Raw genomic sequence first — 72,089 nt, forward strand, 5'->3', positions numbered from 1 at the left:
ATTTATTTTTGGGACAGAGAGAGACAGAGCATGAACGGGGGAGGGGCAGAGAGAGAGGGACACACAGAATCGGAAACAGGCTCCAGGCTCTGAGCCATCAGCCCAGAGCCCGATGCGGGGCTCGAACTCACGGACCGCGAGATCGTGACCTGGCTGAAGTCGGACGCTTAACCGACTGCGCCACCCAGGCGCCCCTTAGCAGCTCATTTCTAACAACCATTCTTCCATTTCTCGCCCAGCTACCCACTGTCATGGTGTACCTGGACTTTACCACAGGAATTTCCAGGATCTTTACTTTTGCTCTCTCCACTGCCCCTGTTCATCATCTTATCACACTCCCTACTTGGTTTATCCTCCACTATCCTGCACTGTGTGTCCCCTGGTACAAATACCCTCACCCTGTGGCCCCTACTCCTCTGTCCTCAATGGCAAAATGCTAACCCTGCCACATCAACTCTCAAATAAGCCCATGTCGCTCAGCTGCTACATGTCCCAGAATACATTCTTGTAACTGTGACGTCTAGTATCACTACCAGTTTATGTCCAAATGTATTGAACAGACATCTGTACTATTCCCCTAGGAAGTTTAACACATTATTCTCAGGGTTGATGAGTTCAACTTCTAGCCCTCTCATACCTCAACTCCTAGCTAATAATCTTCCTTTTCCCCAACAAAAAGATGCTTCAGTCTCTGAATTTTTTGTCCATGTACCATGATTTTCTTCCCATTTCAAAGACAGAAGTATCCTGGCTTCTACCTGCAGTCAACCTTCTCCTGGGTCCTTCCATGTTCCTCCTTGGACTCCCACTTGCTCTGGGCACGACCCATCTCTACTTTAGTGTCAGCATCTCACTCTTTGCGAGGTAATTTCCAACAGCTTTACTGGTTTCACACACGCTTGATACGATCTCTCTAAAATATTAGACCTCTTTTGGTCCCACTTAAACAGAACCTCCATTTGTAACCCTGACCCTTCACGATGCAATTCCTTCCATTGCCACTGCCTCAAATGTGTTTGTCTTGGCTGACTTCGTGTGGATCTTTGTTGCCACTATTGAATGAAATACCCTTATCAAGGTCGGCAATGACCTTTATCTTCTCAAACTTTACCAGTGAGTCATCTGTTCCTGGTCTCACCCAACCATTCAGTAGCACCTGAGACTGTGACCAGTCATTCTCAGGCACTGTCTTCCCTAGGTACTGTGGCCTCAGCCTCCATTTCAGGTCTTTCTTCTCAGTCTCCCTTGCTGGCTTCTCATGCCTGCCAGGACTCCGAATAGGCAGATGGCCTATGTTTTCTTTCTTCTACTCCATCATTTTTTCTACTGCTACTGTCTTCCTGGGTAATCTTACCCATTCCCATTTTATATTTCATCATCTCCCCAACTTATATTTCCAGGCAAGGCCACTCCTACCAGCTCCAGCCTCATTAGTTCAAAGATTTTGTTCCATAGACGTCTCACAGACCCAATCTCTAGAAAACATCCACAGTATTCATTTAAAAGCATAAAGTGCCCTATGCTCCCCCTGCGCAAAACCTGCCGATACTTCACCATTAGAACTACAATAAAATCTGAACTCTTATCCTGTTTCCAGGCTTTTATGAATCGGTCACTATCAGTGTTCTTTGCTTTTATTCACCACAATTTAACCATATTAGACTTCTTCGTTTCAGGTTCAAAACATCCAACCACCTTCGCATCTCTGCTTCTTGTTTATTTGTGGGTTTCACTTTGTGTCACCTCGTCCCAGAAGACTCTTTCCTTAGATATCCACAGGACTGTTTCCACCTCAATACTTAGGTGTCAACTCAATCATCACGTTCTCAAAGACGCTGACCCTGATGTCAGCCACCATCCAGTCTTCAACTGACTCCCAACCCCATTGCCTATTGTATTTTCTCCATGGCATTTGGGGCTCTCTTAAATTATCTCTTATTCATAAAAGTGTATATTATAATTTTTCCTTCACTTGGAAGTCCCATGAGGGGAACATGTTTTCATACTCAGCACTAAAACCTCACCTGTAAAATAGCCAGGCACATAGAAAGCATTGAATAAACATTTACTGAATAAATAGATGAGAACACAGCTTGGCATAACTAATCAAATTCCATCTGTAAATATTTATTGGATATGGTAGGTCCCCAGGCCTGTATTTGGAACTGGGGACCCACTTGAAAATACAACACCCTTACCTTCAAGGAGTCAGTCTAGACAAGAGCGAGCACTGAGTGGCTCCTTCTGTGGGCACCTCTTCCTCAGAGGGTCAGAGACAAGATTCAACCAGGATGTGAGGGAGGAGGGGAAGTCCACCTGCCTGAGAAGAAGGAGGTTCTTGTCCGGGGTGCCGACAGGAAAGGGGGCTGTGTGCTCGGGCCCCCGTGTGCTCCCGTGTCCCTGGTGTGCATGCAGCTTGGGTCTGAAATTTAGAGAGATACGCTGCAGTGTTCGACTGGTGAGTGACTTCTCACTTCAAAACACTTTTTCCCATTTACATCCTCTTCGTATCATGTGTTTTGATTTAAATGCATATTTATTATATGTGTTATAAATTTATATGTGCATTCAAAAAAAGTATATACACATATGTATAATTTTATATAAAATACATATATTTAAGATAGAGTGCTTCTGTAAGCACCGATTATTTTTTTAAATGGTTTTAACATTTATTTATTTTTGAGAGACAGAGAGACAGAGTGTGAGAGGGAGAGGGGCAGAGAGAGAGAGGAAGACAGAGAATCCGAAGCAGGCTCCAGTCTCTGAGCAGTCAGCACAGAGTTGATGTGGGGCTTGAACTCGCGAACAGTGAGATCATGACCTGAGCCGAAGTCAGACGTTTAAGTGACTGAGTCCCTCAGGCCCCTGGATTATTTTCTGAAATCTATTTAAACTTGTCGTCCTTGGAATCCACTGCAAATAAAAATTAGGCACAAAATTATTTTTGAGGTCTTTTCCCCTATAAACACCTGCACTGTTGAGAACACCTGAAGACTAGATAAGGTTCCATCCCCCCTACTCCCACACCCACCCTCCCTCCCCGCCCCTGCAGCTCATAGCCCAGCTGTGCAACCAGATGTTGTCTTAGACCCAAAAGTAAGGTGACCAGAGTTCATCAAAGTTATTCTCAAGGGACAGTTTAAGAAGTTCAGTGACAAGGACAACACTAATGGAAAAGAAGTCACCTGGGTACAGAAAGTCCCTCCTGAGAAACGCGTCCGCACTAGGCACTGAGGCCGAGAACGACGGGCGGTCCCAAACCCGAGAGCAGAGCCTGGCCCCTACCTTCCAAGCCTTCAAACACAAAGAAACCCTGTTCTGTGGCTGATGCTGTAGCAAGGTCACCTTCCTTCTGACCATTTGGCTCGCCCAGCCCTCTATCCCTGTAACCAGAGCCAGCTCAATTATGCCCCGCCACAAAGAACAGATAGCAGGCAGGTCAAGTTCAGGGAGGGGGCTATAATTTTAGAGGCACTTCCTCTTCTGAGTCTGACTTTTGATCTCCTGTGATCACTCTGGCCAGGGAATCGAAGCAGTTGGTACGCATGACTTAACCCTGGTGGGATCACGCCGGGAGCACGGTCAGACATCCGAGGGACTGTCCCTTGTAAGTCCAGGAACACTGCCCCAGTACCCATTCCTCTCTCCTACGCCATTTGGGCAGAATTCACCAGCAATGCATATGTCGTTGAAGCGAGGGTTAGGAGAGGAGACAATCACGTCCTGGACCAGCTTCCTACTTAATCAGAGCAGAATCGACTCAGGTGCTACTGATGTGGGACGCTGTTTCCTTCCCACTTTTTATTTGGACCGTGAGGGAAAGCCAAGAAGGAACAAGGTATTTATTTTCCCAAATCGAATGACTAGTCAATGGCAGTGCTGAGACCAGAGCCCAGGCTGCAGGGTTTCACAATCAGTGTGTTGAGGGCACGTCCCCTGGCTCGGACCTTCCCGCATATGGCCGTGATCCCCATCACTCAAGCTGGATGTGACGTGACTCCCGACCAAATGGGGGTGGGGAAACTTTGTGAGGATTTCTGTAAGACAATTGCAATGTGGGATACGGGAAGCCAACAGTGCAGTGTCACAGTTAGAATGCATCTTCTCTGCATGCCAAACGAAAGGTAGAGGCTTACATGGTCCTTTCCAAACAAAGGCCATCCCTCTCTCGATTGCCACAGGGTGTTTTAATTTTGTTTCATATTTAGTTATCTATTTTTGAGGCAGAGACACGCAGCATGAGAAGGGGAGGGTCAGAGAGAGAGAGGACAGGGGAGAGAGAGAATCCCAAGCAGGCTTCCCACTCACTGTGGAGCCCGACATGGGGCTTGATCTCAGGACCATCACCTTATTGGAAATCAAGAGTTGGACACTTAGCCAGCTGGGCCACTCAGGTGCCCCCAGAAGAGGTTTGAAAACTCCAGATTTCTGTGTTCTCTCCTAGATCTTTCGAATAACAACTTGAGAAACGATGCCAGGAGTTTCTCTCTGCAAGTCCTGTGTGGTTCTAGCGAGCAGTGGGCTAGAGAAAGCACCCTGCGAGGTCACCCAGAGAGTCTCGCTAGGCCTCAGTGCTCTGCGATGTTACATCAGCGTTTCCCAAAGTTTGCTCCCACGGGGGATGAGTTTAGACTCAGGGCTGAGAAGCAGGTTGGAAGATTGGGCATAGTACATCTCTTGGAAGGCTGACATTGCATCCCTGTACCTTTGAGGCTTTAGGAAACCTTTGATTAATCAAACTGTGTTTCGCTCACGTTTCCCGAATGTGACAGTTCCTCAGATGGCAGAGGCGAGTATATCTACAGCGTGATATACGCTTTTAAAAAATTCTGAAGATGAAGACAATGGTTTATATTTGTGCAACTACAGCAATCTTGTAGTTTCAGAAAAGAGTACTCTCGTGTCCCAAAAGCCAGAGGTAAACGAAACAGGCTCACCGGCTTGTTCGTTTAACGATCTAACGGCAAATTTTCTCCGACGGTGATGTTGGATTTGATATTAACTGAGCGTTCACAATGAACAATGGCTCTCCAAAGGGTGGGTGCGCACCAGCCCCTACGTCCACCGGGAGGGGTGCTGTTCTCCAGCCGCATTTTCTGGAGAATTCTTTACTTTCTTCAGACGGCTTTACACATGAGCAGTCCCTCCAGGCACACCTTCCTTTCGGATTTTGCTTCCTTTCTGCAGTTTACTTCATCGGGTTTTAAATGTTTCCTCTGACTCAGATGAAAAATTAGCCTGAAATAAATACCCCAAGATGGCCACAAAGCCCTTCTGTGCAGAGCTCCAGTTCTGCTGGCCGATCTTGAATCAGAGTCAGACGTGAGCGAGAGGCATTTGGGGTCAGGCGGAGAGTGACCCCCCTCTTCTGGTTTCACTTAAGCTCAAATTTTCTCCATGGAGATAACACACACTTCTCAGATTTGGTTACTTGTTCCATGAAGGGATCTCATTTGTCCTAATGTAATTTTTAACCTTTGAAAATGTTTTAAACTTAACTTCCCCCGCCCCCCCCCCCTTTATTTTAAATAGCATACGTTTCTTAAAAGAGGCCTTTTGCAAGGAAGTTAGCCTCCCGGCGTCTGGTAAAGAGTGCTAGTGCTAAATAATCAGATTCCCAACGATCTGATCAAAAGAACTGTTCTTTTCTAGAACCAAGTGGGGGACTGGCGTCCTGCTTTGGCTGTCACATCTGCATTTGCTTGTGAGGCCTGGAGACCTCCTGTCCCGTTTCTCCGTGGCTGCCTGGCCCCGCGTCTCTGACACCAGCCTCCTGGGTCCTCACCCTGGCCTTTTTATTTCTTGCTGCTCACCTTCCTAATGGCAGAGACCCCCGAAAATCCGACCTCTTCTTCCCGTCCTCCGGGAACCGGAAGGGGGCACGGGACACCAGCTCAGAAGCTGAGGTTCAAGTGGGGAGTCACCCGGGGCCTCGCAAAAAAGCCAGGGGGTGCCTATGTCCTGAGGCATAAGGGAAACCCGTGGAGGGCAGAAAGGGGGGAGCCAGTCAGAGCCGCGCAGAGGTCCAAAGCAGGTCTGGGAGAACTGAGGCCCGTCCCTGTGGCCTCGGAGCAGTGGGCTGTGTGTGTAAAAACGAGACTTCGGCCAGCGGCCCGGGCGCGTGGCCGGGGGCTGGGCTTCTGACGGCCATCAGGAGTGAGGCCTCTTTCACCTTGTGACACGGTGTGGACAGCCTTTGTATCATAAACAGTCACACCCAGAGACACAAAGATGTGTGCTAGGAGCGCACCGTTAAATCACTACGAAATGTATCCACTGTGCACGATAATGACCTTCAGAAACAATGCACATGGCTACAGGTAGCATTTATTAACGGACAGGGACATCCTTACGGATACACGAGGGGTCCGTACTCAGCAAGTTCAGTCTCGCTTGACTCTCGCTGATGAACACGGGCCCAGAAGACTCTAGTCGTGCCTTTAAACGTTCTGCTGTGCTTCCTTTTTACGTTTGTCATCCATGCAGCCTAATCAAGACTTTTTTTGATGCTCGACGACGTCCTCACGATCCCTTTTTCCTCAGCTGAAATAAAATATCGTCTTTAGAATAATTTCTTTGGAAACCTTCCCTTTTCATGCCCCTGGCTTTCTTTTTTAACATTTAGACTCGTGTTTTGTGGAATTGTTTGTTTGTTTTTGTTTCTAATGAAGTGAATTTTCTGGTTCAGGGCTTTTGACAGTGTAAAAAAAATGTAATTAAAATCACACTGGTCACAAGAGGAGACTTTTGGTAAAAGCGTGTTTTTATTCCCCTCCTGAACACACACACACACACACACACACACACATATCCAGGACCTTGGTCAACCTGATTTTCATCTAACTGCCTAAAGGCCCAGGAGCTGTAAACTGTCCCCCCCGCCCCAGCTTGTCTGCCTGCCAGCCTTCCGAACACAGAGGCTTCTTCTCAGAAGTTCAAAGACCAACTTCACATCGTCTGCAAAGCTTATTTTGAATCTGCCCGAGGGAAGCACTTTGAGGTTAATCCCATGGCCTAAGTCCAAATGAGAGTCAAATGGAAGGCTTTTCCAAAGTCTCACCACAAATCGGGTCTCGGGGACTTGCAAGGGGGCAGTGGCTGAGGTGGCCCGGTGAGGAGGGAGGCAGCTGGGTCCGGTTTCCTTGCAGAGACCCCCGGTGGAGGATGCTGCTGTCATATTATGTTTATTTTGCTTAATGATGTGATGATGAAAACATCACCCTTGGCAAATTCCTATCTTAATGCCTCACAAAGCAGCTGGAGACTTTGCTGAAGTAACCAGAATAAGCCGATTGGGAAGTATGTTTGGTTTCCCTTTCTAAGAATTTCTGTGAACGTAAGTCAAGGTAGATTGATCCTCATGAAAATATGTGCAAGGATGTGAGAAGAGCTTCCTGCAAAAGTCCCCATATGGTGAGTCTGAAGAGAGGTTCATGATACGTAATTAGCTCCTGGAAAGGAAGGAAGGAGGGAAGGAAGGAAGGAGGAGGGAGGCAGGGAAGAAGAGGCAGGAGGGAAAGGAGGGAGGGAGGAGAGGAGCCAGGAAGGCAGGGAGGAGGAGAAGAGGAGGGGAGGAAGGAGGGGAAGAAGGAAGGAGGATGGGGAGAGGAAGGAGGGAGGAGAAGAAGAGAGGAGGAGGGAGGAGGAAGGAGGGAGGAAAGAAGAGGAGAGGAAGGAGGAGGGGGTAGGAAGGAGAGAGGGAGGAGGGAGGAAGGAGGGGAAGAAGGAAAGAGGAGGGGAGAGGGAGGAGGGAGGAGAAGAAGAGGAGAGGAGGGAGGAGGGGCTAGGAAGGAGGGAGAAAGGAAGGAGGGAGGGAGGAGGGAGGAAGGAGTGGGGAATACGGAAGTCTATGAAGGTGCAAGGGCACTATCCAAGGACACAACGGTTCTTTGTTGTCCACTTTGGTTCTATCTTACTTACTGGTGAACTTGAAATAATCCTTTTCTCCCTCTGGGTCTCAATGTCTTTATCAACACGAAGAAGACAAATTGGCAAAATGGCTACCACGGTAAGGTTAGTTAATACGTCTGTCTCCTCACATGGTTAAGATTTTTGAGTGTGGAGACGACTCAAGGTCTACTCACTTTGCAAGTCCCGAGTATCAGATGCAGTCTGGTTGTCTATAGTCACCACCACGTGGCATAACGCATCCCCAGGTCTCATTCGTCCAGCGGGTGCATTTTAGTGTCTCTCTTCTCTCTAAAATGTCGGTAAGTATGTATGTGTATGTTGTCCAGCAGAATTTTAATTTTTTTCTGAAAGAGACAAGACTGTCAGGCCTTCATCCCACATAACAAAGAAAACAAATAGCCAAATATTAACATCTTATTCGATTTTTATTTTTGCATTTGCAGTTTTGCATCTAGAATTTTCTACGTAAATCTTCACTATTTCCGTACCTCTTTGAAAGGACAGAATATTGGTAAAGAAGCAGAGCTGGGTCCTTTATTCAAGGCCTGATTTCTTGAAGCTTCTTCCTGTTTCTTAAAACCGCATGGAATTTCCACATAGATGCCATTATCTAGCTGCCTGAAACACCTTCGAAATGAAGATCTTAATACCTCTAGAAGTTCTAGGGTGTGCTTTTTTTTTTAATTTTTTTAACGTTTATTTATTTTTGAGACAGAGAGAGACAGAGCACGAACGGGGAGGGGCAGAGAGAGAGGGAGACACAGAATCGGAAGCAGGCTCCGAGCCTTCAGCCCAGAGCCCGACGCGGGGCTCGAACTCAGGGACCGCGAGATCGTGACCTGAGCCGAAGTCGGACGCTTAACCGACGGCGCCACCCAGGCGCCCCTCTAGGGTGTGCTTTTTAATGGTGATGTTAGAGTGCCGATTTCTTCCTTCTGCACCTAAGTGGAGATGATGTAGACAAATGGTCACAGAAGAGAGAGAAATGAGCAGATTCATTGATTAGGGGGATGATGTATTTATTGGCTTAGGTCTCTATGCCTATGTCACAAGGCAATTTTGTCCCGGTGCAGACCAGCCTTGATCCTTGGGTGACAATGTTCGCTAAGAGGTTTGGGTAAGGAGGGAACTCTGGCCACACCAGCCCCTGCTTAGGGACCCTCTGTACCTACTGAGGTCCTTCCCCATGTGGTACCCCTACTTGTCTACCATGTCCCCACTGCACTCCTTCTTGCCTTCCCCTAAACATACACACACACACACACACACACACACACACATACACACACACGCTTTCACATACTCTCACGCACTGACACAGACACGCCCTCACACAATACACTCACACACATTCACACTCTCGCACACTTTCTCTTTCACACGCACACACACACCCACTCTCTCCTTGTACGTGATGTTCACCTTGACCGTGTGCTCTCTCCCACCTTCGTTACCGGTTAAACTTTGGTTCCCACGGTCTTCTCTGTCTGCTGTCCCCGATCCTGGACCATGACCGGTAGACTCCTCGTCTATATTTGCAGTTTGGATCTCCAGGAAGCCCCTTCCGATGAAAAAGCAGCAGGGAACACGCGGCATTTAGGTCCCACACCCCAGAGAACCAGAGAGCCACACACACCAGCGCGTGCCTGCTGCTGGCACCCGTGGCCACGTGGAGGTTGGCGGATCCGTCTGGAACACGAGCGCTGGGACGGCTCTGCAAGTGACACCCGGAGACACGGGCACCCAGAGCCGCGTGAACGCCACGCTTCGGGAGAAAACCCTTGAAATCCACAGTAGCTTGAAGGGTTAACAGAGCCTTGCCTCCTAGCAGGTTGTCTCCCTCCTGGGGAGTCACGCACACGCAGCCAGCCATAAAGACAGGCTGAGATCTTGGGTCACAGTGTAAGGCTGTGTTAAGGAAGAATTAGAACTGAACATAAATTAACGAGGATATGACCTAGTAAAAGCTTTCCCACGGTTAAAGCTCTTTGTGATTGCGTTTTGCCTTACTACGTATTTTTGAAAATCAATAAAAATTAATACTAATGCTTCTGGAATGAATAAGGGGGAGACCAGGCTACATTTTACTTTCCAGGCATTGTGCTGAGTGTGCAGCCTGGCGGGGAGACGGGTGACCACAGCGCTCGTGAGCACCGGGAAGGGTGCTTGTGAGCCCGGGCATAGACTGTGGTTCTGGTCCGGCTCTGTTATCAACAACAGCAAGGCCTTTGAACAGGACCATCTGTTCGGGCCAGGCTGATGCTCAAAGAGGAAGGTTCTTTTTTCGTACAGATTTAGGTTTAATTGCTTTGGAAAATGTTGTCTAAATTAAGTTTTTAAAAAAAGAAAGTCTGAGGCCTGTTTGAGGTGCCGTTTGATGAGGAAACACATGGCCAAAACCACTCCTTGCTGCTGGACCCCGCGAGGCGGTTTTTCTCTCTGCTCTGCAGGGCCTGACAGAGAGCCAGCTCCTTCTGGAGGTTATGAGGCAACTGGAATGTACTCTGGAATGTACTGGAATGTACTGGAAAGTACTGAGAAGGGAGAAATGTGCGGCCACTACCGTTACCCAACCAAATCCGACAGCGCGTCCATTTGGACTGATGTCATTTCCTCTGTCTCACACCCTCTCGCCTTTCTCACCAAGCCTCCAGGGTCCAACCCCAACATCCCTACCACCTTCCTTCCACTCAGAGTCAAGTATGACCTCACAGATCCTCATGGGCTTTATTTATGCCTGTTTGTTAAGACTCTCCACAACCACGCAACCCCTGATACGTCAAACACCATGGCATTCAAACACACAACTCCACTTCCTCCGGGATCACTGTCTTCCCCTTCTCTGGAATTCTCTGGAATAGCAGAGGCTGGCTGGGACCCCGGCATTGTACGTGTGCATGTACGTATTTCTCAATTGTTTGTTTGCATTACGGAAACGTGTGGAGAATTATATCCAAAGAATGGAGGGTTGGCTTGGGTGCAACTGAGTCTGATCCACTTGTGCAGATATCTGTAAGAAAAGATCACATAAATGAAAAACTGGTTGAGAAGAGGTTTGCATGGGACGTGCAATTTCTATAGAAATTCAAGTCACTCGAAAGCATAATGCATCATGTTCAGTCTTCCTTTGGCTGCTAACAACAGGTGTCTTTCCTATCACATGTTTCAAGCAGATATGTGCTTGAAACACCATTAGCATTGTTAAAACTGATCACTGCGTTGAGATGAAAATAGGTTTCTTGAATGTATAGATATGGATTTTTCTTTGCACTGGAAAACCATTGGCGTGGTATTACTTTGGCATCAATGACTCAACTAATGATGTGAATCTCTATGCATGCTCTTTGCCTGGGTTAATGTTACAGGGCCTTTGATTGCCAGATGCATTTCCCTGCCTATAAAAGAAGCTGAACAACTCTTCATGCATTTATTAGCTGCTGGGTCTTCTTTCCCTATGGAGTATCTAGAGACAGTCATTCTGGTCTTTTCTATTGGGCTATTTGTGTTTTTAATTGATCCGTAAATGTTCTTTATGAATTTTGGACACAAATCATTTGCCATTTATAGGCACCACAGATACTTTTTCTGAAGTTTAAGCTTTGCTTTCCAAACTTCATGTTGTTTTGGGATTGAAACGATTATTTTTAATTTTGATAGAATCGGTTTAGGATGCTAGAATCTGTTTAGGATGCTTTTATTTGTAAGTTCTTCTTCTGTGTGTTTTATAGGAAACCCTCTTTCCAGGGTTACAAAGATATTTTTCTAATGTTTATTCTAATTTTGACTTTTCTAACATTTATTCTAATTTTGTTTTTTAAGTTTTCCCTTCACATGTTAAGACTTTAAGGACTTCAGTTCTGTGTATGCTACAGGAGAGGGGTTCCATTTCATTTTTTTAATGTACTTATTTTTGAGAAAGAACAAGAGAGCGACAGAGAATCTCAAGCAGGCTCCACGCTGCCAGTGTGGAGCCTGACATGGGGCTCGATCTCATGAACTGTGAGATCATGATCTAAATTGAAATCAAGAATTGGACACTTGACCAATCGAGCCACCCAGGCGCCCCTAGGGTTCCATTTCATTTTTATTTTGGCCAATTTAGCATTTCCTGAATAACCTACTTATTCTAGTCACTCTTCAATATGAGCCTTATCTTTATCTTGATTTCCTTAATTTCCCAGATCTGCTTCTGGCCTCTTTGTTCTTTTACTATTTTTTTTTTAATTAAAAAAAAAATTTTTTAATGTTTTTATTTATTTTTGAGACAGAGAGAGACAGAGCATGAGCAGGGGAGGGGCAGAGAGAGAGGGAGACACAGAATCTGAAGCAGGCTCTGGGCTCTGAGCTGTCAGCCCAGAGCCCAATGTGGGGCTCTAACTCACGAACCGTGAGATCGTGACCTGAGCTGAAGTCGTACACTCAACCGACTGAGCTACCCGGGCGCCGCTAAAGACAATTTCAATTTAAAATATATATAGTGAAACTTTGGATTGTAACTTGTTCTGCAAGACAAGCAAACATTTCTAATAAATTTTCACTTGATGAATGAGCAATGTCTTGCAATAGGAGTATTACATGACACCGAATGTCACACGATTACAAGTGAGCCAGTGGTTCGTCTCTCTCTCTCTCTGTCTCTGTCTCTCACTCGTTTGCTGCAGGATCGTGGGTGATCATCTCCCATGCTCCGCTGCTTGGTCACAGGCCGCAGTGTCTGGCAGAGATCAGTGATTTTTCAGAACACTGGGAGGTGCCCACAACTGGCACTGGTGTATTTTTGTCACGTCAAAGCACCTGTGGACAGTCCTCTGCTGTTCCACACAAGAGTGAGCTTAGGAATGGTTCGCTTCGTTCTAGGTCAGGCTGCCTGCGAATATAGACCCTTTCCTCTGCTGCCTTATTGCCACTTACAGTAAATATAGTCTACGACAAGAGTTTATCACTACTGTGCTGTAGTCAACATCCGTGCAAGTGTGTCCATGGCCCCCATGCAGAAAAAGATTCCACTGAGCCAATAGATAGCAGTGATTCCGTTAGTGATAATGGAAGTCGTCCTACGCAATAACTCTTCTCTCTCGTGTCTCCCTCACTCCAGCCACGAGACTTTTCAAAGGGAAGTACAGGCTGGTTTGTTTATTTTCTTTATATTTTGTCTTTTCTTTATTATTCTGTATTATACTGCAGTATTGTAATCCTTTTTATATGAATATTTTGGGTTGTGGAACGAATCATCTGAGTTTCCATGATTTCTTATGGGGAAATTCGCTTTGATATCCAAGTGCTTTGGATGCCAAGCATGTTTCTGGAATGAATAATGCTTATAAGCCAAGGTTTTACTGTACCTAAATTTCTAGGGGCGTCTTGGTGGCTCAGTTGGTTAAACATCTGACTCTGGATTTCACCTCAGGTCATGGTTTCAAGGTTGTGGGATCGAGCTCAGAGCTGGGCTCTATGCTGGGTGTGCAGTCTGCTTAAGATTCTCTATCTCTCTCTCTCTCTCTATTCCTCCCCCTGCTGGCATACAGGATCTCTCTCTCTGAAAAAAATAAATAAATAAATAAAACATTTATCCAAATAAAATATATACCCCTTCCATTAAAAAATAATTTAAAGAAGGGCACCTGGGTGGCTCAGTCAATTAAGTGTCTAACTTCGGCTCACACCATGATCTCGCAGTTTGTGAGTTCAAGCCCTGTTTTGGGCTCTATGCTGACAGCTCAGAGCCTGGAGCCTGCTTTAGATTCTGTGTCTCCTTCTCTCTCTGCCCCTCCCTCCTCATGCTCTGTCTCTCTCTTTCTTTCTCTCGCTCTCAAAAAAATAATAATAATCATTAAAAATAATAACTTAAAGAAATTAAATCCTGAAATTGAAATCTAATTACACTATCAAAAAATTCTCAATATAAAATGACCTGTTAAAAAATACAAGATATGACAAAATAAGAGATTTATTTAAATCCAGAAAATTGAGTTAGCATCTCTATGTTTCTACTGGATTATGAATAACCTTTCAGAAACTTTGTTTCTTTAGTAGAGAAGTGAGCATAATAATTTTACTGGAAGACTTTCTTAAGATAAATTAATCCTAAAAGACATACAGCATTTATCTCATTACCTCAAATACAGAAAGTGGCCAACAGGTATTCATTTTCTTTCTCCTTTGACAGAATCTATAGCAGTTTATATGTTACGAGACATTAAGGATAAACCTACGTTAGTCGTGCTAGGAAGAGATAACTGGGATCAGAAAGAAGAGAGAAAAATCAGTGGTGTACCTGAGAAATTTGTGGGTTATGTGTGTGGAATGGGATAATGCTTTTGAGGAGTCTCGGCCCTGGGAACTAAGGTGGGGCTTGTCTACACTGAAGATTCCTTTGGCCTGAAGCCCCTGAAGATGGTGTTTCTTCTGTGGACCTCACTCTAGTTTTTATTGAACTTCCTGGGGGAAGAGAGTCTTCAAGTACAATGAAACTCCAACATCTTAGATAGGAAGCAGATCTGAGAAAAGAGCCAAAGAGAAAGAAAGAAAGAAAGAAAGAAAGAAAGAAAGAAAGAAAGAGAAAGAAAGAGAGAGATAAGGAAAAAGAGGAGGAGGAAGGAAAGAAGGAAAGGAGGAAAGGCAAAAAGACAAGAAATCCAAAGAGAAAGGGGGTACCTAAGAAGTAAAGACTCACAAAAGAACATCTCACATGGACTGAAAACCTAACACTTTGGCTGAGGATCAGGTGTGTCTTTGGCTCTGATACTGAGCCATAATGGGATCCCCTGCTGGTATTAACCGGGAGTCTGAGTCCTTGAGTTTCTGTGGGGGCTGAGTTTTATGATCCTCAGTGGCCTGGGCCAGAGAGCTGTCATAGAGATGACCATGGCTTCTCTAAGCCACAGGGGCTTTAAACTAGGGCACAGTAGGTACGAAGATTTTTATGGAAAGGACATATATCACTTCAGGGAAGAAATTGTCTTTAAGCTAAATGACCAGATGATAGATAGATAGATAGATAGATAATAGAAAGATAGATAGATGATAGATAGATAGATAGATAGATAGAAAGATAGAAAGATAGATAGAAAGATAGATAGATAGATGATATAGAAGGATAGATGATAGATAGATAGACAGATGATAGAAAGATAGAAATATAGACAGATGATAGATACATAGATACATAGATAGAAAGACAGATGATAGATTATTATGCACCTCAGCATTTGCCTGTGTCCTATCTTCTCAAGACACAAGCTTACTGAGAATAATGGAATAGACAATGGGTTATTAGTTTCCAGCTGGGGATGTGTCAGCTGGGAAGGCCATGGCTAAGATCCAGAAGTCACATGCATTGAGCATTTACTTTGTGCTGGAAACTTTACCTACATTGCTTCATTCAAAACCCTATGAGAAGATAAATGATTCCCATGGCATAGATGAATAAACTGAGGTTAGGAAAATGAGAAATGAACTCCGCCAAGCCCACAGTTTGGAACGTAAGAGAGCCATGATTTCCACGGAACGTGAACCCCATTTTTTCTCCATGAGGCTCACTCTGGTGGCTAGCTTCATGAGGACAGAGAACCTACTGGGTCGACGGGAGAGGATCTCTCAGGCCGAGATAATAGAGTGGGGCCGGGGCAGAGATAGAGAGCAGGGCAGGTTTGGGAAAGAGAGTCAAAAGGAATTCTGGAACCCTCAGAGCAGGTGCTCAGCATCCAGTGAGGAATGCGGGGAAGGGGGACGGGCCCCTCTCAGCCTCCTCGGGAGACCTGTCCTTGCCCAGGACTCTGCTACCCTCACCAGCCACGCATGGAACTCCGGCGTCTTTTGTTCACCTCCCGTGTTCGCAGCTGATTGCAACATCTGCTTGCAAGGCACAGTTCCAGTGAGTGCAAATAAGCTGTGCTGAAATTAAATAAATATCGAGGCACACTTCTCCTACCCCCTCATTCTCCTCCCATTACCTTGGTTCAAATCGTAATGGCTCGAGTGCGGGGAGTCCCAGTAGCTCTCTTAATTTCGTCCGTTAGGGAAGCCACTCTCCAACCATCACAATCCAGCTTAATCGGCTCCAAAAGACACAAGCAGCTATGGCAGACAAGAAAAATGTGAGACACCACTCTTGCAGGGGAAGCACACACGGTACAACAGAAGCATCTTCGAACGATTGGCATCTTTCCTGCTTCTGTTAATTTATCACGGACGCTTAACGTGCTTTCACGGAGCACCTGCTGTGGGAAAGACCGTGTGTTAGTGCAGTTCCTCGGCTGCCAAATCAAACACAATGGAATAAAAGAATGACCAAAAGAAGATTCTCTCACGAAGCCACATAGTTAGTTATACAGAAGGGAGGGAAACGTACGAAGTTTTTGGATGATGCAACAAAGTCACTCGATGGAAGCGATGTGCAGATAAAGGTGACGTACGGATAAAGCCCTCCCTGGACGCAGAGCCGAGATTAAGTTCACTTGGAGGACGACACAAAGAGGACTTCAGATTACATTCTGAGGTGAGGATTCTTTTGGAAGATCTTGATCAGAAGACTTTCCATCAGTTACTACTCTGTTTCCTAGGGCCCATGATAGAGCAAATCGATTGCTTGCCAGCCCCACCTGACGTAGGCTCATGATGGCGCTCTCTTCTTAGCACTCATGATCACCTAAGACCTAAGGGGTTTGCACATCTACTCACTTGGCCCCCTATTACAATTAAACAGTGATCTTTATGAGAACACAGGCTTTGCTTTCGATTATTCCCAATGCCTAAGATAATGCTTCGCGCAGAGTAGATACTTGATACTTGTGTGGCTGGAAAGGAGCCAGTTAAAGTCTGTGCCCCCTACACCCCTCAGAGTAAAGGGGGGGTCTTTGTACCTGACGTGGCAGATTGGAGTCAGGGACTTTGCGGTGCAATCTCCTCTGGGGCATGAGGACGCCTGGACGCCTGACATCTGAGTAGAGTCCTGCATGGAGAGAAGTCATGGGGACAGGATGTCTCTCCCAGGCCCCCGAGAGCATCTGCACACATGATATAAGCTTTACTGTGCCTGCCTCCATGGTGCAATGGGACCTCAAAACATAACTTACCTTGAGTTAAGGAATAACAAGGAAACTTGCTAAAATTTTTTTAAAACTTTTATTTAGTGTTGAGAGAGAGAGAGAGAAAGAGAGACAGAGTGTGAGCGGGGGAGGGGCAGAGGGAGAGGGAGATGCAGAATCCGAGGCAGGATCCAGGCTCTGAGCCTTCGGTACAGAGTCCGACGCGGGGCTCGAACTCACGAACCACGAGAACATGACCTGAGTCAAAGTCGGCGTTCAACCAGCTGAGCCACCCAGGCGCCCCACAACTGAATTTTTTTTTTACAACTGGATTTTTTAATAGACAACAAATGCTCTTGGATATTCATCCTTATGATGTGTGCAAATGTATGAAACGCACACGGTGCAGGAGTGGCCTCGTGGCTCGTGGGAACGGAGCCTTGCAGGGGCTCTGATGGACGAATTATGTAAGGACGGCGTTTGAGGTTTGCCAACGTCCAGGCCCGTGAAGAGGGTGGGCTTCAGTCTGATAAAGACCCACGGTCACAGCTTAAGATCTCTGCTTTGCTGTTTAATGTGATGCTGGCCAGTCTGCACAATACGAATGCCGGGAAAACACTTATTGGGTCTTGACGGTGAGTCGAGCAGCAAGGCCCTGCCCTGAAGAGAACAGGATCCCAACCACAGAAATCGCAGTGTGTCCAAAAGGATTGGAGAACAGTTATGAAATCATACCTATATTTTTTTCTGGATGTTGGTGGGATGCTAATCCCTACCTCTTGAACTACATCGTGGGGATTTCTAAATTTTGCAGGATAGAGTCCTTTAAAATTACAGACTGCTTTGCTATATTTCTTTTTCAGATTCTAAAACAGCGTGGCTATGTTGTAAAAAATGCCATAAAGAACATCTTGAATCAACAACTTAAAACTCCAGAATTGTATCCCTCGGAAATTGCCGTTACTAACCACTCCTTATTTCTTTCTACTCCTTTAACTTATGTAAGTACGCCCAAGTACACACGTATGGACAGATGCATGTGTATTTTATATCACAAAGACAGCATCACTCTCTGTACATCTTGCTGAATCTTACGGTTCTCATGCAGCTAATATCTTATCATCAAACATGTCTAAGATATCCTCTACAAAATTTTTTCCCGACATTTCATTTTTAATTACTGCGTGATGTAACATCACAAGCTTGTGTGAGAATAAGTGGTTTCGGCCAATTATTTCTATTAGGCAGTTAATTTATTTCTCTGTTGCCCTTTCAAAGGCAACAACTCGGTGATGAATTTCCAGTACAGATGTTGTTTTACACTTGTCAGATTAATTTTTTCAGACACAGTCTCAGAAGAGGAATTGATGAATGAAAGACGACATGCATTTTTAAGGCTTCCTGATGTGTGTTCAAATTGTCCTGAAGAAGGCTGGTACCAGTAAAATTTTTACTGGAGTTTTAGAGTTCCTGTTGGTCCGCACCAAGGCCAACCTCAGGCTCTACCCTAGTTGTTCATGAAGGAGAGAGACTCAAATGGTTTCCAAAGGATATTCAAAATCTTGTTTTTGGTTAAAGAAAAAACCAGCTGAACACTGAGCACTTGCTTTTTCCCAGGGTATTTTTAGGAGAATAGTTACAATTCCTGTTATGTTTGGATTTTTCCAATCCCAATATCTAATTAGTATCGTTAAAGCAAAGGCAGCAAAGCGTTGTTTTATATTCTATATCAGGAATTCTGATGTCAGTTATCTTGTTTTCAGCATAAGAGCAATGATAAAGTGAAGGTTTCATGCTGACTTTCCTGTTACGGTTTCCCAACCTGTAGGTTTCTGTTTTATTTCATCTCTTGAAGGTTGAGCATGGCTTTGAGAATGAAGTAAGTCCCACCCTCGGTCTTTCCGATGGAACACTGGAGAATTACACGTTCTGCTTCTCCTTCCACAGCGGGAAGGACGCACTAGTGACAGAGGATGACAATCATTGCACAATGCTGCTACGAGAAGATTCCCCTCTTCTCTCAGATTTCTGCGTCTTCGGTGAACACAGCCAGCTCGGTGTAGAAGTAAGCCTTCTACGAACAAACGTCAGCTCCCTCTCCTTCCTCTGGCCCATAAATCTTGTTAGACATGCAGGCAGGCTCCCTGTACTTTATGGAAGAGACAAGAAAAGACAGGCTCAGACTCCTGAGATTTCAGTGTATACTCCGGCCATTTGCTAAAGCAAATGCTTCCTGCCTCAATAGCACAGGGTGACAGAGAGACGTAAAACACGTTTCCCTAATAATGTCAGGATTTTCTGCTAATGTGACCTGCGAGGTGAAAGCCTTCGAATTCAAGGTGAGTTCAAAGCTGTTTGAAGGGGACAGCCACAGGCCAGAGGGAGACCGAGGGCACGAGAGAGGTTGAGATGTAGGGCAGACACAGGTGAGGAAGGAAACTGAGCCAGGGGACGAGAAGCTGGAGGAACAGAGGAAGGTGCACACGGGGGAAAGGTCTGGAGGCACCGAATTTGGCCTACCGCCGGGCTGGGTGATTCTGCTGGGCTGGTCATTGTATTTATGGGGCGGCCCTGTTGGTGCTGGTGCTTTTAAGAGGTGAAGTGCACCCATAACCTTTGAGAGCACCTGGTGCAGATGTGACCCTGAGCCAGATACCGTGGGGGACGTGGTAGCGATGGGTCAGCACAAAGACAGCCGTGCTCCTCAAAGTCAGCAGAGTATGACCGGAAACGCTCTCTCCTAGACAGAGGCTACCATGCAAATCAGGGTTCTGGGCCAAGCTTAACACCCACACCCATCTTCTCTTCAAGACATAATAGGAGGTGTTTGATGAACTCTGATATGTCAGGGCCTATTATATGCAAAGGCCCATTCGCTGATGATGCAAACAAGACAAGGGAACTGTCGTTCTGGCCCTCTGGAGAACTTGGTAAATGTGTGCTGAATGGGTGAGTGAATGAATGAGTGAATGAATGAGTGAATGAATGATGAGTGAATGAATGAACGGAAGGATGAGCAAAGGAGTGAATGAATGAAGGAGTGAATGAATGAAGGAAGGCAGGAAGGAATGGATGAGTGAATGAATGAACGAATGAATGAATAAGTGAAGGAATGAGCAAATGAATGAGTGAATGAACGGATTTACATCCGTTTACATCCAAATTAGTTAGTATATAGTGAAGCAATGATTTTAGGAGTAGATTCCTTAATGCCTCTTACCCATTTAGCCCATCCCCCCTCCTACAACCCCTCTGGCAACCCTCAGTTTGTTGTCCATATTTCAAGAGTCTCTTCTGTTTTGTCCCCCTCCCTGTTTTTATATTATTTTAGTTTCCCTTCCCTTATGTTCATCTGTTTTGTCTCTTACAGTCCTCATAGGAGTGAAGTCATATGATTTTTGTCTTTCTCTGACTAATTTCACTTAGCATAATACCCTCCAGTTCCATCCATGTAGTTGTGAATGGCAAGATTTCACTCTTTTTGATTGCCGAGTAATACTCCATTGAATATATATACCAAATCTTCTTTATCCATCCATCCATCGATGGACATTTGGGCTCTTTCCATACTTTGGCTATTGCTGATAGTGCTGTTATAACCATGGGGGTGCATGTGTCCCTTCGAAACAGCACACTTGTATCCCCTGGATAAATGCCTAGTAGTGCAATTGCTGGGTCATAGGGTAGTTCTATTTTTAGTTTTTTGAGGAACCTCCATACTGTTTTCCCGAGTGGCTGCACCAGCTGGCATTCCCACCAACAATGCGAAAGAGATGCTCTTTCTCCGCATCCTCGCCAACATCTGTTGTTGCCTGAGTTGTTCATGTGAGCCATTCTGCCAGGTGTCAGGTGGTATCTCATTGTGGTTTTGATTTGTATTTCCCTGATGATGAGTGAGGTGGAGCATTTTTTCATGTGTCGGTTGGCCATCTGGATGTCTTCTTTGGAGAAGTGTCTATTCATGTCTTTTGCCTATTTCTTCACTGGATTATTTGTTTCCAAAAGCACCATTTTTAATGGCCCTCATCAGATGCAGTAGAAGAAGAAAGCAGATCTCTGGTTCAATGAGGGGAAAAACTATAAATTCTTACCCCTTCTGATAAGGTTTAGTGCAGATTTCAGCAGTGGCAGAGAGGCATTATTTCTGATGTCTGAGAATCTGGGTTTGCCACATCCGTAAGAGCAACTCTGCCGTTAGACCTTGGAGGGACTCTGCCATCAGACCTTAGCAGCACAGCAGGAATTACATTGACGAGAGAACTTCCTGGAGAGAGAGGGACAGGACTTTTCCTTGGAGCCGGGCTGGCCAGAATCATGGCTCTTAGCTAAAGGACCTAAGTGTGCACAGGCTGGGCACTGTCATGCTCATAAGTCACCAGCCGGTTCTTCAAAGTCACACTGCAAAAGCCCTCCTTCTTACCTTCCAGCATCTCACTTCTGCCAATGGCCAAATGGCACGTTAGAAGCAGTGTGCATTTAGTTCACTTTTAGGGTGGAGGTTAGTGGCTTCAAATAACTTAGGAGAGGGTCTTGAGCAGGGCTTTTCAAACTGGGGCCCGATGTGAATCAACTGGGAGACTTTCAAAAAAACACAGAAGCCTGATTCCCTCTCTAACCAATTGCATCAGAATATGTGCAGGTGGGGGTGGGGAATTCTCAGTTTGAAAAACTCCCCAGAGGGGCGCCTGGGAGGGTGGGTCATTAAGCATGACTCTTGATTTCAGCTCAGGTCTTGATCTCACCTTTCATGAGTTCAAGCCCCGTGTCTGGCTCTGTGCTGACAGTGCAGAGCCTGCTTGGAATTCTCTCTCCCTCTCCTTCTGTCCCCCTCCGGCTCACTCTTGCTCTCTCTCAACATAAATGAGTAAACATTAAAAAAAAATAAAAATAAAAATAAAAATCTCCCCAGGTCATCAACACATGGTCCAAGTATGAGAGGCCTCAGCCAACAACAATGACATCTCGCCGAAGCTTCTTAGAAATGCACAAGGTCAGGAGTCATGCTAGACCTATGAGCCTAGAATCTGCATTTGTATAGTATTCTCAGGTAATGATAATAACCACCAATGCCTGAGGCTAAGGGATCAGTTCTCACAAAATGGCATACACAAAGGAGGTTGGCACCTGAAGAGGAAATCCGGAGCCCCTACCACTATATTAACAACAGTTCCCCATCAAGCGTTTGTTGAATGAATACAGGAAAGTTAAAGAATGTGAAAGGATGTCAATAAAATAATGTCTTCTCTCCCCTAATCAATGGCTCTTAAGGAAAATGCACAACTAGAATAATGCATTCACAAGAGACGTGCGGAGGTCACTTACCTTCATACCTCAGTGCCAATGGCCGATGGAGATTCAGGGTCATCAGAGGTTCACAGATGGGAAGCCAGAGTGTAACAAGGAGCAGGGTGTCCTGTAGAAGAACAGGCTTCACAGAAGTCCCAAAGGGAGAAGAGGAAGGTGGTGACGTTGGACAGAGCTGACCAGCGTGTCCGGGGGTGGCTCATCCAGCCCACGTAACGCAGTCTGCATCTTTGCAATGGCGAAGTTGCTGGAGGTGTCCTGACTCAGGTGGCAGGGGTAGCACGATGGCCGATCAGAGAATTTTGAAGAAATAAATATACTTTTGAACATTGCACTTAGGGTGAGTATTTATTTTTCATTTTAACCATGTTTTCCAAATGTCAAGTAAATAACATGCTTTCGATAACCACAGACCATTTTACGCGTCTACCATGTGCTTTGTGACGGGCAAAGTAGCCAGGGTCTCAGTTCCTGACTCGGGGTGGGGGGGGGGCGGTTTGGAGACCTCATGCTAACTTCCACATGTCTCCGCGTCCATCCCAGGGAGGACCCCTTGCATACACGGAAGGTTTTAACTTTCGGATTACGGAGCAGCTCAACTTGAACCTACAAGCGAGTTCTCTGCACACGCTTAGAGTTTCATGTAAAATTTAAAAACCAAACCAAATCAAAACAAAACTTCCGGTGTTTGAAATCAATGATTTTGCTGGCAGAGCTCCCCCAGCATGTGAGTTAAAAGACACCAACCCTGGCCACGGGAAAACATTTCCGAATTGCAATTTAATAGTAAGCAATGCATGTGTATTATAGAGAATTACACCATCCCTTAAAGCTTGGGACATCCCAAAAGCATGGCTTTTGGTGGTCTATGATATGACAGAAGAGATAAAACGTCATTGCCCAAAGCACAGACATGATCCCTGTTTTCTCATGTTCTCGGCAGGAGGAATGAAGTCACAGAGGGACACGTTTCCATAGCTGTGCCGTCCTGAAAATCTACAGAAACGGGTGGTTCCTCTGATTCAGCGCATGCCAAGCCAGACTCCCACGGCATCCATCCTTCTAGAAATGGGGATTGGGAAGGTATGCATGCTGGGTTAGAGTTAGGGGCTTTCTTTCCACCGCACTGGAGCTGTCTTGTAAATCCTCTTTCAAACATACATACATAATTCATACACACATAAAGTGTGTACACATACATCTACTTTCCTCATTTTTAGAAACCTATACGCACACACACAAGTAAATCATGCATCCCAACAATAAGATGCGCGTCATGTGCTTTATTTATGGGTGGAAATTTCAAAGTGAATAGTAAATTTTTTTGCCTTATAGCCTGTTTGACAGTATAACTGATTGGATTCATCTCAAATATGCAGCATGATCTTTATGGTTCTGGTATTTGGAGGAGGTATTAGACTGATTCCGTTGCCTTGTGGATTCGCTCGATGTGGCTCCCTTCCGTGGAACATAATTTGCCCTTGCATACATAAGCTAACCTACATTTTATGATCTCATCTGATCACGGTTCTTGCAGTGTTTACTCGTGAAGCACTTTAAATCACTTCCATTGTTTTTACCCTAAATACCTGAAATGTTTTCTTGTTGCAGTGTGATCGTTCACTCATCTTTTCAACAAATAGTTATCAAACACTCACCACAAGTGTGACAAAGCGCTTTCTACCGTTTATACTAATCAAACATGCAACGCATCGGCTCTGTCTTCAAGCGATTGGACGGTCTTGGGAAGAAGTTGTCCGTATAAACACAGCACTGGGAGGCCAGGGAAAGGGGGAAGTAGGAGTGGAAGGTCCTGTGGGCACCGAGGAAAGGAGATCTCCCACTAATAGATGAAACCATAAAAGGCTTCCCAGGAGAAGGGCATTGGGTCCACTGTTGGTAATACTGGGGCATGCAGAGAGGGGAGAAGAGTTCAGCTAGATGATGCAGGACAATGTCAGGAGGCAGTGAGGGGTCTTGTCTCTTTGTTAGGCACTTTTCACTAGGGCATACCTCATTTCCTCAGTCAGACCCCTGACCTCTGGGAGGCTCTGCACCTCAGTGATGAAACGCAAATGCTAGATCCAAATGGCTTTGGTTTACTTCCTGGCCCTCCCCCTTTTTGGATGGGTGTCCTTGAGCAAAGTCTCTGGGCCTCAGTCTCTCTTTCCGTGGACGGAAAATGCTAAAAATTCCATCTACCTCAGGTGGTCGTTGTGAGCATAAGGCGTTCGTATTCATAAAGCGGTTGGGGCACCTGACCCCTAAATAGCCAAAGAAGTATCCATCATCTTAGCCAAAGCCTAGCAGATTTTCCAACATTGTGGTTACCAGAGAATCTACTCTTTTGTCCTTTACCCTGAAGATAATTTCTAACACCTACCCAAGTGACAGATACTGTTTCCGAACCTTGAGATCCAGAGATGACCTCATGGTCCCCAGCCTCAAAGTCACTCACCGTCTGATAAAAGACACTGTTCCACGTCCGGTCCACATTCAGTATGGAAAACGAACATGTTGTAAGGATATAGTGCTACGCAGGAATGAATAGGGGAAAATGGATAAAAGGAGAGAAGTTTGACGGGGAGGGTGGTCATAGATGCCGGCTTTGAAGGATACATAGATGTTTCCCAGGCAGACAAGTTGCAGAAAGACTGATTCCAGACCTAAGGAAAAGAATCCCGGAAGGACAGAGGCATTCGCCCATCTGTTGCAGTCAGCCCAGGTTGACTAGAAGACCGGAGAGAACACAGTTGGCTTGAGGCTGGAGACGGGGGCTGGGGAGGATAAAGAAGAACTGGCTTGTGATGGATTGTGGACAAGACAGAGAGGCAGAGCAAGGAAAAATCTGTGAACCATTTATAACTCTTCTGCTGAATCTCCTAGTACAGCCAGGGTACAAAACTCGGTGGCCAACATCAACTCACATCTCTGAGCCAAAATCATTTAGACAATTGAGATTAACTTCTGTTTAGCATACACCAGCTCAGACCATGCCTTCTTACTCCTGTCCTTCAAGTCATAGAAGACGCAATGGAAAGATGCTTACGATTCAGGCAAAGAATAGATATTTTAAATGAATAATCATGGCATCCATACCAAAACGAGTGATAATTTAGCAATTCAGAAGAGCTTCACAAGTATGCGTGATTTGTTAATATACTTTTTCTAAAAGAAATTAAATTCCACACTATGTGATCTCTCTTTATAAATATAAACTGAAATCATGCAAAATTTTCAGAAGGGCACATTCTGTCATACAGACATTCCTGTGTGCTCTGATCTCTGAAGGCATTGAATTTCACCAATACTTTGCTTACTATTTAAAACCTTCAACTTAAAAAATACATAAATAAAATAAAATAAAATAAAATAAAATAAAATAAAACAAATAAATAAAACCTTCAACTTGTTGGGTAATAACCACTCACATGTAAGCTGTGTGCTATCCCCCCATAACAGCCCTTGAGAAAGGTACTAAATATCAGCTTTTTGCTGCTGAAAACCGAGGTTCTCAAAGAACAAGCAGCTGATAATCAGACGATCCATAATTCAAACAGCAGCACTCTGTCTGCATTTGCTCACTGGTTTCCATGCGTCCTCATCTGGATCGTGACGGAATATCTCACCTCCTAGACTGGCTCACCCGCCCTGCTATAACCAAACATCACAAACTGAATGTCTTAGAACACGTGAAATTTGTTGTGTCGCAGTCTGGGGCTCAAAGTCCGAGGGCAGGTTGTCAGCAGCGTTGATTCCTTCTGAGGGCTGGGAGGGACAATCTGTCCCAGGCCCCCTCTCCCAGCTTCTGGAGATCCACTGGCAATCTTCGGTGCTCCTTGGCTTTTAAAACCATCAGCCCAATCCTTGTCTCCATGGACACATGGTGTTCTCCCTATGAGTCCCTGTGTCCAAATTTTCCCTTTTCATGAGGACACTGTCATATTGGATCAGGGTCCATCCCAATGACATCATTTTAACTAATTCCATCTGCAGTCATCTCATTTCCAAATAAGGTTACATGCTGAGATACAGGGGTTAGGACTTTCACACAAGAATTTCAGGAAGGATGCAAGTCAATCCATAACGCTCCCGAAATTCAACTAAAAGGCCATAGAGGTGAAGAATCATGTTTCATGTGTTCCTATAATGTTGGGTCTTAGAAAAGACCAAGTCTTACAGCTCAGTTGTAGCAAAACCATTTTACCTTAAAGGCTGGCATTTTGGGATTGAACACAAATGGTCCCTGGAGCAGGTGAGAGGTGTGGCTGAGTTTACAGGTGCACACTGACCTCAATTCTAGCAGATGTAACAAAATCCACCTTCAGAATGAGAAACCTCATGCAGAGTATTAGATAATTCCAATACTCGTTCAGAATCTTTGTTGTCCCACGAGAGGATAAACCAGACACCATCAGGCAACTGAGAGAAGAAGCAGGTGATGAGACCTGAGCTACAGTGAGAGAGAGAAGCTGTGGGCATCAAGAAAGGCTGCCAGGAGGAGGAGGTCCCCGTAGCCCATGGCAGAAACCACAGGCTTAAAGAGTCTGAGGAATACAGGACGGTTAGCAGGATCTGGGCCAAAGATCCTTCTTCCAGACATGGCTCTCGGCCCAAAATAGACTCAGCAAGGGGCCAGATGTTGGGTTTATAGCGCTGGCAAAGGTTAAACCCCTTATCACTAGGGGAGATTGGACCCCACCTCCCAAGGGGACGATGTCACAATAGCTGGGACGGGGAGTTGGCCAAGTCTGTTGGAGGTTCACAGTTTCACACCCTCAGGGCACAGGGAGTGGATGGATCCAGAGACACAGCAGAGACACGCCGGAAATACTGACGTGGACACATGAGCCGAGAGGAGGAAGGGGGTTGCAAGGGAGAAGGAAATGAGCGGCAAGTAAGATAAGAGTTCCTGGAAAAGCTCTGGCTGAAATACTGGGGAAAGAAGGCTTCAAGTCAACTGGAAATTGGGTGAAGTTCAAAACTGAAGTCTGAGTGTGTTGAAGACACAAGTTAAAATATAGACAGGAGGCTAACTAGGAGAATGAGTTTTAGAAAGACACAGGTTGGGATTGAATCCTGCCTCTGTCATGTTTAGTTAGTGATTTCAGGCAAACCCTCCCCCTGTGTGTGTGTTCGTCCCCTCAGGAGTGAAGTTGAGAGAGTGATGCCTTCTTCACGGTAACGTGTAAGGGTTAAGTGAGGTGACGAATGCCAAATGCGTATTCATAAAAAGATTGTAATGCTGGGTGCAGAGGACAGACTCAGAAACACTGGTTTCGTCCTTCTTCCTTCTCACACTTCCAATTGGAACTTAAAATATAGTCTTCTGGCCTCATTTATGAACAAGTTGATGAAATGTAAGCTGATCAGTGGAAAACAGAACAATGGCATTCATATTAGATCTCAGTATATTGGAGCATCTACTAAAATCACAATAAGTGAAAAGATTAAGATTCTCAAGAGCTGCTCTTGGAAGGGGGAGAGTGATTACTTACTTCTTCCTTGGGAGTAAGCTGGACATATGTGGACGTCAGACCAGCAGACGGACAAATGGGATGAGTCTAGACACCCGAGCCCGGAAGGTTGGGGTCCCTTTAGTGTGGCTTCTCACCTGAGTCAAGTCTGAGGAAACAAGGAGTTAAGCGACCTGAGGAGATCACAACTCTGTCATGGGGGAAGGGTGGACATGAAACGCTGGGGGTAAGAAATTTACTTACACATCTTCAAGTGGATTAGCAAGAATTTTCCCTAATCTGCTCTTTCTTGAGGTGTGTACATATTTCATAAGGAAATCAACATCTGTCTAGCTGGAAATTTTCAAATAAAGAAGAATCACCCAATAATCTGAGGTTTCCAAAGGTCCATGAACGTTCTCTGTGTTTTTCCTTCTGTTGGACAGTCCATTAGGAATCCGTTCCTCCTGAATGTTCTTCACTTCTGGGCAGTGGTGTTGCTGTCCAACTAACCGAGCACATGAGCTGAGCGCCCCTGGTCCACTCCCAGGAGATGCTCGCTGGGATTTGTAGCATTTGAAGGAGATCTGCATACTCAGTGAAAATTAATCTTTTCAAAAATAGTTCAGTGCACAAGCACTGTTCAAGCAAACATCAGAAATGTTAACCTTGTCTGATAAAGGGCATATGCAATCTCTTAGAGGAACATTTTATTGGGTTGAAACTCTTATTGGGAAGGGAAATTCTAAAAGGAAAACCTCAGAATTGCCTTTTGTTTCTCCGATGCATTTGCTGCCCCTGGAAGATGGAAGGGAATACCTGTGAACTGCTCCTGTGGAAATAAAACGATTTCTTCTCCCCCCCCCCCCCGCCCAAGCCCTTATGCGTGTATATCAGGAAAAATATGCATAAGCTGACAACATTTATTTTCAACTGTTTAAACAAGAGAAAGGAAAACTTTACATAAAAGTACCAAGAGTAAGAAATTTTGACTTCTCAAGACAAGAGGTCTCTGCCCTAACCACACAAATACACCTTTAAAGGCAGCCACAGATAGGGGCACCTGGGTGGCTCAGTCAGTTGAGCATCCGAGTTCGGCTCAGGTCATGATCTCCCGGTCCTCGGGTTCGAGCCCCTTGTTGGGTTCTGTCCTGACAGCTTAGAGCCTGAAGCCTGCTTCCGATTGTGTATCTCCCTCTCTCTCTGCCCCATCCCTGCTTGTGCTCTGTCTCTCTCTGTCTTTCAAAAATGAATAAACATTAAAAAAAATTTTTTTAAAGCAGCCACAGGCAATCATTAAATGGCTATGGCAAAATTGGCAAGATGTTTTTCTAGATAAGAGTCTCCAGACATTTTTTTCCCCTCATCCCCTTCTACTTATTTATTTATTTATTCATTCATTCATTCATTCATTCATTTTGAGAGAGAGAGAGAGGGAGGGAGTTGGGGAGGGGCAGAGAGAGAGGGAGAGAGAGAGAATCCCATGCAGGCTCAGCACTGTCATCATAGATCCCCATGCGGGGATCGATCTCACAAACCACTGTGAGATCATGACCTGAGCCAAAATCAAGAGTTGGGCACTTAATCGCCTGAGCCACCCAGGTGCCGCTCCCCACATCCCTTTCTACGAAATATTTTTGGGCATTGATAAACAATACATGTATTTTCATTGACTTTCAGTAATAATTTACTGATAGCTTCACATATAGTAAATATATAGTAAATAGGATTTAAGAAGGTAAGGTACAGATCAAATAATAAATCTAACATAATCGCTGAATGGTGCATACTTTCTTGTGCGAAATATGATGAAATACGGCCTGTTAAATTTGAAAGCTTGGTTCAACACCGTGTTACGACGCTTGGATTGCATCAATCTGAGATCAGCTTGTTTCGCTGTTTCTTTTTTAGTGACTAGCAGTGTTGAAAAAGACTGTTAGCCAGTGCTATGCCCGAAGAGTCCCTGTCTGTTTTCTAAATTATACTACTCAGTATTAAACCCCATCTGCCAGTTGAGTAGAAATTTGTGTTACAACTTGCCCCACAAGTTTTCATCTTTTACAATGTCAATTAGTTCTTCTCCTAATTGGAAGGTATTGCAATTTTTTATATTATTAACAGATGGATTATAATCCCACTGAAACTCTTTATTTGAATTTTTATAAAAAATAGAAACTATGTTTCTAAGATTTTTAAAAATGCATGAATGAATTTTTTTTTCTTGTTTAAACAGGTGAATGACATGCTATTTTGGGCAATGAAATCACATAATGATGGAAATATTTCTCCACACCTGTTTTTATAATGTTCTTACCGACTAACCAGGATTCCGTTAAAGAAAAACTGTTACTCCCGCACTCATCATGCTGTCATGTTAACTTGAAGGAAGGAAGCGTGTTTGCTTTCGGGACAGTATCTACCGGGCAGCAGGTATCTGGGAATCACGGGTTCCCTCTGTGATGTGACCCACGAAAGACTCATGATAGGAGTAAAGGTTTTAGCTCTGCCATTGTCTTGAAGTCCGTGGGTGTGCATCACCGGGGCAATCCCAAATCTACTCTTTTCTCTGCAGGACTCTTCCAAAATAATTGTCCCATTGGGAAGGATGTACAGATGAAATTGGACAATACGGTCTGTCAACCTGTAAACAAATAAGGAAAGTTCAATAAATCTGCATTTGCTAGGTCAAGGAAATGAGTGAATGTCTGGCTTGAATCCCTTGTATGTAAATGGTGTCCCTCTTAACTCCTTCCAGGAGCATATGAGGTAACTCTCAGGTTGTATATGACATGTGGTCCTGCGACTTGTGGAAGGGCAGGATAGGAAACATATATATAGTGGTGATATATAAGAAAGATAGGTGATAGATAGATGATAGGTAGATAGATAGATGATAGATAGGTAGATGATAGATAGATAGATAGATGATAGATAGACAGAAAGATAGATAGATAGATGATAGATCAATAGATCAACAGATATATAGATAATAGATAGATGATAGGTAGATAGATAGATAGATAGATAGATAGATAGATAGATAGATTATAGATAGATTAACCATTTCACTGTTTTCCTCTGGAACCCCAGCATACCACCTTGAAGATCCTCTGAAAGGAGCGTCCCACATCAGACATCACTGCTCTTCTGACGATCACGTTTCCCAAGTACCTACAGTGCTTTTTCAGAAAAGGGCATGAGAGTCAAAGGAGCCCGTCAGAACTTCTCAGCCTTGGGGCATCCAGGTGGCTCAGTCGGTTGGGCGTCTGACTTCGGCTCAGGTCATGATCTCACCGTTCATGGGTTCAAGCCCCTCATCGGGCTCTGCGCTGACAGCTCGGAGCCTGGAGCCTGCTTCGGATTCTGTGTCTCCCTCTCTCTCTGCCCCTCCCCTGCTCCTCCCTCTCTCTCTCTCTCTTTCTCTTTCTCTCAAAAATAAACATTAAAAAAAAAAAAAGAACTTCTCAGCCTTGAACAGCAAATGACTATTTTATGTGAATTCTTTCCGTCAGGATTCCTGGAATCACATGCTTCTTGTCTGTCCACTTTCTGATGCATTTCTTCAGTTTACCTCATCCATACCCTGCCAAACAATTTGACTTTCTTGTGAGTCGCCAAGACCTGGTTTCTCTTGCTGACAACCACAGACTCTTCGAGAGGATGGAAGGAACCAAGCCTCACAGTCCAGCCCGTGCCTGCTTCCACAGCCCTCCGTCTGGTCACATCCTCACGTGCTCTGTTTTCAGCAGCGCCGACAAACACAAGACCCAAGGGAGCTTTCTCACCTGCTGATGCTTTGCAAAGGCCCACTGCTTCCCTGGACACCTTCTAGGAGCCTCTAGCCCACCGAACTCCTACACATTCTCAACACTCAGCCCAAATATCATTACCTCCTGAGAAGATTTACCCATCTACACCATCACACCAGGCTGATTTTCAATAACCCAGGGTGATTTCAGTAATTCTCATACCACATATGAACTGGATTTTTCGGTGGCCCACCCTTCGCTGGACAGTGGATTTGTGGAGGAAGTGACCCCACGGGAGGCACACGTCTGGAAAGAAGAAAGGGACCTTAGCAGGTGGGATAACATGCTAAGAAGCCCTTCCCACAAAGTATCCCTTTCTGTCCAGTTTTCATGGTAAAATGGCTGATTCTGGTTAAATTACTTTGGCTCCAATCTCGCTTCAACAGTTGAGATATGAAGCCAGTTCCCTCCCTAAGGAGAAGACGCTTGTGGATATTAGCAATATCCAGACCTAGATGCAGAACTTTCTGGAGGCCATGCCTTTCCACTTCCTCCTTATGAGCTCCCCTTGGCCACAGGTCAGGGTGGCTGTGTGGTGATCTCTGCTTTTGTTTTTGAGGTCTGCTTTTGCAAGTTTATAAATTAAACACCGTATGCATTCCGTCCTCTTACTCCCTTTCCTGGTTCCTCGATGAACATACAACACCTGATTGTTCCAACGATGAGAACGCCACACAGTGAGACCCGTATTTCCCAGCTGTACCTGAGCATTCGCAAGAGTTTGCAAGTAAAGCACTCTTGCCTGACGTAGGGACATAGGCGCTTTAACTGAGGGGTAACCAAGGTCAGGCTTCCGTGACTTTTTTATGTACTTAGTAATTTTGCAGAAAAAAAGGAATTGCATTTTAAAAAAATTGTAATATGTATTCCACTGTGTGGACAGATTCTGTCTTAATAGGAATCAATGATCCACAGGTAGAGTCAACAACAATGCCCCTGAAAACTGTTGCTTCTCGAACAGGGGCTGACAAATTTCTTTCTTACTTTTAAATGTTTTATTTGTTTCTTTTGAGACAGGGCATGTGTGTAAATACAAGCAGGGGAGGGGCAGAGAGAGAGAGGGCGAGAGGAATCCCAAGCAGGTTCTGCACTGTCAGCACAGAGCCTGACATGAGGCTTGACCTCAAGGACTGTGAGATCATGACCTGAGCTGAAATCCAAAGTTGGATGCTTAACCGACTGAGCCAGTCAGGCACTCCTGAGCGGACAAATTTCCGAAGCTCTCGGATAAGGAAGCGCTTTGTTTTTCCACATACCCCGTCCAGGAGAGAATGGGGAGGGCCTCCTCTAGAGACTCCTACAGATACTTGACCAAAAGGAGTGGAGTGGAGTGGAAGAAGGAAACCAGTACCTGAAGCAAACAGAGCACCTTCTCTTTGCTGTGTGTGTCGATGGCACATGCAGGCAGAGGCAGGGTCTGGAAGTGGAACGGGGGTGGGGAGGATGTTGTCCCACTCTGGGAAAGGCCAAACTGCCATACTTCTTTTCCCTTCTACTCACACAGAGATGGTGGGGGGAGCACGCAGACATCAAGTCTTGCAACCACCGAAACACATGCAGGGCCCCGTTGGAGTGGGAAAGTCCAATCGTAGAGTGCAGCCTAAACGGTGAGGAGATAAGACAACACCAAATAGATTACTTGGTTCTCACTCTTCATGGGCTAGGCACCTAGGCCACTGTCATTTAAGTATTAAAGATGACAGGAACTCTGAAATGCTGGGAAATTTGGGGACCTCTGGAGGCTAATGCTTAGATGCCACACAATATGGCCGACAGTCTTCTCAGCCAGTCCATGTGCTAGGCATTGTCATCTTAGTATCCCTGATTTTTAAATAAAATGGGACACCAAGAGGAAATAACTTATCCAAGGTCTTTCTGCTGGTTAATGGAATTTAAAAGCAGACCTATCAAATGTGTGTGTTAACCAGCAGTGACCCCTCAGCTGACCAAGGCCCAGGCACCAAGACCTGGACCTCAGAGAAAAGACGCTCTTGGTAAGAGAGTACGTGTGGGGCACAGAGATGTAGTCTTTAAAAATATATTCACAATTATAATCACATATTTGTGCAACATAACAAAGTAAATATCCTTTGTCTTTCAATGCAAGGTAAGGAAGCAAATTTTGCCAAAACATTACGTTCCAGTAGGATGTAGAGTTTTAAATCATGTTAAATATTTCATTGATCACATTGCTTTAAAAATTCTGTTTGCACATGTATTATCACTCCTTAACTGTGAGCTCTTGGAGGACAAAAATCAGCTATATTTATTTTTACGTCCCTAGGACCTTCCTCTCTGGATCAGAACCTTAAACATGACATACATATTTACCTCACTCTACAAAATCTTAAGAACTCCTTTCAGAGCGAAGCAATCTGTTGCAATAAAACCACTGTTGGTTTTGTCTTTAAGGTGTGATCTTGACTTTCGGCAATGAATCCCCGACCTTTTGAAAAATCTCATTGTAAGGAGCTATTGACAATATGTAAATCACAATTGTATGAGTGAAGACTTTTGAGTGGCTTACAAGCTTCAGAACCCAACTTGAGCTCCAGGAAAATAGAGGAGTTGCACTGATTCCCATCAACCAAACTGAGGGAAGAAAAAATGTCTTGCATAAGACCAGGGATAAATGGATTGAGGACTCCAGTGTCACCAGATCCTGTTCTCCATCTCTCATTCCTAGTTCTTTTTCCAGGAGAGCCCCATTTCTTGCAATGGCTTCATTACCGTATTGGAAAAGGTCAATGTTGGCAGGTCACACCCCTCGTGTCTCAAAGCTCTGTCACCAGTTGAGTCTGCTTCTCCCAACTCATCTTTGTCAATTCAGAAAGGTCAGGGGAAGGGGTCTGATGTGCTTGGCTTGGGTTCAAACTCGTCTTAGATGGATCAACTTTGGGTTCAAACTCTTCTTAGATGGATCAACTAAGAGGAGCCATCTTACATATTATGCAATTAACTGAAGATCTTTCATGCTAGGTGAATGTGGAAAGCAAGGAGGGAGAGAGCGGGAGAGAAAGACAGACACTAATGATAGTGTCCCTGGCATTGCATTGACTATGGGACACGCTAAAGGGAGCACACAGGAGCCCTGAGTCTCCTCTCCCCAGCGCCTCCCCATGTCTGTGTATCTTTCCAAGTTGAGGTTCTACTGTATAACATCATTTATTTTTAAGATCGTGATCCCCAAACACAAGCCAAATAGCTCATTTAAGAGCCACTTGAATAAGCAGCTGTCTTTTCTGATCCTAGAGCCAAACTTGGCTATGTTGACTTTATTAAGAAATGCTATGCTGTTGTCCAACTTGGAAAATCAATGTGTCTATCTGAATTATATTTTAAGGACAATTCAAAGGAATTTCAAGGATATCTTAAATTATGCATTTCCCTATCAGTGGTCTTTACAGCTTATTCCCTTTGAAATTTATACCGACAGGAAATAGATGAGTGGTTTTCTGCCTGGGTTGTCTGGGTGGGAGGGTAGAAAGGAAATTAACTAAAGGATATAAAGTTCCTTCGTGAGGTCATGACAATGTTTTAAATTGTCTGGTGATGGTTGCACATATTTATAAATATGCTGGAAACAATCTAATTGTACAACTTAAGTATTTGACTCGTATGACATGTTACTTATTTCTCAATAGCTGTTAAAGGGAACCTTAACCCCATCATTAAATTAGGTGGCGTTTTAACGCAGAAGGATGGAGACAAGTGTTCGGCAAAGACTCTCCTACCTGAAGATAAACCAAAGTTTCTAAGAATAGAAAGATGCTGAGTCGTGTGTCTGCTGTTCTGGGTCCCTCTAGACTCCTTCTCTCTGTGACTCTTCTACAAGGCACACATTCTAGAATAGAAGTAAGAAGAGCAGAAGTAGGAAAGGAAAAATGAGGGAAAGAGTGTTAGAATGACTACTTGAACACCACAGGAGTGAGCATGGTGTGAGCAAAGGAAGTCGAAGAAAATACTGTGGTGCATGCAGGGCAAGCCCTCACACCTGCCAAGTGCTAATGCATAACAACCTGCCTTCGAGCAGAGCAGGATGGGGTGAGTGGAAATGAGAGAGCGCGTACTAAAGTGTAGAAAGCGGCAGTGGAATTTGGATATCAATGGCAGACATAGAGCTGGGGAGCATTTACAGGCTAAATAAGGCAAGAAACATTGTCCTATATTCTTAAAGAGGGTTACTAAGGGGGGGTGGCTTATGCACACCCAATTCTGGTCAGGAGAGGAGTAGCTGCTATTAGGCTGGAGAAGGTCATGCAGACGGGCAAGCAGAGAGACAAGGGCAGCCAACATTCACTTGACTGGATGGGAATTTGTAGCTGCCATCCTCACACTATGCCCAGGAGTGATCGCACATCTTGCTCATAAAAGAACATCAGAAGAGGCCACTGGGCCATCAAAGACCGAAGAAAATACCTGTATCTTCTGAAATCAATAAATAAATAATAAATGAACATACACGGTTTAGAGGCTTTGTGAATTCTGGGGCTTGCATGATCTTCTCTGCTTTCGTAGCGTACCTAGATTTTCAGAAAGCTTGAATTCTTGCGTGTTATTTTACAATCAATTGCTTTCCCTCAAAGTGCCTGCATCCTCGTAGACAGATGGTATAATGGACAAACCAAAATGGCTCCAGTAGCTGAATGACTACGAGAAGCAGCGTTTTCAAACCTAAGTCGCAAGAAAGCCCAGAGTAAAGGCGGAGGTAGATGCATTGTGTTCATGGCCTCCGCACATTGCCCCTCCCTCTTTCCATCCTCTATGCTATTTAGCCTTGTGCTTCTCTCACAAAAGAGTTGAATCTCTTTCCAGACTCTGTGACTCTGGGTGGTCGTAGGACACGCTTTGGCCAGTATAATGCAGTGGCAGTGACCATGTGCCAGTTATACATTTGGGCCATGAGGACTTTGCCTTTCCTCCTGCTTGGTCTTGTGGAAGAAGCTTGGGGTCACCAGCTGGTGGTGAGAGATGGGTAGGATGGGGTCATATTTCATAGTCATCTCAGATGAGGGTGTTGTAGATGAGTTAACACCCTGCTGATTACCAGACATATGACTGAGCCCCGTCAAGATCAGGAGAACCCTCCAGAAGAGCCTGGTCAACATCTCTGATGCACAGACTCCTGAGCTCAACAAATGTGTATTGTGTCAATCCACTAGGTGTTGTTATTATTTGTGATGAAGAATTATGGCAGGTAGGGGTAACTAACAAACGAACTAATGAGAGAACGTATGTGAATATCTGATTGTCTCTGGTGCCTTGCATGGTATTTACACTAACATTAACTTAAAATATCAATGTCATCATCTCCGTTATATAACAGTAATATCACAGATGGTAAGTAATGTTTTTCTAGATCACTTAGCCGGTGATTAAAATTGGGTTCCAATCCCAGGTAGTCTGACTACAAATGCATGGTTTATTTGTTTTTCTTAACATAGTTACATCATACTGTACTTCTTTTTCTGCTCTGTAAAATGAGACAATAATCACCTGAGAGCAAACAGGGCTGAAACGTTGGCGGTCTGTGTATGTCTTAGGACTACACATAGGCTCCTCAGTGACCTGGTAAATCATAACACCGCTAACTTAGTAGGAGTGAAATCGAATATGGAGAGTTGGAGAGCTAGTGGTCACAGTCTTCGTGGCCTAATTGTGTGTTGCCAATTTTAAACTCCAGCCGATCACTACCTACCCAGCGATCGGGTCCCATAATTAAAGGCCACCCAGAGATTTCACATGCACACCGCACTGAGTCTTACCAGACCTTGACTGGAGCCCAGGTTCCACTGCCAGAGAACTGGGCCAACCTGAGCAATGAGTCCACCTGGGATCCCGTATCAACCTAGAGTGAACTCTGTATTGAAACGCAGGTGTAACTTAGAACTCATCTGGAGTCAACAGATTCTTTCATATTACACACGAGAAGACACGGAACAAGGTGTCAACATCCGACACCATCTGCTTTCTGAGCACATCCACCGAAAGCCCGGGCCACCTCATGCCCCGTTTTCATGGCTGGACTTGAGCACATCTGCAACAAGTGCCTTGTCCCCTTCTGCGACAATGGACAGGAGACAGGAGCGGCTTAGAAACCACAAGGGATTTCCTTCTCTTGATCTGTAACAGGCTGTTTGATGCTTTTATGAGCCGTCTGCTGCTTTACCATTGTCTGGCGTGGTCACCAGACACATTGACTGGTGTGCTTCAGTCTCAGGCTAAGCAGGACGGGATCCGTCAGGAGTTTGTTGCCTCCCTTCTGAGTCTGACTTTTTCTTCTGTGTTAGGCCGTTTAACCTTAACCCTACCTTTCTGACATGATATCAACGACCTGTCTGGAAAAAGATGTTCAAAGTTCCCATGATAAATAATAAATCAAAGCAATGTAACTGTCAAATAGAAGTATGTGGTGCAGGATTTTTTTTTCTCTTGGTATCATGAAGTATCGGAGAGGGAAGGGAATTGGGAGTCAAGATTGCTCAACAATTTCTGTGGTAGAGAATCTGGGAGCTGGAAAGGGAAGGGGCCTCCCCGCTCGCGGGGCCAGGTGGACGCTGGGCAGCGGGGGACACAGCTCTCTTGACAATGATGTCGGTATCTTCCTCTGCAACATGACACCTTTTGACCCTCCACTAATATTTCTTGGTTACATACCTGTGAGCTTTCATTGGTGAATGAGTCTGCTTGAGCTGTTACAAGAAACACCATGGCTGTGTAAGCACACAGCAGAAATTTATTGTCTCATGTTTCCAGAAACTGGAAGTCAGAGATTGAAGTGTTCTCACAGTTGGGTTCTGGTCTGAGGACCCTCTCCCTATCTTGCAGATGGCTGCTTTTTCTCTCTATCCTTGCTTGGCAGAGAAAGAGAGCTCTGGTGTCTCCTCCTTCTCTTAGAAGGACACTCAGTCATGAGGGCCCCTCCTTCAGCAGCTCACGTAATACTGGTCCCTTCTCAAGGCCCCGCTTCTAGATACCGTTCTGATGAGGTTAGGGCTTCAATATATGAATTTTGGGGGACACAGACATTCAATCCATAACAACCTGTTTGTAATAGTTCAAGGTTGTCCCATAGCCATTCATTCAATAGTTGTTCAAGAACAACCTGTAATCTCTTCATACTGTCTCTCTTAAAGGGCTCTACTGCAGTGAAATAATTTTGGATATGCCATAGTATATGTGCAGAGGTGTATACTCCCCTACTTAAGTTCCCTCTGGCCAAGCGATCTCCATTGCCATAGTGAGAAGGTATTATCAAGAGGCCCAAAGCATGAGAAAGCTTATTGCAGTCTAGGGTCTAGACCATTCAACCACTTACTTAATATTTTATTGGCTTAATAAATAAGGATTTTCTTCTCTCGCAACACAGTCAGAGAAACAGTACTAGAAAATAATTTATGTTTATATTTTACACATGAACATGCGGCTGAAAAGTCAAGTGTTTGGACTGGAGATTCAAGAGTGCCAAGAAAGCTTTCAGCTGGGCAGCTCGCCAGCCCTGGCTCTGACATTGGTTCCGGAAGTTTCCGCCGGACCTGGATGACCTGTGGCAGTAGTTTTGCTGGACACTCATTGGAGATGTGGGGACAAAATGAGATGTGGAGGCTCCAGTCACCTTACAGGGCACACCGAATGCCCTCTCCAGGAAGAAGCACTTACCACAGTTCAAAGATGCCTCACAGATAAAATCTCAAAGAACATGGGCTCGCAATCAAGAGTCCCTACATATCTCTGGAAAGAGAAGGCCATCAGAAAGGAGAAATAACACAATTAGTACTACATAAATAGATATCAGAATCGTCATATGTAGAATATAAAGTAAGTGTATGTAATTTGGTGAAGAAAATTGTTTTGAAAAACCGATAAAAACCATAAGAAACTAGCAAGAATGACTCACAAGATTTCAAGAAGGGACCAAACAGAATCTGAAAATATGTACTAATTGGCATTAGATACAAATGAGAGAGTCAAACATGAGATTAGACCCCACTGAAAAGAGAATTAGCAGACAGAAAGATAGATTGGAAGAAATTATAAATCAAAAGAAATTGCAAAAAAAAAAAATGCTAAGTTGAGAATTACAGCAAAAAAAAAAAAATTAACAGATAAAATGAGATTGAGTTTACAGTGAGAAAACCTAAATTAGATCTGGTAGCAGCAACTGAGGAAAAAAATGCCCAGAATGAGCAAAAGGAAATACTGAGCGAAAACCTGACTATTTTAAGAACTGATGAAAGATAGCAATCTTCAGAGTTAAGATAGCCAACATATTCCCAAAATTTATTTTTTTCAAAAATTATAGTGATATTGTAGGACCCCTGGGCCAAAAAGGAGTCATTCAAGTAAGCTGGAATTGAAATATAGATTCTCAGCAAAGGAATTACATCGTAGTGAATTTATACATTATATTTCAGTTATACTGAACACTGACCTCTCATTCCCAACAATTATAGCCTGAAAGCTTCTTCAGCCAGTCTGGAGAAGAGTTTACCATTTCCTTAAAAATCGAAACACAATGCACGATACATACTGGCAATTCCCCAACAGAATTAGCAACACTCGCCTCCACAAAGACGATATACAAATGTGCAAAGCAGCTTTGTTTGAAATGGTCACCGTGGAATAGCCCCAACGTCCATAAACAGGCAAATGCATAACCAAAAATAGTCTATATATATACATATACATTACATAGTATATATATATATATATATATATATATGTATATGTATATATATATGTATGTATATATATGTATATATATATGTATATATATATATCATATTACATAGAACATACATATTACTTATTGCATAGAATGCTATTCAGGAAAAAAATGAAGTCATGATGCACCTATGGACAAGGATAAACCTTAAAATTACTATGCTAGGCGGAAGAAACCAGAACAAACAAACAAACAAAAAGATGACATTTATTTGGTATTCTAGAAATCTGCAACCTAATGTATTGTGACAGCAAATAGAGACAGTGGTCTCCTGAAGGTGTTTGGAGGAAGGTGTAGGCTGGAAAGAGGCAAAGGAGTATTTGGGGTATGATGGAAATATTCAGTTTCCATCTGGAAATGATGGATCATGTTGCTGATTTAAAAGTGCATGCAGATGACCTCATACGGCATGCTTTAAATATCATACTGAACTAAATTTGTATACAATGACATACCTACTTAAAATCAAAACTTATAACACTGTGATGTAGGTTTAGTACGTATGTAGGTACAAGATAAGACAACGCATGTTCGAGTAATGAGGCAGATGGCTCTATACCATTACAAGATTTGTAGAACTTATTCTATATACTAGCAGTAACAATGGGAAACAAAATTAATAAAAATTATGAAATACTTGGGAATAAATGTAATGAAAATTGTTGAGGGGCTCAAGAAAACATCACTGTGAGTAACTGAAAAGTACATAAACAGGAAGAATGAGTGTGATGATGTCTCACGTACTTTCATGTGTATTTCTCTAATGACTATAGACATTGAGCACCTTCTCATGTGCTTTTCTGCCATTAGTAACCTTCTCTAGTGAAGTTTCTGTACAAGTCTTTTTGACTACTTTTAACTGTTTTTTTTCTTTTTTTTGAGAGACAGAGTGAGACAGAGGGTGAGCAGGGGAGGGGCAGAGAGAGAGGGAGACATAGAATCTGAAGCAGGTTCCAGGCTCCGAGCTGTGAGCACAGAGCCCAACGCGGGGCTCGAACCCAGGAACCGTGAGATCATGACCTGAGCCGAAGTCGGACACTTAACTGACTGAGCCACCCAGGCACCCCAGTCTTTGACTATTTTTAAAATGGGGTTTTGGTCTTCTTATTGATTGATTTTATCTTATTATTGATTTTTGACTGACCTTTACATATTACAGATACAGACCTTTTTTTCGATACATGCTTTTCAATGTTCTCTCCCAGACTGTGTCTTATCTTTTTATTCTCTTAATACTGTCTTTCAAAAGCAGAACTTTTTAACTAATGTATTATTTCATGTGTTAAGCTTTTCATGACACATCTAAGAAACTTCTGTCCGACCCAAAGTCTATGTGTTCTTTGAGAAGTGTTGTGGTTTTATGCTTTGCATTTAAGTCTAGAACCTATTTAGGGTCCATTTTAATTTATGGAGTGACAGAGGTTTAGGGATGGTTTGCTGTTTTTCTATTTTTACCTGTAAAGTCCAATCATTCAGCACTCAGTTGTTGAAGAGACCACCTTCCATCGAGTTAGGGCTGAAGCTTTGTCAAAAATAAATTGTTTATGTACGTTTGGACTGGTTTCTGGGCTCTGTTCTTTTCCACTGATCTATGCATCATCTGTTTTTCCAACACCACCTTGCCTCAACTCCTCCAGCTTTTTAATACGTCTTGAATCTGGTAATATGGGTTTACCAAATTAGACCTTTCTTCCAAAATTTTGGGTTTTTTTTATTTTTAATATAAAATTTGGGTGAATCGCTTCTATGATCGTTATGTGAGGACAGAGCCATGCCCTGAGTAGAAAAAGTATTCCCCACTTGAGGTAAGGCGCTCTGTCTATGTTACCCCGTGCTCTGTGAGTCTTGAGGGGACTGTAGCTGGGGGGACAGGCACTATTTATTTCAGCCCTGTGTGAACACACAGAACTGTCACCTTCGTCTCCTCGGTGCTTCATTTCTTTCCCTCAAGGTGTTTGCTCAGGTGACGTGCTGTTCAGCGCTCATCGTAAATGAAGGACCTTCTGCAGATTCCAGCAGATTCTGGGGCTGCTCGGTATAGCGTTCTCCCACCCAACACTCAGCCCTGAGAATCTGAGCTGCTTAGTGTCCCGGACCCTCAGCCTTGTCCCCTCGCCTCGGGGACCCTGGGGTGCTCTGCCTGGCTTCCCCTCCCTGAACCCAGCCCTGAAAATCTGTCCAGACTCTATGTCCGGCGATCCTAGGGCTCACAGAATCTGTTTCCCGCCTCTTGGGGATGCCCGGCCTTCTCCGCCTGATGCACGGTGTCCTGAAAAGCCTTGGGTCAAAGACAACCTCCACTTCTGGTTATTTTTTATATCAGAGAGTGGGTCTAATTCCTGCTCTGTCATCCTGGCCATAAGTGCAAGTCCAAAGTCACAAGTTTTGATGCTTCTTAAACTTTTTCATGTTGTTTCAGCATTCAGTAGGCAATAAACCGTATTTTTTGATCTATCTGAATAAACAATTGACAACTTTTTTTGTTGTTGTTGTTCTATGGCAAGGTTCTTTCTCTATCCCAGGAGCCCGTAGTAAAAGCAACAATATAGTACAACTTTCTGCCAAACTACTTACAGGCTAACAGAGGACACAGGCATGCAAATAGACAATTGTTATACAGTTCGCTTTCGTGCAGAACTATCTTCAGGCGGCCTGAGTGGGGATCCGTGGACTGTACTAGAAAACCATCCTGGCAGCAGTTTTGAGAAATGAGGCTACCCTTTCTTCCTAGCTTTGACAGACCAAGTTCTCCCACAGAAATTCATGGATGCTAACATTTTTTGTTTGTTTACATTCCAAGATTCCTGAATTTGAAATGCGTTGTAAATTGAAAGTGTGTAAGAATTTAACTGGAAGGATCTTTTTCTCTCTTTTTTTTTTGTTTCTTACTGGCCTCTTAAACTGTGGAGTTTACGGTAGGATTTCCCTTAAATGACAATATATTCTAATAATATAAACCCAGGTCAGATGTCACCTCCTCTGCGAAGACTTCTCTCTTTTCCCAAAGCGTGTAACAACCAATTTACATTTTGGAAAGAATGGATGGAAGAAAAGAGGGAAGGAAAAAGAAAGGGAGAACCAGAGGAGAGACCCAGCTGAGGGAGAGACAGGACGAGGAGAGGAGGGAAACCAAATACCTGAACTCTAGATTCTCTCTCTGAGCTATCAGCACTGGCCCAGCCCAATGCGCAGTCTTTGTCCGGGCGTTAACTCTCACTTCCAGCCTGTAACCCTCAGCTAGGATTTCACTGCCTTTAGCCCGCAGCTAATGTGGAAAGAAGGCTGGATTTATGAAGTCTCCAGTCATTTGGAACTTGAGACCATGTTTCCACTAGCTGTTGAAACTGTTCCCAAGCCACGCTCAGGTGAATTTATCACCACATTGAAAATGATGAAGAAATAATTAATTGTTTGAAAAATCATCCCAAAGAATTTTTGGAACTTTCACCGCATCCGTATTTTTTACATACTCCTTAAATTAGCTTCGTGTGGTAGGTTACATGCTATCTGTCACTCCAGGTTATGAAATACACATGGATATTTTAAGTATACATATTCATAGTATACTTGCAAATCCAATTATATAAATATATAAGTGAATATATGTTCTAAACACAAATAAATTCATAGAAATAAATTGTATAAATATAATCCTACGATTCTATGTAATATGCTAATAAATACATAATTTATACATATGCGTATAACAATATACAATCCCAGTCCTCCATCTCAGAATTCTTACTCTTCCGGACTTCCCTCCATATCCCCAGGGAGTCAGTGAGGTTTCATTGAACTTCTGGATTTTTCTTGATAACTGAACAGTGAAAATCACAGCTAATATTTACTGAGCACTGATGAGTCAGGCAGTATTCTCAGCGTTTTCCTTGTGCAACGTAATTTAATCTGAATGACGCGTGTATTGTCTGATGAGAAGCCAGAGGCACCTTAGGACTCACAGCCCTGTGCAGCACAGCAGGAAGTACAAAGCCAGGGTCTGGGCTGGGCTGGGCTGCCTGGCTTCAGGCACCATTTTCATTGCCACTAATCAATTATCGGACCTCTCGAGCTCTGTTTCTGGTTTTGAATGCAATTCAGATTTTCCTAAAAACTTCACATAAAAACTGAAAGTTTTTCCCAAACAATGAAGATCTTTTGAGCACCCACCTCCCAGTCTCTTTAAGTCCGGTCGAGTGAATGCCCTGTTTGTATATTTGTGGTTGAACAGGAATGAGAGTCCATAAAATACTAGTTGAAATATTTCCACTGTTTCTGCTGTTCAGACCTTGGCTTTCAATCTGTTCTTCCCTTCCTTCCTCCCTCCCTCTCTCTCTTTCCTCTTTCTCTACCTCCCTACTTTCAACCTGTCGTGCTGATTTCATTCCGAGTTGTGTCCAATTAGAGGTTATTATGCAAAAAGAAAAAAATAGTAACAATAAAAAAATCAATATCAAGGTTCTGGCATTGCTACTGATGTGGTCAAAATGAGGCTCTGATCTTTCCTCCAGACGCTCCCCTCCCCCACCCGTCACAGGGCGTAATGCTTATGAATGCACATTCATATTCTTGGCTGGGGAAATATTGCCATAGCTCAGGTACCCACTGGGCTTTTCTCCGCTTTTGACAGAAGTTATATAGGGTTTATATTTAAAGAAAGAGAAATGAAAGGTTTTTCTGAATTCCTGACAGAAAATGGTGGGCTTTTTTTATGTTCTACTCATGCCGGACCTTCATATAGGGGAAGCTAGCGATATCCTTTGCAAACAAAAGAAGCTTTTGGTAGGGCTCTTAATATGAAGGTCAAGGCTTTATTTATATTCACATTCAATTCACAAAGAATAAAAAATCAATACAGATACGAAGCTGACATACATTGTCCACAAGCCTTAGTATTTCTAAATGCAACACAGAAACACACACAAAAGGAAACTTCGGCAGAAGAGTCTGGGTCACCGACGTTCACACAAAATTCTACACTTTGCCCCCAGATCCCAAATATAGAATCTGTTCTACTAATGCTTTGCTATTTTTGAAATGCTCAAATGTATTGCCTGTTCTGCCTGCTCAATGCGTTTTATTAACAGCCTTTAGAAATTAGAGGGACTTCTGAATACCTCTTCTTGCGTTTCAGGAATTTCCTCGTTACAGAGGGCAAAGGCTCGCACTAGGTGTACTTAGTGGGACTTAGGAGCTGTGAGGGATCAGGAGTGCTCCGTGGGTGAGGAAGCCAGCAACAATGCTGAACAGTGGCAGATTTCAACTCTAATCACAATGACAGAAAAAGACCAAGGCCCTGTCACTGGTCACACGTTCAGTTGCAGTGACATCTTTCAGGCTGTTACCCAAATGGTCCATTAAACATATTGAAAATGAGACAGCATCCCTCAGCCAGGCAGAATTCTTTATCCTCTTTTATCCTTGGACGTTTATGACTACAAAGAAATTGTAAGGCTACGGTAAGAATTATCCCATGTCTGTCTTTCCGCCTCTAGCCTCGAAGTAATGTCACTTATTTAAACTGGCCACGATCTGTACACAAGGCCATGCCTACGCGGGGGCAGGGTTTGGATGCCTTAGGATCTTTCGGCTACTTTTTTTGACGTGGTATTTGAATTGTAGGGATGGACACATGCGGGTGTCCATACACACACAGAAAAGGGTGGAAAATGGAATTGTGGGACTTGTCACCATAGTTATTCAAAACACGAAGGGCGGTTTTTGCGGTCGTTCGGGTCAAAATACAGATAGACCTTGAAAGAGGTGTCTCCCCAGGGCCAATGTCCATGGGCAACTACAGGGCCCAGGAAGGCTCCCTCCTTCCCTACGGATGGCCAGTGGGCCAGGGAGGACAGCTCTCTCCCTGGACTCACCTCCCTGGGCTGTCCTCCCCTCTGCGCTGGACCTCCCCAAGCCCACCCCTGAACAGAGCAAGGCCCCTGGAAGAGTTCTCAATGCCGGGGAACCTGGGCACGCTTGGGGCAGCCAGACAGGTCACACAAATACTTGGAAAACAAGAATCAGCGTATTTTATCCATGGTAATCCCTAGTGGGAGATAAGCCAGAATCAGAGCAGAAGGTAATAAAGTAAAGGAGACCATGTAATCGTCCACGTTTACAGACACAGGTATTCATTGTGATTCCCGAATTTCTGACACCACTGGGTGGCCTCCCCTCCCCGCCCCGTGGATGCTGTCAGAACCAGACCTTCCACTGCAGTCTGTTCAAGGCACGGATTCCGAACACCAGTAGGTGCGATCGAGGCTTACGAGAACATTCTAATCTAATAAATGTTAAATAATTATATTCTCACTCCATGCATTTTATTCTTGTTTTAAAATAAGCTATTTCCGGGGCGCCTGGGTGGCACAGTCGGTTAAGCGTCCGACTTCAGCCAGGTCACGATCTCGCGGTCTGTGAGTTCGAGCCCCGCATCAGGCTCTGGGCTGATGGCTCAGAGCCTGGAGCCTGTTTCCGATTCTGTGTCTCCCTCTCTCTCTGCCCCTCCCCCGTTCATGCTCTGTCTCGCTCTGTCCCAAAAATAAATAAACGTTGGAAAAAAATTAAAAAAATAAAATAAGCTATTTCCTTATCATAAAAATACATGACAAATTTTGGACATTAAAAAAAGAGACAGAAAAAATTGAAATTCCATAATCCCACTTTTCGGGAAAAAGAACGAACAACTCTTAAAACTTTGGTGTGGTTCCAGAGTCTTTTTTTTCTTCTGCTCATATTAAGATATATCTTACTGTAATTCATCTTATACTAAAGGTACAACTCTGTGCATTGCGTTTTACAAGCGACGTTGTATTCAATCAACCTTTTGGGCTTTCAAATTGTTTTGACTTTTAATATTATTTTTCTGATAACTATAATGATATCTACCTCTGAAGAAGTGAAAACATCTGAGCATGTAAAGTTCTAAACGCTAATTAATACTAAATTCTTTCTAGAACCCTTTTCCAGTTTCTACCAGCAGGATGCTAGCTTCACTACATCACAAATACACTTAAACGTAAATACTTCAGAAGAGCCATTTGAAACTATCCCAATACGATTTTTTTTTAATTTTAAGCTTTTCATTTTCTTTTGCGGAAAAATGGAAAGCATGTATTTTTTAGAGTTATAGGGGACTTTATCTATCATGTGATGTGAACTCTGCCATCATCACCACAGACTAATTTGTGATTGCAAGAAAATCATTTCACATTTCTGCCCCTCACCTGTCTTGTCCATATCACACGAGTTAATTACCTGCGAGGTCACCGGGGGGATTCAAAAGGTGATGTGTAGACCGTGCAAAGAACAGCCCTGCCACACGGTAAGCCCCCAAGACTGCCGACAGATTTTTGTTGGTTTGCCCCCATGGCTCTGAAGACCGAGGCCCAGAGAGGTTTGCTAAGTCTCTTAGGAAAATGGAATCGAGAAATACAACCCTTTCGGCACAGCGTCCTAGTGCTTAATCGGTCCAAGGACATAAAATATCTAACAGACTGGGGCATTGTGCATCTCAGGAGCTCCGTGTGCACCCCAATTCTGCTAATGAAACATTGACTTAGGTCTTATCACTCCAGACCTCCACTTACTTTCCGACCACACAGCCCATTGGTGCCACAGATGTGGCGCGAGCGTGAGTTGCATTTAGATGGACCTGGTTTTGGATCTCAGCTCCTTCCTTTACTGGCTGGGTTGTAACAAGACACCTGACCTTTTTCAGCTTTTATATTTTCAGTCTTGCACATGCATTGAGACGACGGTGGTGATGATCATGGTGGTGGCGGTGACGCAACACCCCAAAGATGCATTGTGGACCCTGGGAACTTCTCCACCGTTCTCCGTAAACCACCCTCCGCCTCATAGGGCAGAGCGCTTCCCATTTCGTGAGCGCTCATTTGTTTTCCTGGTTTTGCTCTCGGCGGTTCTGGAGGATGAGCAGGAGAGGTGTCGTGACTCTACTTTTCCACGGATAAAGTACGCAGAGCGCCACGTTGGCTCTGCGATGCGCCTGACCTCCCCTGATGTGTGTGGCGGTCGGGGAGCCAGCGCTCCTCGCTGGTCCCCAGGGACCCACCGAGCACCACTCGCTTCCTTCCCCGAAGCCCCGTCTGCACCCATGATGCTCGTGAGAGAAGCTGGACAGCAGCACGGAGAGCGACCATCACCTTAATGCTCTTCAGTGACGGTGGGTTTTCCAAGGTCACGTGCTTGTAGTTACATTCCTCAGCGTCCCTGATCCAAGAAGTTATAACCTTGATAACCGCCCCTCCCCTTCCCTCCCCGCATGTAGATCCTGGCTGTTTTGTTACACAACTGGAAGCAGGGAGACTTTTCTCCGGATCAATTAATGGTGATGAGGGGTCCGCTGGTATTGATTGAGCCTCCGGTATGGATTAGGGGCATGAGTAAAACTCCCCATGCCTTCCCTGTGGGTCGGAAACACAGACATGCCCTTCCCACGCCAGACGGCTCACTCCCTGAACTCATTAAAATTCATGACGACGTGAGTGGGTGGTAGGGCACTCGCATCTTTGTGAGGTTTATGGACAATTTTTCCTGCTGTGCCTGTGATGGTAATTCCTCAGTTAAATAATTCATGGTGATATTAAGAAGCTTTTTCCTCCAACTATTATGGAGGAAGAAGGGATTTTTTTTTTTTTTTTTTTTTACGGAAAAGGTCAAGGGAAAGGCCGTCAATTCCCTTTTTTTTCTTTTTGAAGAAAGTCATAAGATTCATTGAAAATACTGAAATTAAAGAAAACCAGTTTAATTATTGGCTGCTAGACTGAAACATTTGTTCGTGTCAAATGAATACATAAGCCCATCGCAATCGTGTGAAGAATTTCGTGCCCCAAAGCCAAGATGCATAACAATGCACTTGAAATTTTAACAATGCAGGTAAAAAAACACGGGGAAGGAGAAATATTGTGTATTGGGGGTGGCATAAACCAGGGAAATCGGGGGGCGATGGGACGTGGGTTAGGTGTAGACGGAAGAGAGAAGGCCCCTGTGTAAGATACATGTCGCAGCGTCAGGGCTGGGTCAATAACATTTATTGAGTGCCTGCCATGGGCTAACCATTTTGAGAGGCACTTGCTACCCAGACTAATACTTAACTCATAAGGTGGTGGTATAAGATGGGTAATATTATGATTAGCATCCTGTCTTATAAACATGGAAACTGGGGTTCATCGAGGTTAAGTCACTTTCCCAAATCATGAACTAGATGGCCATAGTTCTGTTTTTGATGGCTGTGGCCTTGTCTGCCTATTATCCCCAGGAAACCACCTAGGAAGCTGAGGCCCCTGGAGGAGAAGTTTCTCGTCTAAAGGCACGGAGCTAATAAAGTGGAAGAGCGTCCAGGATGCCTGCAGGCGGGAGAGTCCTAGCTGACTGCAGTGAAGCCTCACCCCTGTAATCAGTAACCACCATCATGCAAGATGCCCAGCAGGTCCCAATTCCTGGAGCCCTCAGCTCACACTTTGTATGACGCTGGATCGGACTTTGTCACCTGCCTCAGCAACCATGGCTTTCTGGAACACCTGCTTGGTCATTAGCTGAGCCCAAGTCCTCAACCTCTACTGGGGACTTGCCTTTCAGATACTAGTTGATTGAAAGTCAACTCTTGGGGCATGGTGGCTCAGTGGGTTGAATGTCCAACTCTTGCTTTTGGTCCAGGTCATGATCTCGTGGTTCATGGGATGGAACCCCATGTCAGGCTCTGGGCTGACAGCTTGGAGCCTGCTTGGGATTCTCTCTCTGTCTTCTCTCTCTCCCTCTCTCTCTCTCCCTCCCTCCCTCTCTCTTCCCCTTCCCCACTCGTTCTCTCTCTCCCTCTCTCTCTCTCTCTGTCTGTCTCAAAACAAAAAGTCAGCTCTTCTCTGAAAATGTTATTTTCCCTGCAAGTGCAAACAGAGGCTGCAAACCCACTGGCCGTGACCTCTTCTTCCCAGCCCCGTGCCCCTGCTTCCCTCCAGAGCCTTTGCAGGGATTCCCTGAAGTGCAATGCCACCTACACCACTCCCCCAATGATCCCCAGGCACTGGGACTACACAATGACCACACAATGTGTCTCTGGAACCAACGAAGAAGATCCTGGATCCCTCCAGGGCCTTGTGGAAACTCGAGGTCAATACGGCAAGACATTCCAGGACCTCTAGTACCCAGAACTTGATCTAGGGGAGGATCAGGCGGAGACCGGTCACTTGTGCTTGGCCCAGCAGTGAGGATCACATTCGTTAATATCCGAAAATTCTGTGAATGTGACTTTGGAGGGGAGTCACACATACATGTGCGCTATTCAGATTAATTCAGCGTTGGAAACTTCAGTTTCAGAATGCACTTTAAAATGTTTCTGTCTTTAGTTTGTTGAGGCTTGTCAAGATTTTAGGACTAATCATCGTCATCAAGTCAGGTGGCTTTCCTAAAAATGCAGAGCTGTAACTGGAAAGTATTAGCCATACTAATACTCTGTGTTTGCCACATGGTTCTGGGCCCAGCCTTGCACCCGAGTGCAAGAGGCAAGTAGTGAGGGATTCTTGGGTCTAGACTTCCTTCCTTACTCTGTAATCTGATTGTGCGGCTTCTTCTCTGCATTTACGGTCTAAGTAGATGACAGGCCTCTGGCCCATGTTACCTTGATTCTGTGTGGTGTGGAACCCAGTGGTGTCAATGACAGAGAGAGAAGGAGAGAAGGCAGGCAGGCGAGGACACAATTTGGTAAAAGGATGGAATAAAGATCCCCGTTTAGCAGCAGGTCTGATTGCTTTCATTTTTGGCCAGAACTATCCAGTAACTTTTGTAAGGAGGCATTATGAGCGAAAACCCTGCACGGCACAGCGGGCTGTCATCTGGGATGTCTTCCAGAAGTCAGAGTCTGATCAAACCCACCCCGACACGTCTGTTACTTTCTACTATGTTCATTTTCATTCCCCTTGCTGTCAATACACACGAGGATTTCTGCAGGCTCCAGAAGGCCTCAGATGCTTCCCAGTAAGACACATCTGTTGAATTTCTCAGGAAAGATGCCGATTGCTATTATGAATCTTCCACAGAATTTTTTTTTTATTAAAATGTCATTCAGGCAAGGAGGGTATTTTAATCAGCTACCAGGGCAGCATTTCTGTAAATTTTTTATCTCCATTTGTTACATTCAGGAGTCTGTTTCTCTTACAATTATTTTTATGATACATTTGATCATTTAGAATGATTTTTTAATACATGGAATAATTTCAAAAGTAAATACAGGGAGTTCCCCTATACTTCACACCCAGTTTCCTCTGGCATCAGCATCTCGTGTTCGTATATGATGCACTTGTTGCAACGAACGCACGACTAGTAATACGGTACCATTAATGAAGGTCCGTACTTAATCAGATCTGTTCCGCTCCAGAATCGTAGGCAGGATATCATAATCCATGTATCGTCATTAGAGAATCCCCAGGCTCCGCTTGGCTGCATGTGAGAATACACGGCATTGGTCTTTCTCCATCTGATTTCATTCACGTAGCAAAATGCCTTCAAGGTCCGACCACGTCGTCACAAGTGGCAAGATTTCATTTCGTTGTGACTGAGTAGGATCTCCTTGTGTGTATATATACCACCATTTTTTGACGGATTCATCCGTCCATGGACACTTGGGTTGTTTCTATGTCTTGGCTATTGTAAATAACGCTGCAATGAACATGAGGGTGCAGATACCTTTTTGAGTCCGTGTTTTCATTCCCTTTGGATACGTATCCAGAAGGGGAATTAATGGATCATATGGCAGTTCTGTTTTTAATTTTTTTAAGGAAGCTCCATACCATTTTCCATAGCGGCCAGCCTAGTTTCTATTCCCACCAGCCATGCACAAGGGTGCCCTTTTTCTCCACATCTTCGCCAACACTGGTTTCTTATCTTTTGGATGATAGCCATCCTGACAGATGTGAGGTGACAGCTCATTGGGGTTTTGATTTGCATTTCCCTGACGATTAGCGATGTCAAACACCGTATCATATACCTGTTGGCCATCTTGACGTCTTCTTTGGGAAAATACCTGCTCAGGTCCACTGCCCACTTTTTAATCTTTTTTTTTTTTTATGCTATTGAGTTATACGAATTCTTTATATATTATGGATATTAACCCCTTACCAGATATAACTTGCAAATAGTTTCTCCCATGCACTAAGTTGCTTTTTCATTTTGTTGGTTTCCTTTGCTGTGCTAAGGCTTTTCAGTTTGATGCGGCCCCACTTACCTACTTTTCCTTGTGTTGCTCAGGTCTTAGAGTCCTATCCAAACACTCAGCGCAAAGACCAACGTCACTGGAACTTATCACTGTGTTTTCTTCCAGGCATTTATGGACTCAGGTCTTACAGTCAAGTCTTTGATTCATTTTGAATTAGTTTTTGAGTAGGAGGAGGAGAGTGGTCTAATTTCATTCTTTTGCATGGGGCTGACAGGTTGCACAAAGTTCCCAATTTTGACCAGCATATAAGCTTACCATCCTGGTCTTAATTAGCATTTCATTGATTAGTCCTAGAGTGGAACATTTTAATAACTTTATGGGCCGTTTGGACTTTCTTCTGTTTGAGATTCCCATTTGTTCTTTTGGTTAACTTTTTTCTGTTGGACCGCTTGTGATCAAAACAAAACAAAACAAAACAAAACAAGGGGCGCCTGGGTGACTCAGTCGGGTGAGTTTCCGACTTCAGCTCAGGTCATGATCTCACAGCCCATGGGTTCGAGCCCCGTGTCGGACTCTGTGCTGATGCCTCGGAGCCTGGAGCCTGCTTCGGATTCTGTGTCTCCCTCTCTCTCTGCCCCTCCTCCACTCATGCTCTGTCTGCCTCTCCCAAAAATAAATAAACTTTGGGGCACCTGGGTGGGTCAGTCGGTTAAGCGTCCGACTTCAGCTCAGGTCATGATCTCGCGGTTCGTGAGTTCGAGCCCCACTTCGGGCTCTGTGCTGACAGCTCAGAGCCTGGAGCCTGCTTCGGATTCTGTGTCTCCCTCTCTGTCTCTCCCCTGCTTACTCTCTGTTTCTCAAAATAAATAAACATTAAAAAATTTTTAAAAATTAAAAAAAAAAAACAAAGGCCCAAACCACAACTTCAGGATTGTTATTTATCTAGAATGACACACTAATGCGTCCTTAGTTACATCCCTTGTAAATATCTGCTCTCAGTCATAGCTTAGCTTTTCACGATTTTTCAATACAAAAATTCTCAAATTTTAACGTGTGAATTTTTCGACTTCCTTCTTTTATGAAGTAGACTTCATATATTTCACTCACGAAAATTGCCCCTGCTCCAAGGTTATACATAAAGTGTTCTTGCATTTTTTCCTAAAATTTGCTTTTGAGTCCATGTGGAACTGATTTTCGATTATGGTGCGAAACAAAGGTTCAATGTTATGATTACTTTTTAGGTAATCACTTGTCTTACCATAAATTTATTGACTAGATCATGTTTTCCCCACTAACCTGCAATATCACTTCAGTCATATTTCAAACGCCCACGTACCTGAGTCTAATTCAGGTTAATTCCTACTGGCAAAGGAACTGAAATTTTTTCACTTGCGAGGACTTTCTATATAAAGAAATCCGTTTCAAAGTTTATTTCAACATATTATTAATCAGTGATATATTTATTATAACAGAATAGTGTAGTTTCCTCATCAAGTTAAAGCTTGATGAAAGAACACAATTACACTATTTAAAAAAGCAAATTGTTTTTGATTTTAAAATGGGGCAAATACTATAGAAAAAAGTGATTGAAACCTATCGAAGGGTCATTTTCCATTTGAGATGTGTGGAGAAGACTGCTCAATGCGGGCTTACTTTTTATCTTACACTGAAACTTTTTATTTTTTTTTTTTACATTTATTTATTTTTGATAGAGAGAGACAGAGCACAAGTGGGGGAGGTGCAGAGAGAGAAGGAGACACAGAACTGAAGCAAGCTCCAGGCTCTGAGCTAGCAGCACAGAGCCCGACACCGGGCTTGAACCCATGAACCGTGAGATCATGACCTGAGCTGAAGTTGGATGCTCAACCGACTGAGCCACCCGGTCGCCCCAACAGTGAAACTCTTTCAAAAAGACTGTATGTAGGGGAGCCTGGGTGGTTCAGTCGGTTAAGTGTCTGACTCTCGGTTTTGACTCAGGTCATGATCTCACAGTTCGTGAGTTCAAGCCCCTCATCGAGCCCTGCAGTGATGATGCAGAGGCTTGGGATTCTCTCTCCTCTGTCTCTGCCCCTCCCCTGCTCTCTCTCTCTCTCTCTCTCTCTCTCTCTTTCTCTCCAAATAGATAAATAAACTTTAAAAAAAAAATGGGTTGTATGTAAATGGGATTCTCCACTACTCAGCCTGAGAACCAGTAATAATACGGCCAGAAGACAATAACTTAAAATCTGTTGTTACGGAAGACAGAGGAAGGGGAACCCACTGCTGCAAAGCAAAAAATAAAGAAGGTCAGGTGGGAAGGAAAAAAGAGGTGTTTACTCATATAAAATTATATTTACGAGAAACCTTAACAAAGTGTAGAAGATTCCGGTGACGTCTAGTGTCAAATTTGTGGTGTTGCCATTTGGGGTTTCTAGTCGTCCACAACCTAACCAGGGAGGAGGTCTCTCTGATGGGTGTCCGTCACTCCTTGTCAGTGTCACTTAAAAGGAGGCAACCTCATGTCAGCAACCCTGCTCACACAGGGCTAGCTGCAAGCCTGAGTGTGGTCACCGAGAGAATTCACTCGATGGCATGTGCAACTAGGTCTAGTTCTGCATTCTGTAACCTCCTTAGGGGCCATGGAATGCTGCCATATGTAAAAAATGTAAATAGGAAGCCAGTAGGATAACCAGGTACAACAGTAGTAAACAACAGTGTAAACCACACATGACAGGAACATTTACTCACTAATAAGTCGAAGGAAATGGAGCGTGTGTGGTGAACACATAGAATATTACAAGTATTCAGAGCGCCTGGGTGGCTCAGTTGATTAAGCATTCAACTTCGGCTCAGGTCATGATCTCGCGGTTCATGAGTTCGAGCCCCGCGTCAGGCTCTGTGCTGACCGCTCAGAGCCCGGAGCCTGCTTCGGATTCCATGTCTCCCTCTCTCTCTGCCCCTCCCCTGCTCATGCTCTGTCTCTCTCTCTCTCTCTCAAAAATAAGTAAACATTAAAAAAAATGTGTTTAAATATATAGGCAATGATGATTCACGCTGACTATGCTTGTCTCCAAGGACAGCCCGTGGAGCTGAGACAAACTCGAGAACGAAAAACTCTAACTCACAAAAAAAGTAATTTTCCAAACAACCTTGAGAGGTAGTCTCACAAGGTCCGGCATTGTTATTACATGTTAACGTCTGCTTGCCTTACTCAACACTCACAATATTTGACAGGGTTTTGATCCTCTCGACATCTTCCTGTGATGGATGGATTGTAGGAAGTTGAGTTTGCAGAAAAGCTGAATGATCCGTAGAGGACCCTTCATGTTCCTGGCACAAATTCAACTCTGGAATTTCCAGTTGGGCCTTCCTTTTCGTTACTGACACCTACTGATGCTGATGTCCTTAAAACATGGTTTCATGAAATCCCGAAAATGCAGGTCAAGTAATCACCTGTGATCTATAAATATAATCCAGAAAGAGTATTTGTAAAGGTTCTAGAGTATGAGCGATGCATTGCTTTGCAGAGTAAAGAGTAGATACTATTTCTTCCTTGTCCTCATATCCAGTAGCAAGAAACGTGAAATTTACCACATTGAACTGCAAATCAGCAGTGGGTCTAGAGGAAAAGCTCAAACTTCACTCACAAATCTCTAGACTCAAACCTTGCTCTACTGCTTACAAAGTCTGTGACTGACTTCAATCCAGAGTCTTGGATCCTTCCATGAATAGTTCGTTGTGAGTGTAAACTGAAGTCTCCCGGATGGTTCTAGATGCGTGAGTCACACTGCCTCCTTGTCTTCATTTGTCCCCAAGTTCTATGCACCATCTTGAAGGTTTACCAGTCCCAGTTCACAGCCCGGTTTGGAACCAGATGAGAGATGGACACGGGAATTAGAAGGCGGTGGGAGGATTTCTTACACGTAACATCGATAAATTTGGTTAACTTGTGACCAGATGGGTTTGCCAAAATTCCCTGCCTGATGCCCCTCCACTGAGTCAAATCCACATCTTGGAAAGACCAGCTGGATGAACTCAGTAGGAAGAGCAGGTCTGCAGAACAGACGCACATCTGGAGGCAGGCCGTCTCCAAGATCATTCAGGAAGGCCACTAACTCGGAAGGAAATGGAAGGAAAGAGTCCAAAGCCCTCAGTGCTTAATGTTCTAACAGAGTGACTCTATCCATTTAAGAAAAAGAGGATCCAACCTGTTACAACCAACCAGTCAAGGCTAAGTCATTTCTGCACAGGGAGGAATGCATGGGGGGGGGGGGGCAGTAGGGGAAGAGGCCAAGACGGTCACATGGCATCCTTCTTCCCCACAGTATGTGCAGGAAGGGGTGATGACCTCTTCCTTGCGAGCCTCACCACCCTTCCTGCCACTCAAGCCGGAAGTACTGAGATTAGCTGGGACGTGACTTCTCTGTGCATCTAGACCCAACTCAACCCTTACCTCCAGTGTCACGCCCTATGCCGGCTGACCACGCCCCGCTGTCGCTATGGCCTCTTTCTTTTGTTTTCTACTTCTGTTCGACCCACATGAGCTCCCTCCCACCTGCCATTTGTGTAGGTCATTCTTCATTCTGTAGCTCATCTCAGCTCCTGCCTGTTCCTTCAGGAAGTGCCTCTCTGCCTCCTGTTTTCCTTTGCTTCTCAGTGACAGGTGCGTTACAACCCAGATGTCACAAGGACCCGGGCATAACAACAGAAATGTAGTAGCTTCCGTTGATCAGGAATCACGACGATGCACCAAGCTCTGGGCCACGCATTTCTGTTTGCTTACGCTCCACAGCCCCCTATGATCTCAGTCTACACTTTGAGGCATTTGTTGAGTTAGCCAAGGTTTGGAAATAGTAACTAAGCCCGGTCTTTGAGGAAGGACCCTGACTAACAGTGACAATCATACAGTCAGGATTCTGCCCCATTCCCTCCTGGTCCCCACGAGGGTCGGCATTCCGGTGAAACTTGGGGACATTACGTGTCAGGGCCGGGGCGAGACAGGTTGCATTATTGCCGTCTTAGAACCAGACTTCCCAGCTCTTGGATCTTCGGGGGATGCTTTGATATCAGAGGTTCAGGTGAAAGAAGCTACAAGAAAAACACGAGACAAGGCACACGTGTACATCCCGGTTACACACTCCAGGTGTGTGCGTTTATGCCTGTCCAGGGCTCTGGCATTCTCCGAGAGTCCAGAAGCAGAGAGGACAGCAGGCACGTGGCAATCACACTCCCGTGCATTTCCACACACGTCCGTGGCCGTAAGGGGAGACTAAATAAGGCAGCATTCAAGACAGGTTCCGGGCAGCTGCATGATGTCTTTTCTGAACACGAGTTTAGGTGGATAAGAGTTCAGTAAGTGAATCTTCATTATCAATCCACCAGATAGCTAGAGTTACACAGAAGTGTCCCTCCTTCCGTGCGGGGAGGTATGGCCCGCGTGGCAGATCGCGTGCTTTCTTACGTGTCCAGGAGCATCCCTGACACACGTGACCGCAAGAAGACATCTTCAGCCCCAGACAAGCCTACTGGTTGCCCCTGCTTCTGCCCACGCCTCTGGAGGAGGGGCAGTGCGATTCCATGGACCACGTTGTCTGTAACGCGGTCCCCTTCCTTTAGCCATGGTTCATCTTGACGAGGAACGTTTAAAAGCAACAGTGTCATATGATCAACGGTGTAATACGATCAGCAACACCCATCTTCGGAAAAGGAGTCTGGCTGAAAGCTTTCTGTCCCCATGAATACTGCGGAGCCTTCAGCCTCGCGTCCGTGGTGGGCGTGAAGTCCCGCGAGCGGCTCCGGTTCTGTCCACACTGTCTGCAGGATCAGGGCTCTGGCTGAACCGGTTCCGGTAGGGGCTACCCCCGCCTGCAGGGCGAGAAGGGGGTGCAGGCATCCGGGGCCCCGCTCCCCTCCCCTCACTCAGCTCTGCCTCGCCTTAGCCGCCGGGCACTTCAGCCTCGCTTCCAAAAAGCTTCACCGAGTCTTCTGTGGGCCCCCTCGTGCGTGTGGTCCTTCCCAGAGCTCTGACATTGGCTTCTACCTTCAGACAGCACCCCTCCCTGCCCCTCAGACTCTTAGCATGCCACACTCGGCGATGGATCATTCCACCCCACCCCGCAGAGGCTCACCTCTACGCCTGGAGATGTGGCCCACATGGCTCCATCAGTCCCGGTCGCTCCTGGAGAAAAAGAAGTTTGCAGTGCACCAGGTTTCCACGCCCAGGATGGACCTGAGAGGCTCTGTTTTGGAGTCCTTCACAAAATTTTACTTATCCCAGAGCCATTACCATCATATCGCCCGTCCATCTTTAACTTCCTCGAGGAGCAGAAGTTGACGTCTTATCCCCAACAGGTATTCTCTTCTTTCTGGTTGAACTCAGCCACACACAACTGCCCTTCCTGCAAAGTAATTGATGCACAATTGACTTGGTCCTCAGGACCAAAGAGTAAGACCTCACATCCAGGGAACGGGGAGCCCTGGGGTCAGCAGCAGAGCCCCCGGTGGCTGTGGTCCTGTCTCCGAGCAGGTCTTCGTTGTGGATGAACCAGAATGATGAGGGGATGGTGTTAGAAGGCAGCATATTGTTTATTATTTCCTTATTTCACTGTGACTCTTTTTATACTTGGCTTATTTATAAAACGGACAATACCTGTCCTGTCCATCTCACAGATTTGCTGGGAAGATACCAAATGAGCTAATATATGTGCTGATACTTTACAAATTACGTATCCTTATTCACATATGTGACACCATTAATGATTCGTAGGGATAGAAGTAGTTGTTTTTTTAGTGATACTAAAACCACCCTGCACTTTTTTCACTGCTGCTTCAGTATGGAAACTTCCATTGTTCATAGAAGAATTATAGGTTTTCTCAATACAAATATTCCATTACGGGGGCGGGGGACGGGTAGGGAATGGAAAGAGTGTGATCACTTTTATTAAAATTTGCTTGGATCCAATTTTTCATGTCAGTGTATATAAACAAGAGTTTTTTCCAGATAGAATGGGTTGATCGGTGCCCTAACCTGTCAGTGTCTCCTGTATCTCATGGTAAGAGTTACCTGATGTCTGTACCAGTGAGTGACTAATTAACCATCCCAACTCTCAGCAGCTGCAACAACAAACCATCATGTCTCATACTTCCTGGTCCATTGGGTGGTTCCTTTCTCGTCCTGACTTAAGTGATCCCTGTAGGCAGCTGGAAGCTGGGCTGGACGGGGCTGCACGATACAGCCTGAGCCTACTCACGTTTAGTGTTTTTAGGCTTTGGGGTCTGGAGGTTTCCGAGTACCAGCTGCAGTCCACGGGTGTCTCCTCCCCCCGGAATCTAGCCCGCCCCACTTCCCAAGGTGCTCACAGGGATCCAAAGGCAGGAAGAGAAGGAGAGAACTAATAGAAAGTACTCCTCAAGTATCTGGATGCCATTTACTAATGCCTTACTGCCCCGAAGTGAGTCTCAGGCCAAGTCCAGATTCAAGGGGTAGAGGCAGTGATGTGGCTACGTTTGCAAATACTCCCCCACATTTGCTCACATCCCTGATGCCTCAGGGCCGGCTGGAGCAGCTGCCGAGCATTCATCTTGTGGTCAGCCCCAGGCCGGGCGAGGCGGGGCCTGCAAAGAAACATTACATACGGAGCCTGACCTTGTAAAGACAAGGTGCGCAGAAAACAGATATTGGAGAAAGGGCGGATGGAATAAAACGGTGGCCACTCTGGAGCCGGTTAATATGCAGGAAAAGAACTACAAGAAGCCAGACTCACTGGGAGAACGAAGGAATTCGCTCCCGTGGAGTAGTCACCTTAGACTTGCCTTATATTTTTTGCACGGTTGTGGTTAATTTGTTAAAGAAAACAGTGTGTGTGTGTGTGTGTGTGTGTGTGTGTGTGCATGGTGGTGCCTGTATAAGTATTTCCTTCGGGGAAGGCACCACCGCTCTCTGCTCCATGATATCCATATCGCCCATGTTTCAAGGCACTTCCGTGTTTCTAACGTCACTAGGCGCCCCCGGGCACACGTGGGGGAAGCCTTGCCTCCATTGTGGAGAAGAGGATGGGAAGAAGGAGGCTGGAAGGAGCCAGCTGGAGGCCGGTGAAGAACCAGCGAGGGCAGAGGCTTCCCTCCCCTGGGGGCGAGGACGACAGCCCCACTGTCACATTAGGAAGTCAACCTGAAGGTCATGGAGATGGAGTCATACGCTTCCTCCACCACCACTCCCTGAGTGTCTGCTGGATGCCACCATCTCTAATAGCGTGGAATGTTCTAGGGACGAGTGAGACTGTAAAGTAAAAAAATAAATAAACGTTCTGGAAAATAATAAGCTCCATCAGTACACTAAATCATGATGATGAGGGGCGCCCGGGTGGCTCAGCCGGTTGAGCGTCCGACTTCAGCTCAGGTCATGATCTCACGGTCCGTGGATTCGAGCCCCGCGTCGGGCTCTGGGCTGATGGCTCGGAGCCTGGAGCCCACTTCGGATTCTGCGTCTCCTTCTCTCTCTCTGCTCCTCCCACGCTCATGCTCTGTCTCTCTTTATCTCTCAAAAATAAATGTTAAAAAAATTTTTTTAAATCATGATGATGTGATTAGATACAGAGGGACGAGGCAGAGTGTGTGTCCCAAGGGAGCAGTGGCAACAGTGAATTGTTAACACCACGTAGTCAAACAAGCCAGTTTAGCCGTTACTGTGTGACTGTAATCAACTTGCTCACGTTTGATTAAGTCTCCCCGTCTATAAAACAGAGAGGCATGTGATTGGCCTAGTTTCTTCTCGGGACTTTTTATGAATCAAAGGAGATAAGGTACCTGAGTGCGATTTGTGAAAGGCACACGTCATAGTCTGCTGCCGTAATTATTGTGCCATCCTCGCTACGATGACAGCTGCGGAAACAGAAGCAGAAGGTACATTCTAGACAGATCTCAGAGGCTGAGCAAAAGAGGTGAGGACGGGACGCCTGGGTGGTTCAGGGGGTTAAGTGTCCGACTCTTGATTTCGGCTCAGGTCATGATGTCAGGGTTCGTGGGACCCAGCCCTAACTAACATCATGGAGCCTGCTTGGGATTCTCTCTCTCTCTCTCTCTCTCTCTCTCTCTCTCTCTCTCTCTCTCTGATAATAAATAAATAAACTTTAAAAAGATAAAAAAAATAAAGGAGGTGAGGACAGGTAAACTCCAGAGGAGAGGCAACATGGCAGACAGTGGGGTCTCAGTCACAGCCGGCTGAATTACACTGAACTCAGCGTTGAGAATACAGAGCAGGGAATGAACAGGTGACGTAGGCTAAAATGGCGGCCGATCCCCCTCCCCAGCCCAGGCCTGGCCCACCATCTTCTCAAATTCCAGTGGTTCATGTTCTATGGAGGAATATATGTTGCTTTTGGTGGCAAGGGGTGCTCTGGTGACTGAATAACTCAGTTTGAATCCTGTCCGTCAAGAAGGTTGGAATTTCTGCTCATCCAGGGTTTCTCAGCATGCCCTGCGTGAAGCTGTACACAAGTAACGCCCCAAAATGTCTATGAAGTGAGGCTGTGCCAAAAATGTCTAACAGAACACCCTCCTTTTATGCTCGGTACCCTATTTCTGCAGAAGCCCAGGGATTTCTCATAAAGGTGGTCATCGAGCAGGGTGACCACTGATTCTTTCTGTAGATCTTAGACCTCGCCTGATCTCTTCAGCCCTTCTGGGCTTTACTGTCTGCGGCCATAAAGCCCAGCCAATGACACCCACTTTCTCTGTTTGGAAGGATGGATGAAACTATATCTGGACGGTGTCTGGCACCAGGTAAGGACTAAGGGGGAGGCAGTTGCTTTCATCATTTTTATTTCTTGCCATGGTCAAAGGCAGGCAGATGCGCTCCTGCCCCCCGCCCATCCCGAGAGATCATGAGAGTGGCCCACGTCCTCCTGAGGTTGCTGGCCCCTTCCAACCAAACCAGAACCTGCTGCCCCCCCCCCCGGGGGGGGGGGCTTTGCTGTATTTGTAAGGTGTGCTGAACCTGCCTCTCACCTGATCCTGGATACTCCGCGGGTTTCTCATTCCACACCACCTTGTGGGCAACAGGGCTCAAGCCACATGTTTTTGACACGGATATTATTATCAGCTCCAGAAGCACATCAGAGAAGTCGATAGCGGGGCTGGGTTTTACCCAACTTTGGGCCTTTGCAATCATCGAAGACAATATGTTGTGGAAAGTTTAAGTTCTAGAGGCTTTGAGGCTATGATAGTGCGATGCAAATGTAAAACAAACATAAAGTAAAAAAAGAGAACCAGGTGATCTTGTAAAATATATTCCTTTGGCTGAATCACTTCTTTCTTGCACAGAGATGGTCCGATAAAGCAAAAGACCCTTAAAAATAGAATCGGGGGGGGGTGTGAAATCATCTCTGAGTCCACACTCCAGGAGACGTACCTGCCTGGGTCCCCCTCCCTCACTAGGATGATAATTGGGACTGTAGTTCTTAGACCACCCACCTAAAGTTTATGATATGAAATTGTAAACTTGCTTATTATTTCACTGTAACTCAATTCCTTTCACCCGAACACGCACACAAGGATCTGTGCTCACTGTCAATGGTAGCAAGACTTAATAGCTTTGACAGGAGGCAGAGAGAATACTGAAGACCAGCCCACAGTCATATGGACGCACGGAGGTCTGAGAAATCTGCTACTGTAAAAGAGAAAAGTGCCTGTTTCATCATCCCCCAAGGGGGTTAGGAGGGTTCTGGAAGGAGAGGATACTCCATCACGCATTGAAGGATGAGTGTAAAACCGTGGGCATAGAAAAAACAGGGAAGAGGGCAATTAATTCCAGCAGAACGAATAGCACGCATAGAATCAGGGCGTGCAAGTTCATGGCTCCTTGGGGAGAGAGCAGGTGTCTGTGCCCTTGAAAAAGGTTTTTGGGGCTCTGAATAGGAAGGGAGCTTGGGGAAGCTGAAAAGCAAGATAAATCCCGGGGTGCCAATCTGGTTCCAAATGATCCTATAAAGTGGGAATTCTGGCACGCAGGTGATGGTTAAAGGAAAGGTAGCGGATTTTTAACAGCACCAACTTTATTTTGAGGTCAGTTCCCCGGAGAGAGGTTTGCTTTGATTGGTAGAATCTGCTCATGTATGCTGATCTAGATTGATCTACACATTTCTGGGAATTTATTGAACAGTTTCCAGACAGCAGGTTTAAGTGGGGCTGAGATCCATCGGTGAAAAAAAAAAAAATCCCATAGTAAATTATCATCCTTTCAAATGCCATCTTGAGTTTATATATCGTTTTTTTTTTTCTTACAAGTTACTCAAATCATTTCACATATAACATTGCATTTTCCCTAATGTTCCTAAGGCATAATTAGGTACATGCATTTCCAGGCTTATTTTATAAATATTGACATCTGACATATTGGTTGCAGAATCTGCTGGAGAGAACATGACATCAAAACAGTCATCAAACTGCACATTATTATCAGCTATTTTGTGTATAAGTCACCACATAAATAAAAGCGTTACAGGCATTTCTCTTTCACTGCATACGTTTAATATTTTTACGTTGACTTTACAGTTTCAAAATAAACTCTACCAGCACATTATACAAATCTCCAGCACTACAGGAAAAAAAAAATGTAACAAGGAAAAATAGGAAAAAAAGTAGAAATATCACACATCTCATTACTTAGGTTGGAAGAACTGTCCACACCGTGGTCGTGGGATCGTATTACTTCAGGGCCTGATAAAGTGAAATGAAGACCGAGTTGACTAGGGGAGAGCCAACGGGATGGGTGCCTGAACAGAAATACAAGCAGCAGACCCTGGCAAAATGCACGGAGATTGAAGTTAAAACAACAGAACCCCGTGCGTGCCAAACAATTTCCATCTGTAGATAAATTTGGTCAAGGACAGTGAGCTTACAACTCCTACTCATATCTGGACGGTTATATGGATGTGAGATTAGATAAACAGAGAAGTAGAGAGATAAACAAATACAGAGGCACAAATAATTTTTTAACAGTAAGACCATGCTGTTATTGTACGAAAATTATTAAAATTAGTTTCACTTTAAAAAAAACTTTTTGAAGTTTATTTACTTTTGAGAGACAGAGGGAGACACAGATTTGGAAGCCGGCTCCAGGCTCTGAGCTGTCAGCACAGAGCCTGACGTGGGGCTCGAACTCATGGACGGTGAGATCCTGACCTGAGCCGAAGACAGACACTTAACCCACTGAGACACTCAGGGGCCCCCAAATTAGTTTCCCTTTTAACTAAAGAATAAACAGTTTTAAATTTCACAAAAATTAACTCCAAACGGGTCATGAGACCTAGACAGACTTCTTAGATGCACCCCAAGAGACAGAATCCATGAAGGAAAGAATTGAAATACTGGCCTTCATTACAATTAAAAAACTCTGCTCTGTGAAAGATAATATCAAGAGAATTAGAAAAGAAAGCATACTGGGAGAAAATATTTGTGAAAGACACATCCAATAAAAGGCTGTTACCCAAACTGTACAAAGAACACTTAGAATGAAACACTAAGAAAACAGACAACCTGATTACAAAATTGGCCAGAGACCTTAACAGACAGCTCACCAAAGAAGGGATATAGAAGGCAAATATGTGTATAAAAAGATGTTCCGTGTCTTATGTCATTAGGGAAATGCAAATTAAAACCACCCTGAGATGCCAGTCCACACCTGTGAGAAAGGCCAAAATCTGGGACATTGTGGAGCACTGGCGAGGACGTGGAGGGCAGGAATTCTCACTCATTGCTGGTGGGAAAGCAAAATGCTGTAGTGAAATTTGGAGAACAGTTTGATGATTTCTTACAAAACTAAACATACTCTTACTGTACAATCCAGCAATCACACTTCTTGGTATTTACCCAAAGGAAATGAAAACCTATGTCCACATAAACCTGTGTACAAATGTTTAGAGCGACTTTACTTCTAATTGCCAAAACTTGGGAGCAACCAAAACATCCTTCAGTACGTAGGTAAATAATAAATAAATAAATAAACCATGAAACATCCAGACAGTGGAATAAAATTCAGTGTAAAAGGAAACAAATTGTCAAGGCATGAGAAGACATGAGAGAAACTTCAATGCATATTGCTAAGCGAAAGAAGCCAATCTGATTGAATGACATGACGTTCTGGATGATTGAAGCACATGACATTCTGGATGATTGAAGCACATGACATTCTGGAAAAAGCAAAATGATGGAGATAGTTAAGAGGCCAGTAGTTGTCAGAGGTGAGGATATGAATGATGACCAAGTAAAGCATAGAGGGGTGTTAGGAGCAAAACAATACTCTATATGATATAACGATGTATTACGTCCTTACATGTTTGTCCAGACCCACAGAGTGCATGATTTTGAGGATGAACCCTCATGTAAACTGTGGACTTTGCATGTTTACGATGTGTCAACTGCGGCTCACCCCTGGTAAAAAGTGTCCAATTCTGGTGAGTGATGTTGGGAGGGATGTGCCAGTGAACAGGAAGAACGTACCTGGGAAATTTGTGCACCTTTCAATTTTGTTGTAAACCTTCTCGATTCTAAATGTCATAAACTGATTGTGTAAAACACTCAGCATCTGCACACTTGCACTTCAATAAAATCTTTGTTTCATTTTTTCACAGTATTGGGTGACTGTGGACCACACTACATGAAGGAAATACCACTCTTCCTTTTCTCCTTCTTCAGCTCCTGATTATTAAAATCACATTTTGTTTATAATGCATCCAATGTAAGTTGCACTCAGTCTACCAAAGCCTGGACTGTCCTGACCTCATGCTCTGTGTTTAAATAGATTCTTAATCACTGTGAATCCTTCTTCCAAAATATCTTCATTCCACCGATTTCTCTGTCACTTTCTTGTTTGGGTTTCACCTTTGTTAAGAGCAAGGAGTTGTCTGGAAATTCTGCCTTTATATTTGGATGACTTCTTAGAGTTATAGAAACATTGGATCATGCATCCAGTCCCTCAGAATTTCATAAAAAGTGCTCTGTCTTCTGGCATTGGGTAGACCATATACATTCTTTTATGTACTGAAAGATTAGTTATTTCATTAAGTAAACTTTTTCAAAAAGGACATATGGGAGTTACATTTCTTGTTTTTTTTTTCTTTTTTCATGTTTAAGGATGTCTTCCTATTTCCTTTTATACAGTTAAAAAAAAATTCAACTGGGCATGTAATATTCTTGGCTCACATTTTCATTCCCTAAGAAATTAGTAGATATTACAACACTGCCAGATTCCTGTTATTGACTGTAAGTGCCGAAAAGTATGAGACAAGACTAATTTTACCCCTTTAGGGAAATGCATTTTTCTGCTGGTTTATAAAACTTTTCCTTCCTGCCCCCCTCTCTCTCCCCCTCCCCACCTCGCTCCGTCCTTTCCTCCATTCCGTCCCAGTTTCTGCATATCGAGTGCATGTAATTAGATTATGGACTGAATCATTTAGTTTCATGAAAAACACATTAGTCCACATATGGATCACAATCATTGATTTAGCAAATAATTTATTTGGTATCTTTTAGGAAGTAGTCATGAACTCGCAGTGAAAAAGAAAAGCCAGGACCTTGAACACAACCTACATTTTGACATGTACGTGCCTTCATTCCTCTCCCTCCAAAACCATGGCGTGTGACCCTCAGTGCCTTGCACACCTGTCATTGTCCTGTGCGCCTTCTCACAGGGCTTTATTTCATGCAGATTTCTGTATGTTCTTATCTCTGTTGTTTTAACCTTAAAAATGTTTTATGGTGTGTGTAATCTTTTACAAGATTGCTCATTTAAAATGATATTGCTAAAATTCATTATGTCATTGTGTGTCACTCTTACTAATTTGTGTTGGGTGCTGTAGCATATATTACAGTTTCTTCTGTTATTTTCTTGTGATACATTTTCAGATTGTTTCCAGATTTTTGCATCTGTGGAGTTTTGATAAGAACATTCTTATTCAGATTTTTTTTCTCCAATGGAATAAAGTATAAAATTTTTTCATGGGGGTCTCAAATTGAATCCCCCTGTCCACTATGAGTTGTGATCATCTCTCTTTGAGATGATAGATGATGATAAATAGATAGATAGATAGATAGATAGATGCATAGATACATGGATAAGCTATTGCTATTTGTGTTTCCTCTTTTGGAAAATACCTGTCACATTTTCCCACCGTTCTGGTACATTTGATATTTTCTTACTGATTTGCCAAAATATTTATATGATTTTTGTATTAATTTCTGTCATTTGTATATATTGAAAATACCTTCCTCCATTCTGTGACTTGTCTTTTCACTGCTTACACCCTATGGCTCTGGTACAAGTTTGTGGAAGGAATCAGTATCTTGACCGTGTTCTCTACTGGCTGAATTTAGCAAGGGAGGGGCAGCAAGAAACAGATAAGCTCGAGGAAAAAAAAAAAAAAATAACCCGTTCATAAGCAGAAATAGCAGAAAAATAAAGAAAGTCCTGAAATAAGAGCCTTGTGGGTTGGAAAATCCAATTCCTTATAGAGTCCCGAAATATTAAAAGACGTTTAAAATTACTTTGTGGCATGAATATTCAGGCCGGTGAAAACAGCAAAGCGAGAGCAGTCTGTCTGTTGAAAATGGGAGTCTCCCAAGGGTCCCCACCAGAAGAGGCGTTGAACAACCAGCAGCCACGTGACTACTGCAACATCTTCTACCCCAGGAGGGGAACCAGGCACTTGAGCGGAGTGACCACGGTGGCAGCCTGTGGCCCTGGAAGGGCTGTGTCCACAGCACAGAGCAGCGAGGGACCAGCCGGCGCCTGGGCGCCCGCACCCCTGACTTCCCCGGACCGTGGCGCTGCCCGGCGAGCGATGTCAGACGCGCAGGCTGTTTTGGGAAGCCGCCGGGATCCGAAGGTCACTTTGTCACAGCAGCTGGCATTGCTTACCCTGACTGACAGGAAATATTTCCAAATATTCCCTGGCATATGCTTTCTGGTGGCACCGATAGCCACGGTTTCTAGGTCGCAAAAAGATGTCACAACGCTGGAGCTTTGCTCTGGACACAGAATTCGATATATTCCGAAGGAACACAGTGTGGCTTCCTTGTTCCTTATCTCTCAAGATATTAATTAGCCCCTCTGGAATACAACCATAAAGTGGCTCATCGCATAGCTCTGCAGAGCTTTGCTCTCATATAGGGCAGAGCACTGATTAATTTTTTAATTAGTCTTACGACTTCTTTCTTGAAATGTATGTTGCCGAGTAGTAACTACTGATCATCAGCACACTTCGGTTCCCGGGGAAGGAGGGCTAGGGGTCTAGGAGTTAAGACACAGCCGGTGTCCTCCTGCTCGGCAGCCCCATCCTCCCCCAGTCCCTGGAGCCTCATCTGGGGATACTCTGCTTTCAAACCCCACTCCAGCAGGAGCGATGCGGTCGCCGTTTGTCAACTGTATATGCCTTACTTTCTCATCGCCATGCCTCCAGCTGCTGTAGGTCTTCTTCTGGAACAACTTTTCTTTCCACCGGTACCAACCATTTTTTGGGTTTTTCTTGAGACAATTTAACCTTTATTTCATTCATTCATTCATTCATTCATTCATTCAATTTTTCGTACTTATTATTTTTTATGAATATAACTTATTGCCCAAATGGCTTACGCACAACACCCAGTGCTCATCCCAACAAGTGTCCTCCTCGATGCCCATCACCCTCTTTCCCCTCTCCCCCGCCCCCCCATCCACCCTCAGTGTGTTCTCAGTATTTAAGAGTCTCTTGTGATTTGCTTCCCTCCCTCTAAGACAAGAATAGACACTTTTCCAAAGAAGACATCCAGGCGGCCAACAGACACATGAAGAGATGCTCTCAGTGCCCACCAGTAGCAACTTCTACGTTAACTCTTTTATAAGGAAGTGCTCTGGGTAAATCACTGGCTTATAATAACGGCTCCGTACAGATTCGTTATTATTCTGTCATTATTTTCTGTGATTAAAACCTGTTAAAAATCTTACTGCCCGGGAGCCTGGGTGGCTCAGTCGGTTAAGCTGACTCTTGGTTTTGGCTCAGGTCGTGAGTTCATGGATTGGGGGATCGAACCCCACATTGGGCTCTGTGCTGAAAGCACAGAGCCCGCTTGGGATTCTCTCTCCCTCTCTCTGCCCCTCCCCTGCTAATGTTCTCACTCTTTTTTTTGTCTCTCTCTTTCTCTCTGCCCCTCCCCTGCTCGTGTTCTCTCTCTCTCTCTCTCTCTCTCTCTCAAAATAAATAAACATTTAAAAAATCTTACAGCCAGACTTTCTACCTTTATGCTATACCTCTCTTAGAAGAACATTGAGAATTGTATTTACTGTTATTATTTTAAAGTGTTATCAGATTACTCTGTACAATTCATGGCATAGTAACAAAAAACAGTAAAAAAGAGAATATTAATTCCCGAAAGAATTAATTCCAGCTCTACCAATTATGGGTTATATGACTTTGAAAATACAACTTATACCATTTCCGAGGCCGGTCCTTCGTTGCACGGTTACCTTCAGGGAGACTAAGTGGCTGTATGAGTGACCGAAAGGGCGAGTCCCCGATCGACACACATGTGTTCTCTCCCCTCACTCCTTCTTCTCGTGGAAACACCTCTGTTGATGTCACCCCTCTGTTTACAAACGTTCCTTGTTGGACGTCACCCATGTGCTGTGCAGTCATCGGTCCTCTGGGTGTGCTGGTTTCCTCTACGGCCCTTTCCATCCGCGGCCCCCCCAGGCACCCAGCCCCATGGCACCGCAATCCCAATGGGCTCCACCCTTCAGCCGCCTTTACCAAAGCCATTTTGCCTACGAATTCCCAAACCGCCCAAACCCAAATCTTTTCTTCATGGCACAACTCAACAGGTGTCTTCTCATGCTGCCTTTGCGAGTTCCCTGCCACCCACCTCTTAAAAAGACTACTCGAATATAATTTCTCTACTGAACAGCGCAGTGCATGTAATGAGCCTCACTGTTTGCATCTTATGTTAATTTAAACATACATCTTGAGGGGCGCCTGGATGGCTCAGTCGGTTAAGCGTCCAGCTTTGGCTCAGGTCATGATCTCACGGTTTGTGGGTAGGGCCCCATGTCAGGCTCTGTGCTGACAGCTCAGAGCCTGGAGCCTGTTTCAGATTCTGTGTCTCCCTCTTCTCTCTGCCCTTTCTGACATATATATATTTTTTCTTTTATATATATATATATATATATATATATATATATATATCTTGACTTTCAGATACAAAGAAATTGGGAACGGATATCTCAGTCCTATTCAGTTCCAAATCAGGCCTGTATACAGCAGGTACTCAAAGAATGTTGCCGAACGAGAGATGTATACAGCAGACACTCAAAGAATGTTGCCGAATGAGCAATGTATACACCAGGTACTCAACGAATGTTGCCGAATGAGAAAGGCATACAGCAGGCACTCAAAGAATGTTGCTGAGTGAGAAATGCACAAGACAGAGGGAAGCCGAAAGCGTTTTATTTTGTCGCAGTTTCCACTTACTTGCCCACCTGGTCAGAAGGCAGTTTCGTCGTGAAGGTCACCTGGAAGCAAATGGAGTTTAGCTCAGAGCAATCCTTGCCCACCGGAGTCCCTCCCCAAGCTTCCCCTGGGCTCAGAATCCTCTGCAGGATTGCCCATCAGCGCGTGTGTGGGAGGCTGGCGCTCACCGGGGACCACGAGCCTTCCTCCCCTGGGCGGGCCGAGCAGGGCGCTGAACTGTGTAAAGAAACATCTACACCCCTTTGATGATGGTGATGATGAGAGAAAGTTTCACCAAGGTATTTCAGACCGTCTGGGTTATTGCTTTGAAAAACTGCGTGTGTTGGCTCTGATCTTTTCTACTTTATGTCATTTGCTTTTATTATTTTAGTCACACTTTATACATTGGAGATCGGATCGGAGCAATAATAAGAAAATCTCTTTATTTGGACCTGGAGGCAATATTCTGAATATATATTCTTCTCTAGTAGACCCTAACCATATAGGCTTTTCCTAGAACTGCTTTTATTAGATTTCTTGGAAGCAAGCAGAAAAGATTTGCTGAATTACATCTCTAACTCATGATCAGACAGAGGGCAGTCACGGGTGCTTTCAAATGATGCACGCACACTGAGAGCTTGCTTTGTGTCTTTCCTGAGACGGCTACATACATATATTCGGTGTGTTCAACTGATCTCTGAAATGACAGTTCCTTTTATTCAAACAGGAAGCCTTTGAGTATGTTAGCGGCTTGTTTTTACCTCTAAAATAATAGTAACAAATATTAATAGTGCCTGAGCATACGCAGATTTCACTCTCGTGCCTGAAAGCGTCGGCCTCGTGGGGCGATGCGGCGAGGGAGGGTCCCGCCACGTGATCTCCCCAGACTTCACAAAGGTTCAGAAGTGTTGAGCGTCTTCTCCCAAATTGCGGCTACTTAGAGACGTGCTACCAGTAGGCAGCGATTTTGTGAGTCTCAACCCCTAGTTGTTTCCTTGGCACAGTCCAAAACGAAGCCATTTTTAGAATCAGGAAAACTACATGCTGTCTTATGCCCTATTGTCCCAAGCCCCTCTCCAAGAATCGGGTCCAACAGTAAGAGATGGACTTCTGTTTCCGGGGAGTTAATTATATGTAGGAGGGCCCTTTGTCTTTTGAAACGCAGTCTACTTATAATGTAGTATTACACGATTACCGGTGTTCCTTAGTACAAAGTTCCATTGTAAGAGGCTTT

At 44.5% G+C, this 72,089-nt stretch overlaps 1 long non-coding RNA gene across 1 annotated transcript; it reads left to right on the top strand.

Moving 5' to 3' along the window:
• The first annotated feature begins 27,010 nt into the window (after nucleotides 1–27,010).
• Nucleotides 27,011–32,114, top strand: LOC128311380 (uncharacterized). Its single transcript, XR_008289785.1, has 3 exons — nucleotides 27,011–27,141; nucleotides 30,791–30,981; nucleotides 31,213–32,114. It is a non-coding gene; the product is annotated as an uncharacterized LOC128311380 (long non-coding RNA).
• The last annotated feature ends 39,975 nt before the right edge of the window (nucleotides 32,115–72,089 follow it).

The sequence above is a fragment of the Acinonyx jubatus genome, chromosome A3 (genome assembly GCF_027475565.1).
Source record: "Acinonyx jubatus isolate Ajub_Pintada_27869175 chromosome A3, VMU_Ajub_asm_v1.0, whole genome shotgun sequence".
Taxonomy (NCBI): Eukaryota; Metazoa; Chordata; class Mammalia; order Carnivora; family Felidae; genus Acinonyx; species Acinonyx jubatus.